Raw genomic sequence first — 58,152 nt, 5'->3', positions numbered from 1 at the left:
TCACTGGAGTAACCTGCGAAGTGGAAGGAATGTTGATTGACGGTATTTGAGTGATGGTGTTTGTCGTTTGATCATTATGAAGTTGAGAAGCAGAATGACTGGCAAGAAGAACAGAATGAAGCCCTTCGGTCGAATCGGATGGTAAGTTCTTCTTCGAAAAGCTGCTTGAAGAATTTCGATGCGCATGTTTTGGCGGCTTACGACTGTTACTTCTTCCCCTCGTAGGAATACGAACATCAGATTGAGTAGAGGATGGCTTTGAAGGACAAAAATCTGGGGAATGAACAATCGATCCACAATGTTGACAAGGAATGGGCTTCCATTCATATTGAATTTTGAGAGTAAACGGCTCCCCTAAGATGGTAATAGGAATGGTCTCAGGATAAGCATAATCTTTAGAGACCTGAACACAGACCCTGACGTACGTGAGTCTTGTTTTCTCAGCTGTGAGATCATCCACAAGTAAAGGCTTACCGATTTTACTAGCAATCCGCGAAATACCCTCTGGAGTCCAACAGTGAAGCGGAAGATCGATGATTTTAAACCAAATCGGGACAGAGGAAAATTCTTCGCTAACAGGCTTAAAATTTGGCTTCCATTTTTGCAAGACGAAGGGTTTACCCAGAAAAAACCAAACACCGCATGAAAAAACCATCGCTCAACGAAAGTAATTTCATCATACCTTTGAGCTTCCATAACTTACGCATGGCAGAGAGCAAAGACTCGTAATAAGATCTTCTACCAATGGAATAACCGATCAAGGATAGGCCCCATTCATCTTTAGCAGCCTTCACGTGAGCTTCGTTGTAATCCAGGGGATCATCTTGTGGAATGGAAGAGGAAAGCTTGAAAGCATTCCCCGCACGAGGAGTCGCTACAATATTACTGTAGCTGAGAGTAGGCGCTTGAGTAGGCTTGGGTACCTTGGAGGAAAGAGGAGGAAACTCCTCAGGAGGGGGAGAAGAGCGGTTGGCCATCACTCCTCCGGCAAAGCCGGAAGAGGGGAAGGAGAGAGGAGCACCAGAAGTCACGGCGGCTGGGGAAGAAGGAAACCCTAGCACATCACCGAATAAAATCTACCCCTCTAAAATTTTGGGTGGATTCAAATCCTCGCTACGCTTGGGGCGAGATTCAGTGGCACTAAGGCGATGGCTTCGGACTGTTTGACTGAAGTGGAGGGTTTGACGTCAGAAACAGGCAGAAGTAGAGCTTTGTCTTTTGTCTATTTTGTGTTACAAAGAGATGAGAGAAGGAGGAGTGTGAATGCCCTCTTCTGACTTTTCCTGCTTGTCATTTTAATGGAATGGATGTACGATTATTTTGTTTTAAACGGACAATCGCTTCGTTTAGGAATGAACCGTATGAGTTGGGGCCCTCTCGAAGGCATGTATGTTGCTTTGTAATTTATCTATTAGCTCTCTTTTTTTTATAGTCAACAGTTGCCCGACTACGCTCCCCCCCCCGCCCCCCAGAACTCTCACCAATCAATTATGGTTATTAAACCATTGTTATTTGACTATAGTCCTTCTGACCTCAATCGCTTGCCATGATCCTTTTAACCTCCATTGCCAGGCACAATCCATCTGACCTTCTTCACCCATCGACTATGGTACTTTCGACCAATGTCACCCAAATTTAGTCTCCCTAACCTCAGTTACTTGACCTCCATCTCCCGTCGACTATGATCTCACAAACCTTCATCACTTACCGAATATAGTTCCTCTGACCACCATCACCCAACTATAGCACCTTTAACTATAATCGTCGTCGACTACGATCCTCAAACTACTATAGCCAGCCAATTAAGGTCCATGGCTCACTATCGCCAGACTACGATCCTTCTGACCTCCATCACCCACTGACTACAATCCCCCTGACCACCGTCGCCCGACTATGATGCCTCCTACTATTTTTGCCCAACTTCGATCCCTCCGACTATTTCGCCCAACTTCGATCCCTCCGACCTCATTCACCAGCTGATCACAATCCTACTGACCAAACAAATATGCAAACATTCTATTGAGAACATTTCTCATATCACTAGATTCTTCCAACTCCAACCATATAATGTTCTTTATATGATGTATATTTTCTATATTGTGCCAACGCCTTCCCTCGAAGAAGGACGTCATTTGTAATCAACAACAATCATTAGTGGAATCATTTCAACTGGGCAAATGCCCCAAGATTGGTTTTCAGATAAAAAATATGGTGTCTCTTTTGGTTCTTACACCCATCTCTCTTATGTGTCTATATTCTAAATCTTTGTATAAAGCTAGAGCATAAAACACTCCATCTCTCTACTGACATGAATGTTTTATCATGCAATAACATTAATCTAGAAACATCAAATGATTAGCACTCATCATAAATTTAAATTTTTTGATTGAGTAAGATTTATTCATTAGTGCACCTAACCCAATTATAACACTCCTTTAAACCACTCTCTAAAGGTTAAATCTATCATTTTTTATTATTGATTGAAATCCTTAACCTTGTCCCCTCCACATAGATTTACACGAAAACATCAATCTTCAAATCATGTAACTTACATAATTAATTAAAAAAATTATTCATTGGATTAAAATTTTATTGATAAATATTTGTATATTATACTTTTGAACACAATTACTACTCTAATATGCGGACTTTTCTACCTTTAGTTTTATTGATATTTTTTATTTATAAGTTCATTAAAAATAAGAATCTCAATTTATTTTTTTAATATAATTTTAAAACATATAATACATTAAACATTTTTACTTCAAATTTCTTTTTTAAATTATATTTTCATATTTTCGTATATAAAAATAAAATCAAAACTAACAACAAAATGGAACTATTAAAATCATCGAAGCTATTTCTTTATGATAATACCAGAAGCAATTTTAATCCTTCGCAACAAAATCTATTTTAAATGTGGCAAAATAATTATTACAGTGCAAAAACAATTTCTTATGTATTAAGGTTGCACGGCACAGCGAAAAGGATACATAAGGTAAAAATTCTACAAATACCATAAACATAATCTTATAAAAACTTCAAGACATCGTGTTTTTTTTTTCCCACTTTTAAAATACAAAATATTGTAAAGTATTAAATTTATAGAGACAAACTTAGATAAAATAAAATAATGTTTATAATACTTCTAAAAACACTTAATAATTTTCTTAACCGGCTACATGCATGACCAAATCTTTAAAACTTCTTTTTATGCACTTAAAATGCTTGAATCATCAAAGATTCAAGTCATTGCTCTTTGGTAGGTTCCTCCAGCATTTTTCAAGCCAAACGACATCACCATGTAGCAATATATGCCAATGGTAGTTCAAAATTATGTATATTTTTCATCCTCTTGATCCATTTTAATTTGATTATAGCATGATGATCCATCCATGAATAAGAAAGTGTCATGATTCGATGTGTTATCAACTATAAGTTTTGTATTGGCTGGGGAAAATCATTCTTTGGGCATGCCTTGTTCAAATATAGGTAGTATATACATACATGAATTTGACCATTATTTTTCTTTACTAGAACAAAAATGGCGATCTAGACAGCATACTTCTCTTGTCAAATAAAATCAGCTTCAATAAGCTTCTTAGTTCTAACAATGAATTGTTCTTCAATTTCAAGTCGTATTCATCTGAGTGCTTGCTTGACAGGAAGGTATTATGGTGTCGATAGAGATTTTGTGCACTACTAGTTTTGGTGATAATCCAAGCATTTCAGTGTAGTTCCATGTGAAGCAGTTTTTATATTAAAAAAGAAACATTCTTAGCTCCTCTGCTTTATCCTGCAAGAGATTTGCATTGAGGAATGTAGGTTTGGGATCTTCTTCAGTACCAAAATTAATCTCCTTGAGTTCATCCACAATAGCATGGCCACCTTCTTCAAACTCTTTTGGGCCTTCTTTCAATTCTACAATTAGATCTTCTGCCTGATTTTCATATTCTGATGGTCTCTCTTCCTTATCTATAATATAATAGGAGGTTGCATATGTAAGATGTGAATGTCTTGGGTATTCAATATAGTATTAAGATGCTACTCATGTGTGATATGAATGTCGAGCATATCGAAGACCCCATTTTGTAGACAAACCAGTACTAATAGGCTTTTATGCTTGCTCATTAGGATAGAGCTTTCTGAAGAAATGGGCTTGCTTGCTTATTTTCACAAAGAAGATTCTTCTTTCTATTAGCTTTCTCATAATGGGTGGAGGATATTGGGGAATGGTGATCAACATTTCTCCATATTTCCAATCATCTTCATATTATATTTCATGAGTAATGTGATGTGGTATTACTCTTGATTTATATAAAATGGATCCACGTTCATTGAGATCTCTTTTGGAGGAGCATAGAAAGTTTTTAACATTTCTATATTTGTATTTAGCGAGGAAGTCAATGTTTTGGAATGTGCCATCGGTATGGGTATTATTTTGATGATATCTGATCTTCAAACTACATTATTATTGAAATTGATACTTTCTATAATTTCTTAGATATGAAATTGGGTGTTGGGTCCCATTCCTCCTGAGATTTCATAGTACCCTTGGGATGATAAAGGAATTCTTCTTCTCTTTTGATGTATGGTTTGCTTGAATATTGTACCTTATTTATGTGATTAACTTCATAATCAAACGGGATAGTTTATAGTTCATTCTATCTTTTCCCAATGATTAGGGGATTAAAATTTATGGAGATATCATCGTCCACTTTGGTATCATTACCATGGTGAGGCACTGAGCAAATTTGCTTTGATTTATTCTTGCTTTTAACTTTCGGCTTTTTCTTATCTAGCATAATAGCCTGAATTCTCGAAAGCTCACTATTGTTTGGCTTTTGATTTATAAAGTACTTGGCATCATCATAGATTTTGACTTCATTAACCAAGATTAGTTGTTCATCATCATCAATGTGATATTCTTCATTATCTCGAATGTATTTTATACATTGATGAAGTGTTGAAGGCACTATACCATACTCGTGGAGCAATGGTCTTCCGAGAAGTGCATTGTATGATGTGTTAGAATCAATGATATGAAATTTTGCCTCTATTTTAAGTTCCCTAAAGTTCAGAGGTAAGACCAAAGATCCCAGGGTTCTTTGCCCTTGCTCATTGAATCCTTATAAAATATTATCCTTCTATTCAAGTATTGAACATCCAGGGCCAATCCTTTGAGCATTTTGAGTCTCATTAAATCAACAAAGAAACTGAGGTTGATCAAAATTCTATTTACTTCAATGTTGTTACTCTCTACAATAACATATAGTGGCCAATTATGATCTACAGTTCCCAAGAGCAGATCACTATCATAGAAAGTGATTGTAGTAGTATTATGTATATGAAAAGCTTCTTCCAACCTTTGCTCAGCAAAGAACACCTCATATTGTTCATGATTTTACAAAGCTTTAATGAGTATTTCCCAGAGGTTCTTAGATATAAGAAGGGCATCATAGACACTCAACAGTGCAAGTAATTTATGGAGATAAGATAATAGATTGTAATCCATATTTGCACTGACATCCTCATTATCCTTTATTTTCTTTTGAGGTAGAGAAACTTTCTTTCTGCTTCTCAGCTTGATTTGTGTCACCTCTAAAGATGAACTAGCTTCAGCTTGAGAGTTCCTTAAAATTTCCATGTCTTCAACTTCCTCGAAATTTCAGCTACTTTTGAGTTTTGGACATTTTCTTTAGGAAACTTCTTGCCCTCATGATCACTTTCTTCATTAGGAAAATATAATTCTTCATCTGAATTAGTGAAAGGTGTTGGTATATGATATCCTTCCTTATAAGGAATTTCCACATCAGTTATATAGATAGCAAGAGGTGTAATGCATCCCCTTGCAGCCCTTCCACCTCATTTATTTATGACTCAACAAGTCTAAATTTAAATACTCTATTCCTTTTTTTTTATTTTGAGTCAAGAAATAATTAGCCATGTATTCCTCTAGCTTAGATGGACACCTTGAAAGTTGTTGATATTCATTGATAGAGTCAATGTATTTTTTAGTCAATGATTTCAACTTTATTAATTTATTTTTCTTTTCTTTCTGAGATTTTGATCCAGGCTTATGTTTTCTTTTTGGTCTTTCAAATATTTCAAAAGTTTTTTTCTTTCTTAAACTATTCTTTGAAGAAAGGAGTCTTAAACTGACTTCCAATTCTAATATACTTTTAGGACAAGTGTCTTCAATGGCGTGTAAGACATTCATCATTTATTTAGTTTTCTTTCAGATAAAGGTATCTTAACCACCTTCATCTTCTTGGGAAGCTTTTTCTTTTTTGTCCTCTGTGCTTTCATAGGGTACAAGAGATAACATTATTTTTTACCCTCTTGGGATTGATAAGAACATTATTAAAAAATATAATTTTACCATCTTGATAATTCCTTTCGACCCAATCTTTAAATATAAAATAATCTTTAATTGGGTGACTAATGATCCTATGATACAAACAGTAATTTGGATCATCAAGCACGGCAGCCTGTTCTGGTCGATGGGATTCTGGAAATTGAAGGCTGATCATTAGTGCATACCTAAAAAATTTTTTTGGAATATTCCTTTTTGAAAGAATACGACTTGTTAATTTTCTCCTACAAAGTAGGAGGCCTTTGCCTCTCCCTTATTCATTTCAGTATCCTCGGTGGATTCATTGAATCTTATTTTTCTTCTTATCCAAGGAAGATGGGATTGTAGTATTCACCTCACTTCTTTTCAGATCAAAGGTCTTGGCCTATTTTTTCTTCCCTTATGGATTATTATTATAGTTAAAGCTGAAACTTCTAGGCCTAGGTAACTTTTTAATTTTGGCTACATGATCTAATAACTCCTAGAGAGCATTGATTATAGTTGTTGCCAGGTATGTAGCCATATGGTCATCTATGGTTCCCATTAATAGCTCAACATCATGCTTTTCAGTGAGTTGTTACTCACATTTAATGTTGAGATTTCTCCACCTGGTTATTTACTTGGTGATTAATTCCTCTCTTTCCCTTTTCTCAAGAGTGAGGTCATCAATAATCACCTTCTTTGTTGCACTGGTGAATCTTTTAACGAACATCATTTATAATTCAGCGAATGTTTTTACTAATTCATTGGGTAACTCAACATACCATTTAAAAGTTATACCTATTAAGATGCTAACAAATTGGGGTAGTAATAGAGCATCATTACCACCCATATTTCCACATGTAGCTTTTAATTGTGCTAAATGATGACGAGGATTTGCAGTACCATTAAATATATTGAACTTTGACACTATGTATATCTTTGGATACATCTCTTGTTCATATTTCACTGGATATGGATGCCATTTTCCAACTAAGGCTTCGACGGCATCAGAAGCAATAGTTGCTTTATCCATTTGGCTAATGAGGTTTTCAATTTGATATTTGTTAACCATTTCACCTTCTTTAGGAGTTATAAATATTGGCTCCTATAACTCCTCAAATATTATATCATAAGTAAGTAGTACATCGTGTTTAGTTTCAACATTTCTTTAAGTATTTGCTATGGGTGGTTGGCTAGTTATAGTCATCATGCCAAGTTGTCAAAATAATTGTTTCAACATATTACTCATCTCATCAAGACGAGCATTCAAATGATGGATTTCTTGATTTTTCTTTTGTCGCATGGATTGCATGTCCAATTTTAACTTCTTTACAACTTCTTCAGCTTCTTCCTCCTCAACTTCTTTTGGTTGTAGAGTTATACTCATAGTCGCTACTTATTCTTGGTCATCTCGTAGTTGTTCTTTATTTTTTTTAAATTCATTGATGCACTTCTACAAGTATACCATCTGAATTACTTCAATGTCCATGGGACTACACCCTTCCTCTTCTTCATCATCATTGTAGTAATTATCCTTTTCATCCAACTCATGATCATCTCCAAGTTCAGAACGTCGCTTCCAATGTATAACTGGAGAGTCGGAGGATTCATTATAGATATAATTCTCTTCCACTTTTGGTGTATTCATTTCAACATAAGTTTCCTTATTGGGGGATAACTTTTGGACATGAGATTTAAGTAGCCCTTTATAGATTTCTCTATTATATTCTTCTTTTTGAGCTTCAAGATATTTTGAACATTTTGAAACCCAAACTTGCTATCTTTTTATAGTCACATATCGATGACCACCAACATCAAAATATACATTCGAATGGACAGATTCATGATACCATTGTTGGGGCTTTTGTTTATTATATCTTTTATTATAGCCTCTTGCATATAGATTATCAGAAGGCTCTCCCAACTGTTTCCTTTTGTAATATTGGTATTGGATCATATTAGGATAGAAATTCCTTGGCTCTCAAAAGTAGGGAGGAAGTTTAAACTCCTCTCTATAAGAACTTATTAAAACTTTATTGTTCTAAGGTCGAGTCGCATTAAAAGAAATAACTTTATTAACATATTTTCTTAACCTTCATTTCAAATTTCTGTCTTTGACATCCTTCAATATCTTATATAACTTGAAAGATGCATTTTGTTCCTTATTTGGCAGCTGTAATTATCAACGAGGAGCCTCCTATAAAGACTTCTTTATTTTTTTCTTTTCAACATTTCTTTTTACTCATTTAATAATTCAAAACTATTATTGGTTAGTACATTTGTCTCTAACTGTGGTGATGATTCTTGAAGTGTATTGGGTACCTAGTCATTAGCTCATAAGTAAGCATTGGCCTTTCTTCTAGCTTTCCTGGAAAGCTAAGTACTTGTATAAGAAATTTTAATATTATACTCTTTAGGTACATCATCCTAGATTAGGTCCTGATTGGTTGTATTCATACCAATAAATTACAGCTTGGGATAAAAAAAATTTTGAATGGCTGAGGTAGTAGTAGATGCAATAGAGAGCCTTAAAAATATAGATTCCCTCTTGGGACCCTTCTCATCAATAGCTTCAGTAGTAGGCTTCTTAACGACAACTCTAATAGTATTAACACTAACAGTATTCTTAGGAATGCACTATTAGAATTGCATTACTTCATAAATAGTTTTTAAATAAATGGTCGCTCCAACATAGCCTGTGTTCAAAAAGGCTTGAGGGAACTACATTATAGCTCCCTCGCCTAGTTTCACAATCATGAAGGACTTTAGAGGCATAATATTATCAACCTCTCAATAGAACATGCAGGGATTAGAGTCAACCTAAATTCTGTTGGAAAAGAAAACACAAGATTGCATTGAATGAACATTTATATTTATTTTTTTATGTTTAGTTATTTGAGACCATATATAAAATTTTTTTTCATCCAAAGAATGAGAGAAAAGTAATCCCCAATGGAGTCACCAAAAATCTATTGTCTCAAAAAATAACACAAATCCATGAATCACACTTTACTGACATAAGATTCCATTTTTATTTAGTCAAATTAGAGTTTACTAGATTTCTCCTAATGATAATATTAGGGTTTAATTAGATCAGGGGTCCTTACTTCTCATGAATAAATCTATTCATAGTTAATTTCCCATCTTAACATGTAATAGAGAACTCTCGATTAAAGATGAATTTTTTTTTTTTTTTTTTTTTTTTTTTTTTTTTTTTTTTTTTTTTTTTTTTTTTTTAGTTTTTAGTCTCAATTATGGGGAAATGGAGATAGACTCAATCAAGATCTGATGGTTATTTCATCCTAGGTATACCATAGTTTTAATCTACCAACTCTAACAATCATTAATTATAGTGTACATGGAATCTGATTAGCAGTCATGGGTTACTACCTCTTAGAGATCCCGAGTAGACTGAAGTGGCTAGATGTAGATTTTAGTTTTATTTAGGTTTTAGGGTTTACATCTATTAGAATACTCAAAAATTAATTTGATTGATATGTCTTCGACTCCTTTAAAAGTTTCATGTAAGTTTAAATTAGAGTGGGACTTACAGCTTTATTTATGAGTTTCCCAAAGATAGGTGTTGCAACCTAACTTTACAACAAGGGTACCCGGGAATTTAGTTATTTAGGTTAGGTCTTATGACTTCACTTAGGAAGTAGCATGAAACTGGGTTTTGCAACTTAATCCTTTAAATTAACATATCCATTGGTTTGAATTGGATTGTTTGGGGTTTAGGATCATTGTTATTTATTTAGCAATTTTTCTAAAATGTGGGTCTTGCAACTTCACTTAGAAGTTGTCTGTTTGTGGGTCTCATAAACTAGTCCTATGGACTATGATACCCAATACACTGAATAACTGCTAGTGTTTTTATGTGTTTTTTTGAGAAATTTATGATAAAAATTTCACATGCTTTCAAAATGGGCCTAATATCATATTTATTGTATTTCAAAGCATTATTTAAAAATTAAATTCTCTCTTGAGGCTTTTTGCCTTAATTTTCGAACAAGAGATATCCGTGTGATTAGATTTGGGTAGGGAATTATGGCTTTCATTAAAAAGTAGTTCAGTTAGTGGGACTTATGGCCTCTACTAAAGGTATCCAAAAGATTTCAGTTGGGTATGTCTTATTTTTTCTTAGAAGTTATCTAATGATGGATCTTACGACCTAGCTTGGTAACCTAAGTGGCATGCGTTGTGGGCCTTACAACTAAGCTCTATAGATTAGGATGCCCGAGTGAGGATTCTAATGTTTTGTTATCACCTAAACATTTCCCTCAGAGGTCGGACTTATGGCTTCCATTAGAAGTGGTCGTGGGATGGGTCTTACAACCTTGTTATTATAAAAAAGGCTACCCATTTATTTTATTTAGATTTGTTTGATTGTTTGAGTGGACACCTATTTTTTAAGAGGTTTGACCCTAGTCTCTGGGTTTCAATTTGTTGTTGTGTGACGTTAGTGCATTTCTACAATAGTTCTTTTCTTACCATTTGGTAGTTTCTTTTTAGCACTAGTAGTTTACTTTTCATGCACCAGTGTACTAGTAATTTACTGCAATATTTTTCTATTTTAGCATTTATTTTTTATATTAAATTAATTTTAATGCTTAATGAGTTTTATTTATTTGTTGTAGGAGTTCATACTGGAGATTTGGAGCCATGTAGAGTGTGTTGTTTTGTTGGAGAGTTTCAGTTTGTGTTTGTATAGGTTTGGGGAGTTTAAGAATTGTCTATATATGGGTTTTATACAATGTTGAGTTGTTCTGAAGGGTTCAAGGGTTTGTTGTGAGTTGTTTTGAGTTTATTGGTTGAGAGTTTGTAAGAATTTGGAGAGTATTAATTGTATATGTTGATTAATGGGAAAGCATCCCCCCCCCCTCTTCTTTTTTATTACATTTCATTTCAAAATTACTCAAATTAGTCATTAAATATTAATGCTCTTGAGTTTTAACCAACTCTTGGATTTTTAAACTCTCGGACTTAAAAAATACTAGTATTTTAAAATTAACCAATTAATCAATAATTTTGAGTATTTTAAATTTCACAATAATTTCATGATCTTCTCCTCAATGCTACTTATGTTGGAAGCTCTTAAATAGAGGTCTCATTTAAAGATTTTTGAGGCTCTTCAAGATAGTTTTTTAGGAGTGAAATGATGTCAAAAAATTTTACCCATAGTAGGATTTGCCCATAGTAGGAGATGTACGTAATTCATTGAGTTTTTCCAGTACGAGATATAAGGTTGATCGAAGATTAAAAAAAACATAATCATTTTAAGGTACTCTCCATTAGATTCACATTTTCATTCTTAAAATTGGATGAAGATACATCACCCACTGACTATAATCCCCCTGACCACTGTCACCCGATTATGGTGCCTCCAACCATTTTCACCCAACTTCGATCCCTTCGACTATTTTCGCCCAACTTCGATCCCTCCGACTATTTTCACCCAACTTCGGTCCCTCCGACCTCATTCACCAACTGATCACAATCCTACTAACCAAACAAATATGCCAACATTGTATTGAGAACATTTCTCATATCACTAGATTCTTCCAACTCCAACCATATAATATGCTTTATATGATATAGATTTTCTATATTTTTCCAAAGCCTTCCTCCAAGGAAGGACGTCATTTGTAATAAGCAACAATCATTAGTGGAATCATTTCAACTAGGCAATGCCCCATGATTTTCCCCTTTTTCTAGTTTTTCAGATAAAAAATATGATCTCTTTTGATTCTTACACCCATCTCTCTTATATGTCTATATTCTAAATCTTTGTATAAAGCTAGGGCATAAAACACTCCATCTCTCTACTGACATGAATGTTTTATCATGCAATAACATTTATCTAGAAACATCAAATGATTAGCACTCATCGTAAATTTAAAATTTTTGATTGAGTAAGATTTATTCATTAGTGCACCTAACCCAATTATAACCCTCCTTTAAACCACTCCCCAAAGGTTAAATCTATCATTTTTTATTATTGATTGAAATCCTTAACCTTGTCCCCTCCACATATATTTACACGAAAACATCAATCATCAAAAATACATTAAACATTTTTACTTCAAATTTATTTTTTAAATTATATTTTCAGATTTTCGTATATAAAAATAAAATCAAAACTAACAACAAAACGGAACTATTAAAATTATCGAAGCTATTTCTTTACGATAATACCAGAACCAATTTTAATCCTTCGCAACAAAATCTATTTTAAATGTGGCAAAATAATTATTACCGTGCAAAAACAATTTCTTATAACATCAAATAAATTAAACTAGATATATCTTCATCCAATTTTAATGTACTAAAATCTAACTAACGAAATTCATTACAGTATTAAGGTTGCATGGCACTGCGAAAAGAATACATAGGGTAAAAATTCTACAAATACCATAAACATCATCTTATAAAAACTTCAAGCCATCGTTTTTTTTTTTTTTCCCTTTTAAAATACAAAATATTGTAAAATATTAAATTTATAGATAAAACTCAGATAAAATAAAATAATGTTCATAATACTTCTAAAAACACTTAATAATTTTCTTAACCGGCTACATGCATGATATATATATATATATATATATATATAGAAGTAGCAAAAAATAGATGTACATCATTGCTATTCAACAAAATAAGTACTAAATTTGCAACAAAAAAAAAAGAAAAAAAAAGTACTAAATTTGGAAAACTAAGAACCAAAAGAAATCGTACACTCGGGTAGTCTTTAAGGCCCAACTACCCAGCAAAAATGTTCTCGTGGAGAATTACACCAATATTGAATTATGCAAAACACTGTAAAAGGCGTCAAAAGGGAAATCAAAAGACTTACAAGAAAGAAAAAAAAAAAGGAAACATAAAAATGGCATAATGAAAACTTATTTCTTTGCTTTGACAGTTGGACAATTAACCAAATAGCCTTCCATCACATTCAAGATGCTAAGCCTCCAAAACTTTACAAACTTTCTTGATATCCTCGTTCAAATTCTTCCTAAATGGAATACCTGAAGGAGGAAACAAAAAGAAACAGATAATTACACGAGGCACACTGATTTGATGGGGAAAGTCAGAATCCAAAACCGTTGCCTGTGAAACCCCCTTCCTCATCACTGCTATACGATTCGAGCCCACTATCTTCATCTTCACCGTCATCACTCTCAGCCATAATCTCTAATATCCCTTGGCCCCCTTCTAACTCTACATCATCAATGTTGAAATCAGCTTCATCTTGCTCATCTCCACTGTCAATATCCTCATCATCTTCATTGTTGTTTACATCATCAGAATCACTTTCTCTTTCACCATCAGATTCTGTTTCTAATATAGAGTCTACATCAGCTTCAGAATCATCCTCATCATCCTCGTCTTCCTCCGTCTCACCTCCATCATCTGGATCTGAATCATCATCGGTAGGTCGCCGCCTTCCAATCTCATAAAGTTTAGCAGAGGAAAACATTTCCTCATGGTCATCCATGGCGACCACGCCAACATAAGAGTTGGTGGAATCAGCAGCAAAGTCGAGGACACAGCGGTCCACAGGAACTGTAGCAATATCAGAATAATTCATAGCATCTATAGTACGAAATGCTTGGAAAAGTGGATGCCTAACGCGGCGAGTGTTAACAGCAGAGGTTATATCTTCAAGATTACGCCGGAGAATAGCATAGATTACATCCCCGTCAGAGTTAAACGTGATTACAGTCTGGTCCAGAGAAGGCACACTTCTCAATAGCTTGAACTTCCGAAGATCCCAAACCTCTGAGTTTAGAATGAGCTGCATGGATTCAATCACATTCAATGAATATATATATACAGAAGATAGTAATTCCCAAAAATATATAAGTTGGGATATGTTGATGCAATGCCATTGAGCATCAAACAACATCAATTATATGTTGAAAGAAGTCTACAGCTATGTCAACATAATTATGCAAGCTAGGAATAATATGTTTTTATGTCCCCACAGTACAATTCACGAGGTAGGTTTAAAAGCACCGTTGCTAAGAATTATCGTGCAATTTTCTTAAATTACAGATGAATGCAATAAACAGAACCTGATTGGATCCTAGTGCATCAACAAAGTTATGTATCCATGCATAAATTTAGGCTAGTGACATTAATTTACTTTCATAAACATGCACAAAATTAGAAAGGCTCGTTCCTGAAAAAAGTAGATTAAAGATGCAAGACAAACCTCATTTCCGGATGGATGAAAACCACCTCCGCCATAGTCAGTAAATTGATCAAATCGATGCAAAGGAGACGCACTCCGCCTATCCCACAAGACTCCATTCCATAGCAACATCGTGTCTAGCGGGCTGAAATGTATGAGAGATTGTGTAGTTCCTCGTACAGCACCAGAATGGTTGCTCAGACTATCAGGAAGCTTTAGCTCTACATTACAGGTTTGAATATCATAAAGAAGGACTTCACGGCTAGATGCATCAGCTGAAAGGGCTGCAAATGTGGTTCTTGAGTGGCTAAAACGAGCTGCTTTGCATCCATCAAATGAATGGAACGGACCATTTGAGAATGAAGAGGCATCCCACAACTTAACATCAAATGTACCGGAGGAAAGTATAAGCTGGGAATCCCCTAAAACGGCTGACTGAATCATAGGAACGGGTGTCTGATGGCTACCATAATTCTCTAATAAATTGCCATTGCTAGTATCAAAAATTTTTACTTCACCGGAGTGACTTCCCGTGACAATACGATCAGAATTGCCCAAGAAAGTAATGCAAGTTAAAAGGGACACGTCATCTCGACACGTCCGACATAGCCTAAACCTACTATACACAAACTGACGATCTCGACGGCCAGCATGGATACCCTTATACTGCTTACCAACCTCACGAGTACTAGCCCGTGCTACCATATTTGCTGGTGCATTGAGGCTACGGCTGGGTTCTGGGCAAACATGTGGGTGCAGAAGAGAAAGTGGTGGTAGAGTTGTTATTGGAGCAGGGCACTGCCGATGTTGATGCTTCAAGTACTGCACAACTAAAGAATCAAGGGTCATTCTCTCCATATTTCCAGGCAACTGCTCGCCTGGAATCCCTGTCTGAAGAAGGGGTGTAACAATTGCCCCAGATGCATTTTGGTAATGACTCTCCTCAGAATTATCGACCGGAATGTGACTCGAAGTTATTCGGCCAAATGGGCACTTTGGAGTAAAATTACCTAATGGAGATTGATTAATTCCATCAATTACCGGTGAATATCTATGTCCGCTACTAGGACTTGGAAAGAATGGAGGCAGAGATGAAACATCAGACATAGCAAGGCGTTTTGCTGCTGGTGTGGTACAGATTGGATCCTTTAGTTCAATTAACTTTCTTTTCATAGTTAACAAAATTGGCGACTTTATTGGAGGATCTAAATCAGCATTAGACTTGGTTCCAGACTGTGAAATCTCTCCCTCGTTGTATGAGGCTGATGGACTCTTTGAGGAGCCAGATATACCATTTATAGATGATGAGCTCAATAAAAGCTGACTCTTTCCGTGTAACAGGTTTGAAGCAAAAGCCAGAGGCTTCTTCCGTGAACAGCCCAACGCTAGATCAAACTTTTGGTTAGCATCTTCATCCCGCACTGCAGATTTATTAATATCTGCAAGAAATCCACTTGGCGCACGTCCAGATGGCCAATGGACTTGAACAGTTGATATTTCTTGGGCTGTAATTTGATGAAGGGAAGGTGGTCCTGACAAAGATGGCAGTGGTGTCAAATCAGCCTCCTTCTTTAAAGCAAAAGCAGCAGCTGTCAAACCAGAGAGTTGGAGATGTTCATGTATAAGGAGTAGTAGTTCCCTGCAATCAATAAAATGAGTCATAAAAAAACATGTAGGTTAATGACCACACTAGTAGCCTTTCTTGTTGGCGAAAGTTGCATACCTGGAGTGGTAAGTAATAGGGGTGGCAGCAGCAATCGCAGCTCTTTCAATGCGCCTCAATGTGGGAGCTGCAGCATCAGTAGCCGCTAAAGTACTTGCACGCCCAGAGTTTGTCACAATCTGTTAAAGATGAATAATTGTATCATAACAAGAGAAATCAAAAGAAACAGGAATATTTGCAATTTTAAAGAAAATGGATGAACTCTGAGGGTACTTACCGCAATTAATTCAATCGCCACCTGGACAAGCTCAGCCTGCCACCTGTTTGGCTCATTTCCAGAAGCCTGGCTGCCCAAATCACGAATCAACTCAGACAATTTCTTCCCTACCTGTAATATTAGGGAGGGTTATATCAACAAATAAAACATGATCTCCTTCATAAATTCAACAGGTAATATATCGCAGTAACATTTACAAAGAAAAAAAAAAGGAAACCATCCTGGAGCAGTAGTATCAAGGTAACAGATGCTATTCTTTTCCTTGAACCTACTATAAGTCCTATCATAAGTCATATCACGTGTCGTGCATTCTTTTGAGACACATATTGGAATTAAACAGCTGAAACTACCTGTAACTTTGTTAGTATGTGCGCAATTGTTTCGTCTCTGGCTAAGCCAAGCAAGACACGACAAGCAAGGGCCCTGATGCTGTCAAGAGCCTGTGGTGGAGTAATCATTCGGGGATGAAGAAGATGAAGAAGAACCTTAATTCCATTATTTGCTCGCACAGCTTCCCTTGCCTGACGATATCCTTGTTCCAATTGGGCAGCCAGACCAGCACAGCCAGCTCCAGGTCCTAAGCATATCTTGCGGTCTCCAACAACTCCGGATGTCATTGCAGGCACAGTTGTTTGTGAACTGCATGATGTTGTCCCAGCACCTCTTTCTAACTGGTTCAATTCCCGAGACTCATTAAGGACAGGAAATGAAACATTTCGTTCTGACATATTGCGCTCCAAATACCTCTCTCTATTCTCTAAAGCAAAACCATTGACCATGTTAGTGGAAGCAGACTGTTGAATTGGTGCTGGCACAGAGGGCTTGTTGCTTATAGAAGGCGGAGGACAGACGAGATTAACTAACACACTTAATGCTGGGTGGATCACCTGTCACCCACATCAAAGGCAAACATGAAAATATAAGTAATTCATTTTAATTAAACACTAAGGATCTGCTTGAACAGAGTTTTTAATGAACACAAGCATAAACGCTTTTCCATACCTCAGGATCTGCATATCCAGAACCATTTGCAGCGTCAAGAATAACAGCCATTCCCAACCGATCATTGCTCAGAGTGGCATTAACAGTCAACTTACGACCATAGGGTACCAATGTCGCAATATGAAGAATACCAAGCGCATACTGAGCTAACTCGTGAAGATATCGTTCAACAGTTGGGGCCTGTAAAAACAAAGTTACTGACGCAGTTATAAAATTAAAACAAAAAAAAAAGTTGATGTTATTATAATGCTGCAAAGTTGCAACAACCTGGCAGAGCTCCAGCATAATTATATGGCCATTTGAAGCCAAAAATTTATCTATTGCTAGCCACCGAGCTCTAACAAATGCTGATCCAAGCTTCCTGTCGCGCTGTATTTGTCGGAATACAACATCCATGGCCTCATTGCTGATGTCAAGTGGCTTGTAGCAAGATCTTGCACTGGTGGAAGTGCCTCGTGCTACATTCCTACTAATTTTATTTGGCCGAAGAGAATCCACAAGCAAAAGAAGATGGGCTCTGAAATACTGGCGTAGTGCTACACAAGTGTGATAAGCAATTGCCTTCTCTTGTGAAGACAAAACTTCAGCAGATGTTCGATCATTTTGCAAATTCACACCAGGCATACCTAACACCCCAGAGTTTCCACCAGATCTAATCGAAGCAGCACCCTGCAGAAGATTAAGCATTTTTGGCATACCATCTTGTGAATCAAAAGATTCTAACGTTGCCCTGAAAACAAATGAATTAGCAAGAAAAATGGCTGCATTCTTTCTAGCCAGTTCTTGGGAACACTCAAGAAGGTTTAGCGCCAACTCAACCACTTGATGCACGTTATCAGAGGTTAGCGCACACACACGTTCCATGACTCCCTGTAAAAAAAGTAGATAATATTACAGAAGAAAAATAAGGTTCTAAGATGTATGCATAATATGCATGATATCCAGATACACAAACTTTAACCACCAAACAAGTAAAATATGCCATTACCTGAAGAGAACCAATTGTGAATAAGCAGGATGAAAGTCCCACAAAAGTATCAGAAGCTCTGCGAACTGCCAAAAGCCTCTGCATGCCACCCCGATCAACGAACAAGGAAGCAAATTTTTTATGAGCGGCCAAGGCACAAATAAGTTTAAGAACCTCAGGCAGCAATGCCAAATTGTCTGCTGCCTGTCCATCAATGGAATAGCGTTGCAGTAATGCAAGACAGACATCAACACCTTTTTCATGCAAAACAGGTCCTAAAGCTTCCACATATTCACCCAATATTTGGAGACATAGAATTGAGTACTTCTCTCGTAGTTGTGCAAGAGATTTACCCTCTACAATAAAAAATACTTCCAGCTCCTCCGATTCAGATTTTCCAACCTTTGACTCCACCGAGACATCACAATAGTCAAGGGAACTCCTGTCAAAAACTCAAAAGGTTCAAACTGAATGACACCATCATCATTATCATAATTAGTCATACCATAACAATATGAATAACAAGTGTTTTTTTTTTTCTCTCTCTCTCTGATAGTACTAGGAAATCTCTAATCTCATATATTAATGAAATAAATCTATGCACAAATGACTCCATACATTTTGAAATGACATGCTTGACTTCAAAACTTAAGCTTCCATGGAACTTTCTATGATCATAAACATATAATGATATGAACTAAAATGTTTTCAATAAGATTCATACATGTATGAGTGTTATCATTTCAAATAAAAGCTGGAAAGCAATTTATGAAAAAATGACATTTATAAGCACTTACATAACTCAAAGGAAGCCTGTGATCCTAGCAACTCAAGCTGGTTAAAGAGGGTTTCAAGACTGGTGCTTAAAGATCCGAAGTGTGTTTTTTTTTTTAATTTCTAGTCATATTATTGTATTACCAGGTATTGAGGTCGCCAAGTTGACCAACACACACAAAAGATTATGATGAACAATGTTCATGGATCGTACTATACCATCAACCAAAACTAATAAAATAAAGCAATCCAAGATCATGCTACACAATCATGGATCGTACTATACCATCAACCAGAACCAAATTTCTCAAAGATCTAATTAAATTTTATGATCATTAATTGTGTTGTAAATTCATGTTTGACTTCAAAATTACAATTAGGATATTTTATTTTAGATTAGGAATATGTTAATTAATGCAAATCGATCTTAACATCATACTTTAGGATATATATTACACTATACGATCAATCTTATTTTGATACAATATTAACAAATCAACTTACATTAATTAAGATAATTTAAAATTTGAACTAATCATATATGATGCACATAATCCTATATGATAAGGATAATTATCATAATCAAACCAATGGACTCAATTTGCCTTAATTATGTTTATAAAAAATTTGAACTGTTCATACAGTGTGATATGAATTATATTACACGATCAATTCCTTCAAAAAAATGCATTTACTCACATGATATTTCCAACCGTTCATAAAATTTAAATTAAATTAATCATGTGATTCTACCTTGGTCATGTTGTATGATCAACCACTAAATTTTTCTTGTTTGTTTAAGTAGTATTAGGTTTAGACTAATAAGCAACAGACAAAATATAAAAACCTATACTAAACCTTAGAAAAAAAAAAACAAAGAGAGAATTGCTAGCAACTCATAAGAAATCACTTGCCTTGAGAGAGAGTTTCTAGAGAGATAAAATGTGAGCATACACCAAAAGTCACCTTACAACACCTTATGAGGGAGAGATTAAAAATCCAGTTAATTAAGAACCTCTATGTGTTTCTTTTGGGAGATCTTGAATCTCAAAACAACTATGGAAATCATATGTACCTAACGATGCATCTATGAGTAGCTAACTTTGTGATTGGTGTAGAAGTGATAGTAGAGTTTCTCCAATACCCCAGAAGAAGAGAGGCTTATTTATCTTGCGGTTATAGAAAGAGGGAGTAGAAAATCCTAAGACAGGTCCGAGAGCAAATGTAAGCCATTGGTGATTGAACTACTATACATTGGTTTGCCATTCTTTACTGTCTGCACTTTTACTTATTATTGTAATGTTTAGTGATTATGTTTGAAAATAAATTAAAATGTGCATACTTGTGATATGAGATGTGAAATTTTTGAATGATTTGAAAAACAATTTAAAAATCTTGTGCTATGAGATTTGAAAAGGGTATTAAATATTCTTAAAAAATTATTTCTTTTATATTAAAAAATCTTGTCTTTGTCTTTTTTAATAAAAGAAATTTAATTTCATTTTTTTTTTATTTTAAAAATGAAAAAAATACTGTTTTCCTTTTTCAAATTCATCCATACTCTCACTTAAGTTTGTTATGCTACTCAACAAGTACTGAACTATAACATAAATCTTGCAAAAACTTTCAATATTATAAATTTGAACTGTTATATAACAAAATAATAAACTATGATCCACTTAATTAATAAAGTATATAGATAAAATAAATTGGCCTTCTAAAAGGTTCGCCTGCATTAAAAATCAGAAAATATTTGGAAGAAGATCAAAAAAGAAAGAGAAGAAGTGGAGTTTAGGGAACCTTGAGGCTTTGGTGGCCATAGCAGCATCTATCACAGTAGACGCAGCTTTAGAAGCAGCTAGAGCAGCAGCATTCTCTTCATTAGTGCTTTTCCAGACCTACATAGAGAGATGAAAGTATCAATGGCTGGTAAAATAGTGTAGAAAAAGAAAAGGTCTAGGAACCAGTCCTACCTCTAAGGCTGTAGTTCTCACAAGTTCAGCTGCTGCATCACCTGCTGCTTTAATAGCTTCTGCGGGGGCATTAGCTGCTCTGGCTTCAGCTTCAGCAGCTCTAGTAGCTCTTTTTATAATCTCTGATATATCCCGTGAACCAACAAGGCATTCAGTAAATCTATCATCATTATCCTCTTCAGCGCTATCTACTCCAATCCCGATAGGGTTCTTCCTAAAATCACAAACCCTTTGGGTGTCTTCAATTTTATAGGGATTCTTGTCCTTGGAATTTCTAGCCATGTCACTTACTCGGACTCCAGAAGATGGAGACAACAAAACCCTTTCATTATCAAAGGTACCTTCAGGTATCCTTCCTTTCCCTCTTGATCTAGGCCAAACCCGATTTATCTTTCGACGTGCTGAATCATCTCTCACACTTTCATCTGCATCTTCATGAGTTGATCTAGCAATCTGCCTCTCACAAAATTTTAATTTTCCATCAAGCTGATCAAGTTTTTTCCATTCATCCTCTGCAGCAACATCACCTTCACCGTAATAATCTACTGAAGGAGTAGCAAGTTCAGTTTTTCGCAACTCAACACCATTTTGCCAACACTCTTCTTCATGTGCCTGTCTCATAGTAGAATTCTTCTCTCGATCCCTCTCAGCATTTTGATCATTTGATAAACATTCATCTACAATCTTTAGTCCATCCAAAACCTGCCGAAACCTGCCTCTATTTTCTTCTCTACCTCTTGCAGAAGTAGAAACAGGTGTATGCTTGACCTCTGATTGAGAAACAGCATCTTTTTGAATAGAACTGACCTCTCCAAGAATTCTTAAGCGCAGGTACCGCATAAGCTTGGCTGACAAACCTGATGTCAAGATATTTTCCACAGCCTGGGCACCCCTGTCCATACCACCATCGAACTTGTTAAGTTCACATGCAAGAGTTTGAAGTAAAAGGTGGAAACAAGAAGAAAATAAAAAGAAATGAAAAATAAAACACAAACAACGCACCCTGCTAGTGACATAGCAAGAAGTCCAGTGGCATAGGTTTTAAGCATTTCAAAATCTGTGGGTTTATTCCTTCCTAATTCACGCTTCCAATTGCAAACATCAGCAGAACCTTCTAGAACGTCCTCCACTACCCAGCATTTGAAATTATCGAGAACAGTATCATCAAAAACATGGGAATACTGGAGATGATTTACAAAGCGGTCAGTTGCTAATAATGGCTTTGTTACGCAGAAAGATGCAGGACAGCATCATAAACTAGAATGATCAAATTAAAAGAGAAACAAAACAAATTACCATTCCAGTTGAAGGACAGCTCAGAAGAACCCTACATGCAGCTGCACGTATGCTTATGTTATATCTACTTTCTGATAGAAACCTAGATGATATTAATTCATAAAATTCATCATTTTCCTGCTCAAGAAAGAGACACGAGATTATGGTGATAAGTCTAATTCCAAGAAGATTGGTGATTATGAATTACAGAAATAGAAAATTCAAACTTTGATCTCTGTTTCAAGAGATCAGGCAACTATAGGGATAACACATACCCTTACTAAGTTGACCAACCTTCCAATAGCATGAGAAGACCGTGCATTGTTAGAAGACCCAGATTCTTGCATGCATCTATTGCAAATAGACATTAACAAAATGGTTAAAATATTTAACCATGTATATAAAACAACTAAATTAACATTGAAATAAACAAATAAGTTATGCATTAAATAAGAAAAAATAATTACACAAAGTTGTTATGACAGCTAGCATTATTCTTCGTGTACTAGCAAAATCAATACAAAATCATATAGGTGGTGCCAATTAGCTTTAAGATAGCTAGCATTATTCTTCTGGAAAAGAAGGATCAGATTACATTCTCATAGTTGAAGAAAAATCATGGAAAGCCTCATAAAGAGCAGAAAAAAAAAAAGAAGGGCTATTGAATAAAAACAAAAGACAACGTGTAGATGATTTAAATTACTAAATTACAACAAAAAAAATATGAAAGCGGGCAGAATTTCATGGCTTTATTGGCGAGCGAACAAAAAGTAAAAGCAGAAATTTCGAAAACATATAGAAGAAGGGAAACTCATATCCAACAACAGGACTAGTGCCTAGGATGATGATGAACTAAAACTTTTAATAGAAAGAGCCCTTATTTCCTGGGATCAGAACAATGAACCACTGGAAAGCAGGGTGATGTAGCCTCCTTGTAAAGGAAGAGTTTCCTAATGGTGGCCTTTCATTGCTGGTGGAGTTGAGATGAATCAATAGGCAGCCCTTCGTTTAATTCTGTTTTCTCTGAGAATCATTACTTCGATTTGTTTTTACAATTCAGAATGCACTTAATCTGAATCTGTATCAACCCAATTCTAAATGTTCAGAACTTCACAACCGCAAGTAGAAAGTTACTAATCTTTGTGAAAGTGTTAAACCAGACAAATAAATAATATTAATAACGATGCATTTTGCTCTAAACCTAAATAAATACACCAATGAACCGAAATGCATCAGAATAATTAGCCTTATCAAAAGATTCCTCTTTCTGAATAATTCTATGTGTTCATTTTTATTGTGTAATGCTAACTATAGTTTGCATGCCCTTTATTTACAACTTCCAGTTAAGCTACCTTCAGCCTAACCCCTTTTCTTCCTATGTCATTCACACAACAACTTTTGCAACTTTTATTTTTCATGCTTAAATCACCTGAGACGATATTGTAAACATGCTTAAATCACCTGAGACAATACTTTACAATATCATCTTTAATAGAGATGACCCCCCACAACCTCTCCACAAAAATAGCATTGTTCTTATCCTTCTTAATTGAGAAAATGATCAAAATGGTCCCTAAACAATTTGTGAGAGACCAAATAAGTCCCCAACTCTTTAAAATTGGATCTTTTTTATCCTAACATCCAATTTTGGAGTTAATGGCATTAATTGTAAGGGTATTTTGATTGTTTTTAAATTAATCATTTATTAAATATAATTTTGAAGTAATTATAATTTAAAAAAATTATCAAAAATTTTTTTTAATAAAAAAATTAATAATAATTTTATTTTTAATTTAAAAAATTTATTCAAATTTTATAAAATATGATATTTATTAATTTAGAGAAATCATATGCAAATAGATGTTATTTTCAACTTAGTCACATATATTTTTACCAATCATATTTAATAAAATATGACTAAAATTTCTGAAAATTAAAATTAAAATTAAAATTATTATTATTATCGAAGAAACATTTAATAAAATTTAATAAATGTTTAATTAAAAATGAGCAAAATACCCTTATATTTAATACTATTAACTCCAACATTGGATGTTAGAACCAAAAAGATCTCATTTTAAAAGAGTTGAGGGACCAAATTTGTTCCTAAAAATTGTTGGGGACTATTTTGGTGCCTCACAAAGAGTTGAGAGACCATTTTGGTCATTTTCTCCATTTCATCTCATCAAACAAACGATTAACTATTTTCATGTCTATCACACTAAATTTGGTTATACAAATTTCTTTATTGCCTAAAACTCAAATTTACAAAACATAGAGGATTGTATAAACATTTCTCATAAAATTTTCCTTAAATTTTTTTCTGATTTTTATAACATAATAACATAGCCAACTCTTCATTTTAACAACAAATTACTCATTCTACAAGTCATATCATCAGCTATTTCACTTTTCTTTTGTTTTATAAAGCAAGTATAACTAAACCTGATAAACCTAAATATCGCATGATCTTCCAAAATTTTTTATTGATTATAATCAATTCCATATTGTAAGCCAAGTAACTGTATATTTCCATGTAGAATTCTAATACATAGATAAGTTAATATTGATTTATTTTTCAATCATACTATATATGCTTTGTCAATAAAAAGGAGTTAATTCAGGTTCAGATGCTACAATTTTGCTAGGAAACATCTCCAATTTTCTTTAACACATTTATCTTCAAAAGAAACTTATTACCTTCACTCTAAGTTCCCTTTACATATCAATGTACCTAAATCTTCTATCTCTTTCCTTAGCATCTTATCTCGTTCTTTTTCTCCTACCATAGTTTTCAAAATAATCTCTTTACATATCTTCTAATTTGCTTGAATTTAAGAAACAATTTTTATCCAAAAATTTGAAATGATTGACCGTCACTTTTTTGGCATTCATTAAGCATTGTGACATAACCAAGTTCTTGGAGAAAAATGTTAAGCTTAGCATTAATTCTAAAGTAAACAAGAGGACAAAAGATGAAATAAATCGGCCTAATCAAAGGAAACTCAAAATGGATGCTATACGATATACAACAATAGGAAAGAACTCAACGGAGAAAAGAATTAAGGAAATCACCAAAATTAATTTTTATTAGAAAAATTGATGAGTTAATCAAACATGGCAATTAAAATGCCCAACATAAATATAGCCATCATAATCTATATCCAGTAGACAGTAGTATAACCATCCTCAATTAACTATGTAAATATTATTTATTAAAAGCAACCAAAAAAATCAAACCTTTATTCAATCCAAAAAATCCAACTCATGCCAAGGAATTCTTATAATGTACAAATTAAAAGGAATAAATCTACCTAAATGAATTCACTTAAATGATAGTTCTCAACTATTAGAATGTCATTGATATGCAAAATCTCATATTTAAAGTAGCATTAACTACTAAAACTTCTTTAAAAGTTTAAGATAAGTTAGATTGGCTCCAGAAAACAATGTACTACAAAATTATGCAACAATATATCTAAAGAAAGACATATCTCACAATCTTTATGGGTCAATCCGTAGGAACATTCTAAAGGAACATACTTATTGTAGCAATAACTACTAAAACTTCTTCAAAAAATTAAGATAAGTTAGATTGGCTACATAGAAAAATGTACTACAAAATCATCCAACAATATATTAAAGGAGACCATACATCACAATCTTTAATGGGTTAGAAATGTTTTCAAGCCTCTGTAGGAACATTCTAAAGGATAAAGGGAATGAAACATCCTAATTTAAAGACTATATGGGCATTCAACCAAAATTAATATGGTTCAAAGATAAATCTAAAACTTATCACCATTTCATTTAAAATAGAAAAGAATGAGCTCATCATTTATGCATTTTTCCCCAAACAAACAAGTAGAGCCATCCACAAAAAAAAAAATTGCTCCAAATTTGGAAATGACTAAAATAATTAAAGGAATTGTTTGGCTACAAGTAGGGTTTTGTAAATTTTGTAAATCCAGATTTACTAAAACTTGATGAGATTAAAAAATGAAAATAATTTGTCATGAAAACTATTAAATCTTGCTAAATTATAATAAATTGGCCATTTATTTTGAGATTTAAGATTTGTAAGAGGCATAAATTCTTAAATACATTAAATATTAGGAATGATGGGATTTAATAAAAAAATCAGTATCATTTAAAGTCTCAGAAATTTGTTTGGTAGGATTTAAGCTAAATCATGTTTAAAACCTGCCAACAAATAGTATACAAAACAACCCTTAAAAACTCCTGCACTGATAGCTTGCTTATTAGTAACTTACTCTTTTTTTATGGACCCCTAAGCAGAAAAAGATTAAATCATAAAGTCAGTTACGTTGATGCCACGAGCTTTACTCTCACATAATCTTTAACAATGGAACATCACAGCTAGCTAAGCACCAGTTCTTATTTCCACAATAGTAAAACATAATTCTATTTTATTAGTAGAAATTATGCTTCTTGCAGGCAGTACGAGAAAAAGAGGAAAAAAACTCAGTGAAAGCTTAGAACATTATGGAAAAAGGGTAAAAGAAACTGTTTAATATCCAAGAGGTACAGTAGTAAATCTACAGAGAATCGCCTACTACGTAAATTAATCACATGATCTCCGCCCCAACCAACATCAATCACTACCGCTCACCATTCCCAGTAGTGAGGAAGGTACAAACCGCGAAAGAAACATATGCAAGCGAACAGGCAGATGCTTGTACCTGGACTCCTGCGTCTCAAGAATGGAGGCCAATGCGTGGAGGTGCCTAGGATTAGGGTTTAACTCGGCGGCCATGATCTTCGAAATCAGCGTTTGGGCCCGTGACAGCAGTGCCTCCTCCCCCGAGCTCTCTGACCTCTCCTCCTTTGATTCCTCCGCAGGTGTTTCCGACGCTCCAATCGACTCGGCAACTACCCCAGCCATAGCGTCAGTCACACCCGACGATTCCGCCATCGCCTCGAACGCCCGCGAGGATAGAAGAAGAGCCGCTAGGGTTTAGAATCCCCAGTTGGACTCCTTCGCTCGTCCGAAATGATACGGTAGGAAGGGAGATGAGGAATGGAACTAGAAACAAGAGGGCGAATGTAGAAACAGAGTGAAGGGGAGGGAGAGGTAACACGCGAAGGCTTTATACATGACCAAGAGATTAGCGGGGAAGGTAGAAGAAAGACGCTGAGGTTTTGCACGCTCGGGGCCATGCCGTCAGGCTACGCCTAAAGGCTAAAATGCCACGCCAAATGCACTCGCAATTAGCCGGACGTATTAATCGTATTTGATAATTGGAGGCGTAAAAATATTAGACGAAGAGCCCATCTAGGCTCCTAAAGGCTAAATGAGCCGAGTCCGTTTCAACTCAACTGGCTAATGTGCTCGTAAGTTGGGTTTATTGAGTCACAAATTTAAGTTTAAATTTGATTGAACTTAGCTTATTAGCTTGCAGCCCAATTCTAATAAATTAAATATTAAAATTAATATTAAATTTTTATATATTTAATAAAAATATGCATTTACACAGCTCATCTTGGCTTGTTATTTGAGAGTGCTCCAATAAAGTGGTCTTGGGTTTGAGTCTTTGTGTATGCGTTGTGTGTATGAATTTACCTTAAATGATCTAAATGTCAATAAAAAATGCATTTAAAAGCATTAGGTCTGCAAGTGAACCAAACGTTCCATGAGCTACTCGTTGCTCAGTTCGATTAAAGCTCGTTTGTGATCGTTTAACTAACTAAACAAACAAATTTGAACAACATTTTTAATACTCGGTCATTAAAAACTCGATTAATATTTAATTATAAATTTGATAAATATAAATAATATAAATATTTAAATTTATTATAATATAATGATATAATTATTTTTAATTAATAAATTTTAAATTAATTAATTATTATAATATATGTTATAGTTTTAATTTCTTTACAATTGCTAATTATTATATTACATTATTAGATCTTGCTCATTTGAGCTCAAGAATACTAGTTGAATTTTTTCATGAACATGCATGTTTGATAGTTTAAAAAAATTCTCTAAATATGTTCACGAACAGAACTTGTTAAAGCTCGTTAAGCACTAAACGAATCAAACATGAACAAAACATAAACACCATTAATTTAAACGAACCAAACATGAACACAAAAAATAAAGCTAGAATCAAACACAAACCGAATTTGAACAAGTTAATAATAAACGAACACAAACATGAGCACTCATATACTCGGTTCAATTCGGTTCATTTGCAGTCCTAAAAAGTATTGCACGATTTTTAAGTTTTCATCCATAAATAAGAAATTTAACCAATTAATGCATTTGTATGATTTTTCAAAAAAATAATTTTCATTTTGAGATGAGTACGATTAAACAATAAGTGAAGTGATTATAAATAGCACAACTTTTTATCTTCTTTTTCAAGATGGGAGTCAACAAGACTGCTTGCTTCTCTAATGATCTCAATCTTCTCCCTCTGCTACTCCCTTTGATGAAGTAGATATCTCACCATTCCTTCCTTCGAGTAAGATAACTCCCAAACATGACTTAAGCTGACAAAGTAGTCAAGCTCTCCAGCTGTATGGTCGAGTCTCAAGACGTATAGTCGAGCTCTCGAGCCTAAGAGGTAATGCATGAGTAGAGTTCAAGCTTCTTTTATGGGCTCAACTCGAGCTTGAGCTCCAGTTTGCTTTGACTCAAGCTTAACTAGACTCGTCTATACCCCTAAGTCTAATCTCTTTAGCTTTTAAGTTATATTATACATTTTTATTTGACTATTTGATAACTGTAGTGCTACTGATAGCACCAAATATAACCAAACACTCAGTTCAATAGGACGGCTACTTTCCCAGCCATCTGACAAGTCGGCGGACACAGGCGATACCCAGCACCACTTGCCGCAGGATTCCAGTAATGATCTCAATTTAAAACCTTTATATAAGCATGTAATGAATAGAGGAAGATGAACAGTAAAGAGGTACATACTCTGTAATGCTCTCTTATTTTAAGCATTTAATGGCTTCTCTGATAGCCTTTTAACATGGTATCAGAGCCATTGCATAATGGCTTCTTCTTGCTTAGCTGGTAATCCTCTTCCCTATTTTTTCTTGCTCAAATATGACTTCTTCTGCCTCCTCTTATGTTCCCGCTCCAGTTGTGGAGTCCTTCTTCGACAAGACTAAAGTTCAGATTCCTCCATCCCTCAAGTTTCTTATGGCCAATATTAAAAATATTGTCCATCCTCAGCTTACCACAGAAAACCATCCCACATGGAGAACTCAAGTCATTAAATTATTTAAGGCTACTGGCTTTTTTGGTTTTCTCGATGGCTCTACATCCTACCCAAACAAGTTCATTACAGGTTCAGACAATACTCTCACGTCCAACCCTTCCCACACATACTGGATGTTGTTAGATCAAAACTTAACTGCTGCTCTCTATTCCATTATCTCACCTTCCTTGATGCCCTATATTTTAAACCTTGAAACATGTCATAAAGTCTGGCATACTATTGAAAAATGACTTCAATCCTCGAACAGATCTCGTATCTTGCAGCTTAAAAATGAACTTCATAATCTTTCTATGAAGGATATGTATATGAATCAATATCTATCATTGATAAAGGCGAAAGTCGACGCTGTCAATGCAGCCGGCAGATACATTGATTCCGAGGACGTCATCATGTATACTTTAAAAGGTCTTCCTATGAGCTACAATGCTTTCAAAACTTCAATCCGAACCAACCTCTAGCCCATCAATTTAGATGATTTATATTCACTTTTATGTAGTGAATAAATTAACGTTGCTACCGAAGCCCTCATGAAGCTCATGTTTCTAAACCCAATGAATCTACATTCGCTTTATCTGCATCCAGAGGTCATGGCCGAGGATGATTTCCCACCTCCCGTGGGCATCCTTTCAATCGTGGAGGACATTCTACTGGCCGAGATGCTCGTGGAAACTCACATAGAGGAAGATTTGGAGGTCATATCAGCAAAGATATCCAATGCCAGATTTGTTCTAAGAATGATCATTTTGCATTCACCTGCTAGTACAGAACTGATCTCACTTATCAGTCAGCACTGAATTCTGCATTTTCAGCTTCCACAACTACTCCATCGGAGTGGTTTCTGGACATTGGTACTTTAGCTCATCTCACCACAAACCTGTCACTTATACATTCAGATCAACCGTGTCAAGGAAATTCTCAAGTTGCTATTGGAAACGATCAGACTCTACCTATTGCCTCCTCTGGACAGGGTATTCTTCAAACCCCATCCCGTAACTCCTTCATCCTCTTTATCATGTGCCAAATCTTCCTCACAACCTTCTCTCCGTCAAGCAACTCACCACTAGTAATGACTATTTTGTTTCCTTTGATTATCATGGTTTTCAAATAAAGGATTTGAAGAATAACTCTACTCTCCTCTTAGGTCCCAGTCGTAGAGGTCTCTATCCTGTTCCTCGATCATCCTTCAGATAATAATATCCTACAGCGCTCTCTTCTTCACTTACCACCTCCCAATGGCACAAGCGTCTCGGTCATCCCAGTTCTGCAGTCGTATCGAGCATCACCTCCAAACATCCCTTTAACTCTGTTTTATCTTCTTCTCAATGTTGTACTGCATGTAGTCAATCTAAATGTACTCACTCTATTTTCTAGTTATCTACTCATGTAACTATACAACCTCTTCAACTAGTTCACAGTGATGTTTGGGGGCCTTCCCTTATCTCTTTATATAATGGATTTCGCTATTATGTCATTTTTGTGGTCAATTATACTCGTTATACTTGGATATATCCTATGATATACAAATCTGATACATTTAAATACTTTAAACAATTCAAACTTAATGCTGAAAATCAACTTGGTTTCAAGCTATGAGCCTTCCACTCTGATTGCGGTATAGAATATGTTAATAATTATTTTAAAATTTTCTTCCAACAACAAGGAATACAACATCAATTGAGTTCTCCTTATACACCGCAACAGAACGACCTCGGTGAAAGAAAACATCGGCATATAATTGAGACCACCAGAACTTTACTTCTTGATTCTGCGCTTCCATACACGTTCTGGGTCTATGCTGCTCTAACCTCCGTATATCACATAAATAGACTTCATTCACCTACTACATGCCACAAATCTCCCTATGAGTTGCTCTATAATAAAACCCCATATTACAAGTTCCTCAAGGTCTTCGGTTGCAAATGCTACCCGCTCTTACCAAATCATCTCCACCATAAACTTGCCCACAAAGCTCTTCCATCTGTATTTCTTGGATATTCATATAATCCAAAATCTTTTCTATGCTTGAACTTATCCACCAATCAGATCACTATTATTGTCCATGTCTCCTTCGACAAGCATACTTTTCCATTCTACTCATCACAATCCCAATCATATGCTGGAACCACTTCCCCACCTATCAACACATATTTGCCTCCTCTTACTCTTGTCCCAAGCATACCTACCACACTACACTCTCCTCCCTCTATAGATTTATCAAATTCATCTCCTAACATTACCACACCACAAATGACCTCACATAATAATACATCTCAAAGTCTAACCATATCCAACTCCTCTGCTTCACCATTCCCAGCAGCCCCGTCACCCTCTTCAATTTTACCTGACATCACTTCACCTCCTCACCCAATACTCAAATCTCATCACATGATAACATAGCTGCAATCAGGACATCTTAAACCACATAATATTCTCAATCTTTCACAAACCATTACTCCTTCCTCTGATTCTACCTGCTACAGTTTTTCCATTAAGTACCCCATTGGCGGCAAACCATGTCTGATGAATTTCAAGCTCTTCAAACTCAAGTGACATGGACATTAGTCCCACCAACTCCAACACAGCATGTACTCATTTGTAAATGGTTATACATAATAAAATTTAAAGCTGATGGCACGGTCGCACGATATAAAGCCCCTTTAGTCGCTAAAGGCTATGATCAAGAATACAGTTTGGATTTCACCAAAACATTCTGCTCTTTGCAAAGATCCAAACCATCCACATTTTTATCACCATCTCTATTCAACATAAATTGCCCATATGTCGAATGGATGTACCAAATGCCTTTCTTCACCGTAAGCTTTAAGACACCGTATATATGGCGCAACAACCTGGCTTTAAAGATACTATCCATCCCAATTATGTCTGCAAGTTAAACAAAGCTATTTATGGACTAAAACAGTACCCACGCCAATGGTTCTCCACTTTTATTTACTTTCTCAACAAGAGCGGCTTCGTATTTAGCTCGGTTGATCCATCGTTGCTCATCTACTCGTAACATTCCCCAAAAATATACTTGCTACTTTATATTGACGACATATTAGTCATGGGCACTCATTCCACCCAGCTATCCACTCTACTTACTAAATTGCAGCAACAATTCAACATGAGACATTTGGGCGGACTTCATACCTTTCTGGGCTTACAAACACATATCACTAAATTTGAGATATTTTTACATCAATCCAAATATGCAGCTACCATACTTCACCGTGCTGGAATGTCAACATGCAAATTAATATAGAATTCGGTCTCCAGCAAACCAACACCTCAACTACAGCCCATTTACCAAACTCTGATCTGCAACTATACCACCACCTTGTTGGCTCCCTACAGTACCTTACTCTTACCCGTCCCGATTTAGCTTTTGTTGTCAACTAAGTATGCCAGTTTATGCATCATCCTAGAACTTCCACTATCAAATGCTTAAACGCATCCTTCGTTACATTAAAGGTACAATCCACTATGGGCTTCCGATAACATCCGGCAATCTACATCTCACTTCATATGTAGATTCTGATTGGGCGGTGATAAACTTGATCGCAAATCAACAACTGGATTCTACATATTTCTCAACCCAAATCTCATCAGTTGGTGTGCTAAAAAGCAATCTACAGTCTCTCACTCTTCTACTGAATCAGAGTACCTAACTTTTTCCACTACAGCATCCGAAATTATAGGGCTTCAATGACTTCTCCGTGAGTTCCATATTTCAACTCCATCACTAACACCTCTTTATTATGATAACACATCAGCTATAGCCTTGGCAAACAATCCTGTGTTTCATGCCCACACAAAACACATTAAAGTAGACCATCACTTCATCCTAGAATGTATCAAAAATCAAACAGTTTTGATACATCATATATCATCCACGGACCAACTTGTCGATATCTTTACCAAAGGTCTCTCAACTACGCGATTTGCATTACTTCAAGCCAAATTAACTCTCACATCTCAGGTCATTAATTTGATGGGGGTGATAAATATAGTGCTACTGATAGCACCAAATATGTCCAAACACTGAGTTCAATAGGACGACTACTTTCCCAGCCAGCTAACAAGTCGGTGGACACAGGCGATACCCAACACCACTTGCCACAGGATTCTAGTAATGATCTCTGTCTAAAACCTTTATATAAGCGTGTAATAAATAGAAGAAGATGAACAGTAACGAGGTACATTCTCTGTAATGATCTCTTAGTTTAAGCATTTAATGACTTCTCTGATAGCCTTTCAACACTATTAATTTTTACCTTTTTATGAAAAATTGTTTTTCACAATCAAATTTATTGAAGCATGATAGCTAAAAAATATTTATAATACACATGACAACTTTAAAATTTATATATTTCACAAAATAAATATACAATCATCTTTATAAAAAGAGTTCCTGTCGCCCATAATAAATCAATTTGATAAATTTGAGCGAGTTCTTTGACTTTTGTGTTTTGTTCTAAAAGACCTACCAAGAGTAAAATTTTATTCTTAGGTTTCATATGAAAAAGTTTTTATATATAATCGTAATTAAATATTTTAGTTTCTTAAGCATAATTTAAAAGATATTATTTTTAAAACAATAAAAACTATCATAAAAATATGCCTATTATGTGTGAGAACATTTGTTACGGTAGAGTGAGAGTATCTTATATTTGTACAAAGATCCAACACAGAGATAACAGAGACATTATAAGAGACTCCACAATTTTTTCCTCAAAAAAAAATAAAGAAAAATCCTGACGAATCATCTAGTTAAAATAATTCAACCAATGTTTGTTATTGATTATAAATGATAGCCTTCCACCTGATTGGAAAATGTGTTAATACAATATGGTAACATGTAATATAATTAACATATTTCATGGTGGATGTTGATGAGTTATGTGACATGATAGTTGGCTTTAATAGATCATTTGTTAATTATTTGAATGTTCTTCATTGTGGATGGGAGATCAAAGAGCAAGAAATATGCCATATGTCTTGGTGTTGTGATGATAGCAGTCAGGCAATGGAATGATGATGACAATCAGGTGGTGGTCCGATGATGGTGGATGAGTAGTGGTCTAGCAATGGTGTTTAGGTAAAGCATTGAAATTCTTGAAGGCTCTGAACACTTTTAACCCTCAATTCATGGTCCAAGCTTCAAAGGCCCCTTTTATGTAGATAGGAGGGGGTCTATTTATAGATTGTTTTTGGACTGTTATATCTCATAAATATAACTAAAATATTAAATGTTCCATTGGATGACCCATATTAATTCCCATGATTATATATCATTCTTTTAGCATCAAGGTGCCCTATTGATGTTGAAATTAAATGATTTTGGGATTGATAAATTCATCTCATCGAGATGCTTGATTTTGAATATAAACATGCAAGATTTAGATATCAATTTTTATGTAATTAATATCCCAAAGTTCTCAATTACTCTTCAAGTGTTTAGTATGGTATCATTTGGACTCGGATATGATCACTTTTGGTGCCCATAACTTTGCCTCCTCAAGAAATTTAGTTGATTATAAAATTATTAAAATTAGAGTTTAAATGGTCCAAGATTTAATTTCAAATTTTTTTAAATTAAATATGCATCGAGGTATGGTCATGATCAAGCTGATTTCTTATGATGTATTAGTTGCCCCTATTTTGGACGCTGAAGATCTTGTCATCCAATAATATATATTTAAGCCTTTTAAGAACCTTCTAGTGCAAAATTATAGTATTGCCACTCTGACATCTATTTAGACCTCCCCTTAGGTCATGAACTAAGCAAAACTATTTTCATTCTAACATCTACTATTAAGAAGTCCACACATTGATCTAAGAAAAAAGATTAAGAAATGTTTATTTAAATATTTTTAAATTGCTCCAAATTTATTGTATAGCTTTGTAGGGCTCTAAGAGTATAAAAATTAAATTCAAAATATTAAAAAGTAGTTTCAAGGACCTAGATGCATTCAAATTAGATTGTCCAGACCTAAAAAATAAGCTCAAACATGCATAGGCGGCTGGATTGGTCTGTTGTTAGGTAGCTAACACTCACCAATAGTTCCATTAGCAAACTCTTGGTGTGTATAAAGGGGCATATAAAGCAACTTTGGCACTATTTTTATTTTTTTTAAGTTGCCAGCACCCAAAATTGTTGGCTTGTTTAAGTAAAGTATGATGTGCCTTTGGGGCCATGTAATTAAAAATTATTATTATTCTTAATTTTAATTTCTTTCACAAAAGATTTTTTTTTTTGCTCCAAAATTTAAAAAATATAGAATTTCTTTTTTTTAAATCTTTCCAATATTTTTTGCCATTTATATCAATAAATATGCTTCGTTAGACTAAAGAAGAGGCATGATTCTCTTAATAGGCTCTAGTTTTTTAACCCGTAAAAGCTAGAGAAAATGTTTAGTAGGAGTTTAAAAATTATTGTAAGTGATCAAGGCTCATAGTTTTTATGATGGGATTATGATCTTCCCTCAAAAAAATGGTCAATTATCTATGCTAGATGGATCAAGTTAGATGGGCCATGATTCTCTTAGCATACTCTTATTTTTTCTCAAGATTAAAAAATTGTTGGAGTGATTAAGGCTGATAGTGAGGCTCTAATCTTCCCTTTAAAAGGAGTCAACTTTTCTCATTTTGAAATGGTCAATAGTTTCATTTCCTATAACGAGGCTTCAGTTGCACTTGAAAAAGACATTGATTTCCCTTATTGAAGCAGACTAGATATGGAGGCAATCAAAGCTTATTTCTACATGACTTCTCAAAACTTATACCCTAACATAAATGAGGCAATCATTGATATTGGTTTTAACGCCATTGGGGTCATTTAAGATATGTCATAGCTGAGCCAAAAATTACTTTCTTGAAAAGTGACTTAAAGAGAGAAGAGAATGCCCATATATATTATATTGAGTATCAACTTTAGTGGTGTATAGCATCAACATTACATTTGATGCTATTAGAATCATTTGAGATGTGTTGTAGTCGAGTCAAAAACTACTTTAAAAAAATATGGTTTGTAGGAAGATATCACTTATTAGAAGCTAAGGGTAGAGTTTGAAAGATGTGGAAGACTTTATGAAATCTTTGATGATGGCGAGTGTGTGGACATCATGAAGATCTATTAGCTATGCATACAGCTTCCAAATAATTCTTATTATTTATAAACATGTATGTTTCTCCTTTTATTAATAAATTTTCAACTTATATTTGTAATTAGATAGTTTAAAGTAAAGAAATCTAAATCATTTGTGTAAAAATGATATAATGTTCTAACACTTGGCCTCTTATTCGGGACTATCCTTCTTTAAGCTTGCCTCTTTGAGTTTGATTGATATTTTTACATAGTAGTGGCATGATTTCCTAATAATATTAATTTAACTAAGTTCCTTATCTATACTAAGGTGGGTTATGAATACTTCTCTCTTTTATTTAGAAATCATTTCTTCTTTATGTCATTAGTGTGAGGTGTCACCCTAACCCTTAACATGTGCTAAAAGACATTAAAAGAAATTCACCAAGGATGTTTAATATGTCCAAAGTTATTTGTGAGAGTATTACTAAATGACATTAACTTGTGTGGAAGAGATTGACATAAATCCATCAAAGATAATATACCTATCTAAGGTTATTTGTTAGACTATTACTTGAATATATTAATATGTGAGGAAGCGGTTGACAAAAACCCACTAAGAATTGTTTATATATTCAAAGTTATTTATTAAATTATTAACGTTTATGGAAATGGCCAAGAGAAATCCACCAATAATGTTTGACCTTTCTGAGATTATTTGCTAAATCATGTCTTAATAATGTTGACGTGTGTATAAAGAGAAATTGACCGAGAATATTTGACCTATTCAAGATTTTTTGTCAGTGTTACTCTTTAATGTTTATCTATGTGTAAGAGATTAAATCGAATCCCTTTGGGATTTATTATAACTTTATTGGGAGGGGAAAAATTCCACATGCATCTCACATCAAAAATGAAAACTTGTATAACTTTAAATAGTTACTTCCATTTCTTGGTCATGACTATGACCTTGCCTAAGGAGTAGCAACTATAGACTATATATAGAGTTTGAAATTCATTTAATGCTTTCTTAGAAGGTTCTCTATATTTTTAGAAAGCTTTTAGAATGATCATCATCAATAGGAATGCTTTAAATTAAATGAATGGTAAGAATTGCTTTGCTATAAGCATGCCCATGATGTTAACATGAATATCTTTTTGAGGTTATGTCCAAGGTTTCCCATCAGTTGTGATATACTTTCAATGAATTTAATGCCACAATGAATGATAGAAAGGAGGAGTTTTGTAACCATAACCAAATGTAGGACATTATCTATTTAATGTTATAATTAAAGTTTTTCCTTAATCCAAACTTACTTTCTTCAAAACTAAAAGAATATTATATGTAAAATAACTTTCTATACTACAACCATGCTTAAAACAATTATGTAAATGACCTTTTGACATTTTAGCAAGGGTTTCCTCCTAGCCAAGAATTATTTCTCAAATATGACAAAAATTTATTGCATGCTAAAATATTTGTGATGGTAGAGAGAGAAAGAGATAGATATAGTGGATTAGCATCTTAACTTTGTACATAAAACTATCACACGCAAATATGAAAGAGATATTACAAGAGACAATAGTTTTTGCTTGAAAAATTTATAGAAGGGAAAGCCACTAAGTATGGCATAGTTGAAATAATTCTACTTGTACTTGTCATTAGTTATAAATTATGTCATTCCATATGATTGGATAAGTGTTAATCTAATATAGTAAACATATGATATATTAAATGTATTTTGAGGTGGATGTTGGAAGAATTATGTGGCATGGGAGCTATCTTCAAGTAATCGTTTGTTACTTGTTATAATATAAATCTTAGGATTTATATTGAGATCAATATTAATATTAAAGCTTTGAATTAACCTTTTAAGTAATCATGTGAATTGATGTTGTTGAAAAGAAAGGGTAGTGAAACTAGTAGGTGATGTTGTAGCAAGGTGATAATGGTAAGAGGGCCAGGGTTTGGAGGTCAGTGCTTGGGTATTAGTGGTTAAAGGATTGTAGCTGCGAGATAGTGGTGGGAGGACCATTATTGGATAGCGGTGTTTTGAAAACCAGTCATTAGGTAACAATGATGAAAAATTCATAGAAGAAAATAGTGGTGAAAGGACCATAGTTAGGTGATAATAGTTGAAGGATCATACTCAAGTGATGGTATACAAATGGGTTTAGTTGAGTGTGGTGGTGAATGGATTATAGTCAAATAATGGTAGTCTAAGTGTCGTAGTTTAGTAGTGATCAAGTGTTGGTCTGATAATCATGATCAAAAATGGTTTGAAGATGTGATCGAGCAATGTTTCGATGTAAAGATCTAAAATTGATCCTTTAGTAGTGGTGCTTAGGTGGAGCTTTAAGATTCTTCAAGCTTTTGAGCTATCATAAATCTTAAGCCAATGTTCATGATCCAAAGCCTCATTTATATAAATAGTGTGGGATTCTTTATAGAATTTTTAGATCGACATGACTCATAAATATAGCTAAAATTTAGAAAACTCCATTTGATGATCTATATTGATTCTCTTTATCATAAATAGCTTTAGTAATGATGTCAGGATTAGATGATTTTGGTCTTATTGGAATCATCATGTTGAGAATCTTAATTTGAATAAAAATATGATAGATTTAGTTATTTTTTTATTAAATAAGTAATGTATAAAATATTATAATTATTATTTACTGCTTGTTCTAGTCTCACTTGGACTCAGAATAAATCACTTTTGGTGTCAACAAGTTCATCTCTTTGAGACATTTTGTTCAAATATAAGTTTTATAAAATAAAAGATATGATAGTCTTGAATTTGATTTTGAAAGTTTACACTTCAAATATGCATCTAGGTTTGTTCCTAATCAAGCTAAATTTTGATGACGTGTCAATGACAAGTATATAATAAGTTGATTCTCAACTTTATTAATTATATAATTGGGTGAACAAAAGTTGAATCTATTTTTTTTAATTATTATTAAAAAAATTCAATGATACATTTAAATACTCAAATATATTCTTAATATTTTTTCTTTAAATATAAAAAGATTTACATGATTTAATATAATTAACATAAAATATCATAAATATTTTACATATAAATTACATAAAATATAAATAGTCATAATTATTTGATATATTTTATTTTTATTTTATGTGGTTTTAATTAGTATGTTATTGATGAGAAATATTTTTAAAATATGACTAGACATTAAATCAAAAAAAAAATTCAATGTTAAAAAATTAATAAGAGTTGAACATGATGATGTAAAAAATATTTAAATATAATTAAATGATGTGTTAACGATGCAATTTGGGATACAAAACGGCGGTTTAGCCGGCGGTTTGGCCCCCGGCTAATACCGGCGGTTCTTCAAGCATATGCCGCCGGAATTAGCGGCGGACATAAAACCGCCGGATTAACCGTCAGACTTTATTATGATCGGTGGTATACCGGCGGCTAAAACCGCCGGTAATAAATGAATTTATTACCAGCAGCATAAGCCGCCGGAAAGCTGACGGTAAAAGCCCTAAAATGAATTAGCCCGAGCCTCCCATTCTATTTCTCTTCTTCCCTTCTCTCTCTTCGGTCGAGCTCCCCTGTCGCCTCCGCCCACCTCTCGCGCAATCGAGCGGCTTGACAACCGCCGACGACTTGTCTCCGGCCGCCTACCCCACACCGGTCGCCCTCAAACTCTCCTTGCAAGGCCACCGTCGAACTCCCACGAACACACCGCCGATGAACACGCCGTGCTCCTTCGATAGGTGATCTTTTTTTATATGCTTTTTGGTGATTATTTGTTCTCACTAGACATTTGTAAGAGGTTGTACTCTAGTGTATGCTTTTTGGTGATTATATTCTTCTTGTTGATAAGACTAGAGAGGGAGTTTAAGGTAAACTTGAATTATGGAGGTCAACCTTAGATTCTAAAGGATTTCGTTTGAGTAGATCTAAAATTGAATATATTAAGTGTAATTTTAGTAATAATTAATCTAGTGGGTGGATTGTGACTTTGGGTGATCAAGTCATTAATTAGATTATTAATATTAGATCTAGTGGAAGATATGATTAGAAAGAGTCACCTTAGATGATTTGGTCACATAAAATAACTTCCTTTCGATGACTCGGTTAGGAGAGTAGATGTATTATATTTAACTTATGCTAAGAAAGGTAGAGATAGACTTAAAAGACTTGGTTAGAAAATATTAGAAATGTCATTAGGAAAGTTGAGGTATTAGATCTGGCTTATGTTAAGAAAGTTAGAGGTAGACCTTAAAAGACTTGTTTAGAAAATATTAGAAATGATCTTTCTTTATTAGATTTAGATGAGAATTTAACTTTTAACATGACACAAGGTGGTTATACCAAGTACTTTCCTTATTCGGTTGAATTACATCAAGGATTAGCCTTAAGTCCATATATTTTTTGCTTTAGTCATGGATGTTCTCACTATAAATTTGCAAGAGGATGTACCAAGTACTTTACTTAGACTTGAATTATGAAGGTCAACTTTAGAGTCTAAAGGTTTTCTCTTGAGTAGATCTAAAACTAAATATATGGAGTGTAATTTTAGTGGAAATAGACATAGTGAGGGGATTGTGACTTTGGGCAATCAAGTCATTAATAAGATACACATTTTAGATATCTTAGATCTTTTGTTCAGAGTGATGGTGAAATAGAAGGGGATATTATCAGCACAATTCAAGTTTGATGGTTGAAATGGACGAATGAATCGGGTTTTGGATTTGGTGTAAAAAATTTCCAAACATTTAAGTTAAATATGATCGAAATGTTTGAAAATTTAATAAAAGAGCATAGGGACATCAAATTGCCAAATGAACATTAGGAGATGTAAAGAACATCCTCTAATTCACCATATCCAAATTTGTGTTCAAGTTGATTGATGGTCCAAGTTTTATCCATTTTGAGTCATTTAATTAAACATCTAACAATGACTACTGACTCAACCTAGTACCTCCAAATGGAAGTGCACAACGGGTCCATTTGTGAGGCAGCGATCATGCCTTGTGTGATAGAATAGTCTCCCTCAAACTTTAGTAAAAATTCTATGAGATGGTGGCGAGATATGCAATGCTTTATGGTGCCAAATCATGGTCAATAAATTAAAGAGAATGATGAATGGCTTGACCCTTAGAGATAGGATACAAAGTGAGCATATACGTGATAAGGTCGGAGTAGGTCCAATGGAAGATAAGATTAGAGAGAGTCGCTTTACATGGTTTATTGACATTAAATGGAGGCTTCTGATGTCCCGGTAAGCAAAGTTGAGGTATTAGATTTGACTTATGTTAATAAAGGTAGAGGTAGACAATGCATTCCTATTCAAGTTTAGTATACTTGTTTCAAAGTATAACACATACACTTGTTAAGGTTTACACATGTGTTCTAATAAATGTTTTCATAACTATGTAAGGGGATGTTTGCTTCAACATCCAAATGACTATCCAAGAAGAGAGATATTGGATGCATAACATATTGTTGCCAGGTCGAAAAGGATTGATAGCTGAATTTATACAGGGAGTTGAAACTTTCATTCAAGTTGCATCTCAACTGCCTTCCTTTCAGTTTGATAAAATGTTTATATGTCCATATTTGAAGCATAAAAATCAAGCATTCCTCAAGCCCGATGATGTGAATCTTGATTTATATCGTAGGGGATTTCTTCCAAACTACTGGATTTGTACATCATATGGCGAGTACGAACCACACAGAGATGCTCATGCCGGTTCATCAACAACTTATGAAATATTTGATGAAGATCAAATGAGTAGACCCAATGAAGAACATATTTTTTATGTAGCAGGTCCTAATTTAATTTGGTTGTACTTATAAACTTCGGTTACATTTATTGTTTTGTTTGGTTTTACTTATGTATATATTTGTGATAATTGATTGAATATAGCGGCGTGTTGCCCAAAACTTGTTGTTATTGCTTTATGTGCAGGGTTTAGAGTTTAGGGTGAACCTCCCTCAAATAGAGGGAAGGCTGCCAATTTTTTTCAGATGCTACAGGTTTTTGGCGGCCAACCGACGGTTTGGCCACCGAAAATGTAATCAAACCGTTGAAATTTTTTGACGGTCTACCAACAGTTACCATGTTTTGGCAGCCAAAAATGACGATACCGGACGACTAATTGACGCCGCCAGAAATTTTTTGTAACCGCCGGTATATTATCGGCGGTTATCCAGTGATATACTGGCAGTGCCTACCGCCGGTAATACCATCGTCGATGACCGCCGGGTAGCCTCTAGTATGTTACCGGCGGTTTGCCGACGATGTTCGACGGTTGTTCAACCGCATGCACGCTGGTATAACCGCCGGCAATGCCGTCGGCTAGGACCGCCAGTTAGTCGTCGGTAAGCTTTTCAGTGGTTTAACGGCCGAAACACCTCCGATAATAAATCACGTAATAACCGGCAGTATAGGTCACTGGAAAGCCGTCGGAAAAAAAAAACCACCGGAAAAACATCGTCGGCAATGGTTTTTGATGCCGTTTTTTCCGACAGCTTGGGAACCGCCGAAAAGCCGCCGTTTTTTTTTTTAACCGCTGATAATAACAGGTTAACCGCCAGAAAAAACTGCTAGTAATAGCTGAATTTCCTATAGTGAATGCATTATATAAGATGTAAGAAAGGATGTATTAAGATTGTAACTCTTATAAAGTAGAAATTGCTAGGATTCAACACTCATGGTGGCCTCAATATAATAAGCTAAGGCAAGTGCACTAGATGTTACTCACATAGATAATGATAAGATAAATAAATGGTTACTAGTATGAGGCATCTCCATTGCCTCTTGTGAATTAACCAATAACATGAGATACTCCATGGACAAGAGATCAAGCCCTTACTGATTTGTAAAATATGATCACGCATCAAGAAAGGATATAAATGTGATGCATTATCAAGGATAGGATAGGATCAAAATCCTAAACTATCATGGCATCAAATCTTATAAGAAATTGTTTTTTTTTTTTATATTTATATGCCTCACTATTGTTAAGTGTAAATTATGTACTATATATTACATTTAAATTTTAGTGAATATATTACATTTAAATTTTAGTAAAAATGTGTTGTCTTACTTGTTTTTGTAAAGAAAATACTTAGAAATGACAAAAAATATAAAGTATGACATAGCATCATGACGCCGGATGAAATGATACCATTGCATTGAAATTAACCATGTTGAAGCAACTTTTTTGGACATTACAGCTACATCTTCTCTGTTTATGAGCATTGTAGCAGCATTGCAGGTAGTGCCACTGAGTTAACAACATTGCAAAGTTAAACATTCAGCTTGGTAGCATCGAGTTCTCAAGAAAATGAATGATGCAATGCTACAATTCAAATGCCTTAGTGTCAGGAATTCCACAAGGGCATTACAGTGCTCATATTTTCAAAGCACTGCAACATAGCATTTACAACTTCCTAGAACTAGAATCAACATAGCAAAGGTTTACGTCTATTTAATTAGTAACCATTCCACATCACCAAGAGCTACAACGGAGTAAACTTGTTAGCGCCAAGGTGCTAGTTCAACTTTAAGTGTCGCGATGCTGCCTTGTCAAGTACGCGATACTTAAGGTTGATTTTAGGTTTTCTCATAAATAGATGTTCAATTCTGTTTGTAAAGAGTTTAGTCATTTCAATAAAATTTACTACATTTTCCATGTACTTCTCTAGTACCCTCTTAGAGTAAAATCTAAGTGAGGCTAGGGAAGTGTAAGAGATAATATCTTGGAGAGTTTAGCCTATGTTTGTATAAGCAACTCTATAAGTGAAGGAAGAAAGAGGGAGGGTAGAGAAGATACTTTGATCCTTCATGGTGATAAAATTTTAATACTTCTTTCGTACTTTGATTCTTTGATTCTTCTATAAATATAATGAAAATAAATTTGTTTGTTATTTCCCCTATGTCTTGCTATATCTCTTACTTTGGATTGATGATATAAAGAGTATATTAAGTAATAATTTAGACTCTTATAATCTAAAAATTTGTGGATGTTTTTAGTATATTTCATTATTCATTAAATGCATCCAATGTCCATGTGTGTAGTTACAACTTAATATAATGTGTAGTATCGAAGGAGGAATGCAAGAACAACGAGGAGTATTGAGATATAATTTTAGCTTGCTTAAATATAGGATGTTTGAATATTCTAGATTTTTGGAGATATTAAAACTGTAGGAGGTCAACATATATTCATTTCACCCCTAGAAGCTTGATAGATATTTAAGTATACATATGCACTGATCCACATATAAAATTAAGAATATCATTAAGAAAAATATGATATTTACATGCATCAATCAAAATATTTTATTAAAATTACATCAACTATTTTACTTATTTTTATTCAATGATAAGAAATCAAAAATATCATTTATATTTATGTAGTATTATTTATGAAATGTGAGCAAACAATAGTAATTTTATTGCAAGTAACCATAACTCTTTCTCAAGGGTTAAACACTCCACTTCATTACTTTATTACTTAATTTGACACGTATAATTGTATATATTTAGTGGGCTTTCATTATGGATATATCAAAGAAAAACTAATTATATTTAAATCTTGCATATCACATCTAGCTAAACTTATATATAAACAATATCAATAATCTACAAAAGCCCCACAATATTAGGTTTTTGGCACTATTATTGGAGAAGTAATTTGCATAATAAAATTTTAATTATATTACTAAAATAAATGTATATTTAGACCTACTTATATTATGTATTATGCTTTTCTCATTTTTTATGTGGTGTTTTTGATTCACTATAGTATGCTTTGTAGATCTTGAAAGGAGCTTTAATTATTTGATTCTGAGATAGAAAGGACCCTTCAAAATTTTGAAAAACTAAAAAAAAATTAGAGATGTCAGACCTAATGATAGTTCATGATCATTTTAGACACCTTAGGGAGTATGCTAATCCTGTAGCAGACGGAATCCATCAGAGTATTAGTAGACCTACTATCCATATTAATAATTCTAAATTAAAACCTACCATAATTTAGAAGGTTCAAAATATCCAATTTGGGGGAACTCTTGTGGAAGATCTCAATTTATACTTAGCTATTTTATTACAAATTTATGCAATATTTAAGTATAATGGTGTTAGTGATGATACTATTAGGATCATATTATTTCCATTTTCTCTCAGGGATATGGCTAAAATGTAATAACCACTATGTTAACTCAATTAAATTATTTTTTTAGGGCCAATATAAGTCCAAATTATAAATCACCTTCGCCGTAGCATTGATATTATAATATTTTAATTGCATGATTTTTTTCATAATATTTGGTCACTGGTGAAATTTTTTATGAAATTGGTACCTATCGATACAAATGAGAATTTTGAAATAGTCAAGTGTCTATTTTGTAAACCGATTTCACCAAAATTTTATAAATAAAATGTTTTAGTTTGTGGATATTTTTATATAATTTTAAAACTCCAAAAAGACTTCTATAAATTTTATAGTGAAAATATTGATTAAATTATTATTTTAATCAAAATATCCTAAAACATTAAAACATTTTTTAAACCTTTTTGCTATTTATTTTTGCAACGGAGATTGGTTTGAGATTTTAAGAGACAAAAGAGAAGAGAGAGAATATGAAGCTAGGATTTAGAGGTTGTGAAGCCATTTTTGTTAGTCGAGCCTGTTGGGATATTTGCTCGTCTCATTATAAGGAATCATTATCCTATTTTTAATGGTAAAGATTTTATATTTTTATTATTTTTTGATCAAATTTTTATTCTCGTTATAAAAAATAACAATATATTTGTATTGGTTAAACTTTCACTATGTAACTTTTTATCTGTTATAGAGAATGAAATGATGAACATTTTGAATATTTATTTGAGATTTTTCACTAGGTAATTTTGAAAATACAGTAATTTTTTCCTTCTCAAAAATTTATTTTGACATCTAAAAATAGTAATTTAGTTCAACTAAAGCTTTAGAATTTTTTTTTTTGCAAAATTTGGTAATTTGGTTAAATTCTAAAAATATAAATTTTTGTTTAGTATATTTTTTTTATATCTTTAGGACAATTTTGCATTTTCTAAATTAAGCTCAATTATATTTTATTTACTACAATGCATTGAAAATAAATATGGATATATGATTGAGATTGTTATTATAGTACTATGATAATAATGTGTATGTAAAAGACAAGAAAGTCTGGTTGACCCATTGGTTATAGACTGATTAACCTGTATAGGATGGTGGGATGATGAACTTTCTTTTAAATACTATGATTTGATGTTATCCTCTATTGATTAGTATGATACACTGATTGAAAGTTATAAGGAAATGATTATTACACCGACATACAATGAGTGGTGACTCTATTTACTGAGCCAACAATTATTGATACTAACTCTAATATTGAAAAGCACCATGATAATTAGAATTCTTACTTATTTAGTTTGACTATTATAATGAATGTTAGTAAGGAATTATTAAAATTAATGTATAGATTTATTATTAATTTTATTATTAATTTATTTATATAAAAAGAATGATGTATTCATAAAGCACATGATATACATGATATACTAAGTATGTGATTAAGATATATATTTAATACTGAGATAAAATAACTGAATAACATGTGTATATTTTTATAGATTTTACTATATTATATTTGTTTTCAATATATTTTACTTATATTTTAATATAATATTTTATCCTATTTACATACTGATTTGTATTATAGATACGATGATTGGTTTATAAATTTGACACTCATATTAGTTTACTGTTTTACTGGCTTTTGTACCATAGTGTTTTACTATTTGTAGATTTTACTACTACTGTTTGCAAATTTATTATTTTACACTGATTCAATGATCTTATGAATGCTACTGCTATGATTTGATCCCTGACTTGCATATTGCTCCTTTACCATAGTTTGTATTTACTTATAGGTTTTGATGAACTGTTAAGTTTTTAAGCTCATTATATATGATTAAATAGTTTCAGGTTAGGGTAGAGGATCAATAGTGTGAGCTGGTTAGGATTCTTCAGTTCTGTTCTTTTTTATTTTAATTATTCTCTTATACTTATAACAAAATAGTTATGATATGATTGTGTAAATCCTGAGCATTGTACATGATTTTTGGGAAAATAAATTATAGAACATGTTTTTACTATTTATTACTAATAGATGATATTAAATAGCTATAGTTATTATTTATTAAAATAATAATTCTATCAAATTAGATTCCAGGGCATCACAATTGGTATCAAAGCATAATTGTTAGAATAATTGATTATTACTAGTGCTGTAGAATTTATTAAGAGTTTGGTAGAATTGATAGTTTAGGATGCATTATTTTAAATACATAATTGATTGCATGTGTATATTATTTAGATCATACCAAATTATACAGGTAAATAATTAAAATGGATTCATCAGAGTTAAATATATCAAATGAACGAAATAGTGCAGCTTTAGTGCCATGAGATAGTGTGATGTAGTTGGCTACTATTATACCATAGTTAATGGGAGATGCATAGAGAAAGTAAGCAGGAAGCAAAGAAGAAGAGGGATATAAGCATTTGCATATATTGTATAAGTCAAAGCCTCTATTATTTAAAGGAGTTATAGGACGTCAGGCTGTAGAAGACTGGTTACTGAGGATAGAAAAGATTTTTGATAACATGAAATATTCGGAGAGGCAGAAGGTACCATTAGTTATATTCCTCTTTGAAGGAGAGAGTAGAGATATAATGGATCTGACAGTACAGAGAAAAAATTTAAGAGAAGATAAACACTGAGATCACTTGGGATGAGTTCACTATAGTATTCAGGATGTGGTTTGTACATTCGTCTACCTAATGATAGATGCAGGAAGCTTTCATTAAGCTAGTGTAAGGATATAAAATACTGTTACAGGTTTTTATAAGGGTTAAATAGGGAACTGAGATATCCATTAGTGTCTCTACGAATTTAGGAGTTTTTTTAGTTGGTTGAGTGGGCTATACTGATAAAGATTAATTTGACAGCAGCAACATCAAGATATGAGCTGAGCTCCAAATATGATTTTAGTTGGAGGAGCATAGATGAACAAAGCAGAAAGAGAGATAGTGATAAGAAAAGTAGGTATAGGGATTCGACAGGATCTGCATCAATAGCATCTTTTGGCAGCTACGATGAGTGTATTCATTATTGTGAATGACATGCGGGTTAGTGCTACTTATTGATGGGGTAATGTTTTCACTGTGGATAGCTAGGACATAAGGTAGTAGACTTGCCTCATAAGTGATTTGGAGGAAGAACTGATTCTAGTGTAGTACAATCCATACAAATTATAGGACAAAGGACTGTAATGTTAAGAATATATAGTGAAAGATGATATAAATGTCAGTGGTATTCATAAGGAGAATGCTGCAACACGACCGACTACACCTACTACAGTGATGCCACGTGTGTATAACTTATAGTATCTGGAGGACAAACAATAACCTAAAAGTTTTGTTGGTATGAAATTTATTTTAAATGATTGTATGACATAGCATATCATATATAATTGGATGACATATGATAGAATGAATTGCATGACTATATAATTTTTAATGAGTTTTGATTTAATGTTTATTTGATTTGAATTTTAATTGTACATATATAATTTATATTGATTGTGTGCCTAAATTCTTATATTAACTCTACATAATTATTTTTTTAGAGTCAATATAAGTCCAAATTATAAACTATATTCTTCATAGAATTGATATTGTAGCATTTTAATTGCATAAATTTTTTTATAATTTTTGGACAACAATAAAAATCCTTATGAAATTGGTACCTATCAGTAAGTGAGGATATTAAGACTATGAGGTGTATATTTTGTAATATGAATTTACCAATATTTTCTAAATAAAATTATTTATTTTATAAATATTTTATATAATTTTTAAAACTTCAAAAATATTTTAATAAATTTTATATTAAAATTTAATTAAATTAATTTTATAATATTATATTATTATTTTAATCAAAATATCCTAAATCACTAAAATATTTTAAAACCTTTTTGTTATTCATTTTTGACAATAGATAATGGTTTGATATTTTAAGAGAGAAGAGGTAATAGAGAGAAAAAAAAATCCAGGATTTGAAGAACGTGGAGCAATTTTCATCAATCAAGCTTATTGGGAGATTTGCTTGCCTCGTTGTAAGGAATCATTAAGCTATTTCTAATTTCAAAGATTTTATATTTTTTTATATTTTTTGATCAAATTTGTATTTTTATTACCCAAAAATAAAGATTATTTTCTATTGGTAAAACTTTTACCATGTAACTTTTTATATGTTATAGAGATTTAAATTATGAACGTTCTTGGTTGGTACTACCTGGTTGTTGTTTCCTGTTGTTGGTATGGAGGTTAACTGTTGGATCTGGTTGTTTGGTACTTGGGTGATTCTTTACTGGTTGCCTATTTGGTTTTGGTGGTTTACTGGTGCTTCTAATGGTGGGTCTTTGGGTTACCCGTGCTATTTTTATGGGGGAAATTTGGTTTGCTGGATGGATTTTACCGAGGTTTTGGGTAATCCTGAAGGTAGGATTGAGTGTCATGTGGATGTCCTGACACTTTTGATATTATGCATACTCTGAGCTCTATAAGTCCTTTTTCCAATATTGGCTTTTTTGGGAGCTATTTTTGCATATTAACTGTCATCTATTATTTTTTTATTGTTTAACGTATCTTCTTAGTTATATCATTCCTTTTTAAGTTTATTTATAGGTGAAGATGCCTTCGGTTTCTCCCAACAATTTTTGTAGAAAGATCGAGCTTTTTTCCAACTATACTATCTTTCTTTTTTGGATGCTTTTCTATAGCATCATTAGAATGTTACTAGAAAATTTTGTATTTTTTCTTAGTGGAGTATATCGGCTCGTAGGGTTTATTTTGATTTGTTTTTTAGCTCGTAAGAGCATTAGTGAGCTGATGACCTCCTGTAAGGACTTTGTAATTGCTTTTTTAATATTAACGCGTAGGCCCCTTTTGGGTTTTAACTAAAAAAAAATATGAATGTTCTGAGTATTTGTTTGAGATTTTTCACTAGGAGATTTTGAAAATACAATAATATTTTACTTGATGAAAATTTTTTTTTGACATCAAAAAATAATGATTTAGTTCAATTAAAGCTACAAAATATTATTTTATACAATATTTATTAATTTGGTTAAATTCTAAAAAATATCATTTTTTTACTCAGTATGATTTTTATTGTCTACTGTTAGGATATTTTGGCATTTTTGAATTAAGCTCAATAATGCTTAATTTGATGCAATGCATTGAAAATAAATATAAATATTTGATTAAGATTACTATTATGTTATTGTGATAATAATATGTATGTAAAAGACAAGTAAATACTGGTTTACTCATTGATTTGAGATTGATAGATCTGTACAGGATAGTGGGCCGTCGGGCTTTCCTTTAAATACTATGATTTAGTGTTATCATCTACTAATTGATGTGATATACTGATTCAAAGTTATAAGGAGAAAATTATTATGATGACGGGCAAAAAGTGATGACTTTATTTACTTAGATAATGATTACTTATACTAACATTGATTCTGAAAAATACTGTGATAGCCAATATTTTTACTTATTTAGTATACTGCTAAAATGAATATTATTGAGGCATTATTTATATTACTGTATGGTTTAGTATTAACATAATTACTGATTAATTAATTAGAAAACTAGTATATTCATTTGAGCGGGTGATATTCATGATATATTGAGCATATAATTAATATATTGATTTAATACTTATATAAAATAACTAGATAGCATGTGTATATTCCTATATGATTTTATTACATTAATTTGATTTTAGTAGTCTTTATTGATGTTTTGATATGATACTTTATTTAATTTCTATATTAATTGATATTATGGATATAACGATTGCTTTATAAATTTGACACTCATATTGATTTACTATTTTTCTGGCTCTCATACCATAATATTTTACTGTTTATAGATTTTTCTACTACTACATATGAATTTTATTATTATGCACTAATTCAAGGATTATATCAATGCTACTACTATGATTTGATTCCTGACATGCATATTGCTTCTTTATCATGCTTTGAATTTAGTTGTAGGTTTTGGTGAACTGCTGGGCTTTTTAACTCATTATATATGATTAAATAATTTCATGTCAGTGTAGAGGATCAAGAGTGTGAGTTGATCAGGATTCTTCAAGTTATGTTCCTTTTTGTTTTAATTATTCTTTTACACTCATAATAGAATAGTTATAATATGATTGTGTAGATCATGAGTACTATATATATTTTTTAGGAAAATGAATTATAGAATATGTTTTATTATTTATTACTGATAGATGATATTTTATAGTTTTATTTTTTATTTATTAAAAGAATAATTCTTTTAAATTAGATTCTTGGGCATCACAAAAGATGTGGATGAATTCTTTATTCTCAAGCTCTATAACCACTTGGAATGAGTTGGCTCACAAATTTCTAGCTAAATATTGTTCACCTTTAAAAATTTCCAAACTTAGAAATGATGTCACATCTTTGGATATTACTACTCCATCCTCTCTATTTATGAGCACTATAATGGCATCATAGGTAGCAATGCTACGTTAATGGTGCTACTACATTGAACATTCAGCTTAGTAGTGTCGTTCTTAGGAAAATGAATGTCGTAGTGCTATAATTCAAATACCTCAACATCAAAATCTCCCCCGTAACCCTCAAATTTTTGAAGCACCAAGGTGTAGCAGTTACAACTATCTAGAGCCATGATTGATGTAGTAAAAGGATGCGTATATTTAATTTGTAACCATTCCACATATTCAAGTGTCATAGTGGAGCAAACATATTAGTGTCGAGGTGCTAGTTCAACTTTAATTGTTGCGGTGCCACCTTGTCAAGCGTCGCGATGCTTGAGGCTATTTTTGTGTCTTTCTATAAGTAGATGTTCAATTAGTCACTTGAATAAAATTTAGTACATTTTAGTGTATTTTTCTACTACCCTCTTATAGTAAAATCAAAAAGAGGCTAGGGACGTACATGATATAATCTCTAGGAGATTATATCATATATTTGTATAAGCAACTCTGTAAGTAGAGGAAGAAGAAGTGTAGAGAAATTACTTTGATCCTTCCTGATGAAAATTGCATTATTTCTCTTGTACTTTGATTCTTCTATGAATATAATGAAAATGAGTTTGCTTATTATTTCTTTTATGTTTGGCTTGATCTCTTATTTTGGATTTATGATGTAAAGTGCATATTAAGTGCTAATGTAGACTCTTGTACTATATAGAAATTATAGATGTTTTCAATATATCCCATTCTTCTTTTAATGCATACAATGACAATATGTGTAGTTAAAATTTAGTGCAATGTATAGCCTCGACGGAGCAATGCAAGAACATCCAGAAAGTATTGAGATAAACTATTAGCATGCCTAAACATATGATATTTAGTATCTATACTTTTCACCAATATAAGCTCGACAAGGGATGGATATGTGCTTGATCCACATCTAAAATTAAGAGTATCATTAGAAAAAATATTAAATTTACATACATCAATCTAAAATATTTTTATTAAAATTGTATCAAATGTTTTCTTATTTTTATTTAGTAGTATAAACTCAAAAATATCATTTTATTTTAATCATTTACTAAAGAAATCAGAAGACATTAGCCAGAGAAATTGGAGTCCACTAATAAAATATAGTAGTCATCAATAGATGAGGTTATAGAGTTATCAAACTTAGCATTGAATGATGCTTTTAAAGTAAGAGAAGAGTTATCAACCAAGATAAACCATGGTTTGATTCCAAAAGGGAAATCAACAATCTTGTGGGAGATGATAACTCATCCTAGTATGGGATGTAAAAATTCCATCTCTTGAAGATAATAGGTCTACCTTAGGTGAGGGATGGACTTCCCAAAAAATAAATGGTTTAATAAAGTTAACTAGTCACCATATTAAGGTTGTTGGCTCATTTGTGTCTTGGTTAAAGTTAAGTTACTATGCAAGTATGCATTTGCGTGTGCTAATAATGTTGATAAATGATATGTATGAGTAGGTACCATTTGATAAGTCCTTTTTATATCCTAAATTTTGAACTAAAATCATCCTTAAAGGGTTCTGAAGGTACCTGTAGAAAAACCAAGAGTCCTCTATGTGATTGATGGTACTTCCTCACTCGTTTGAGTGATGAAATTTAAATAAGACTCCTAGCTAGAAGATTATAAGATTCTAAAAGAATAATAAGAAAGGTAAACCTAAGAAAATAATGAAAATTGGTGGAAAGTTGATCTCTTAGGAGGTTAAAATTATAGGTAATTATTGAGTTGAGGTGACTTAATGAGATACATGATATAAAAAAATTAGGATGAAGGAATTGATAGTTATTAGGCATAGATGTTAAAGGATTTTGTGAGCATTAGGAGTAAGGGGAACAAATTAAAGGAAGGGGGATGCATCACTAAGATAAAGGCCAAGGACAACTAACGCAAATTAAAGCACTACATCAAGAATTTGGTCATTCATTATACAGAATTCTACATGAAAGCCTATGTAAAACCTATAATCTCTTTAAAATCACATGAGAAAAAATTAAGAAACTAAATTTAAGGTTAATTGAGGGGTAGGTTGACCTCCTAAAGAAGTAAAAATCTCCAAAATATTCCTAATTTTATAGCAAACTACTTGCCTTATTTGGTCAACAAAAATTTTAATATTTTTTAAACCTTTTAATTTTATTTTATTTCTCTTTTTTTTTCTCTTATCCTTATCCATGTAATTGTAATATATTGGCTCCTTAGATTTTCTATAGGTTTTTAGGCATGAAAAAGGGATATAAATAAGACATTATCTTACACTTTCAGATTCATTGAATAAATTTACCTTCATATAGTTTAAATTTTATATGAAAAGGTTTGGTGGTTGATCCCCTATGAATTTGGTGATTTCTTTGTTATCATTTCCACTTGTACTCATCCTCTTAATTAAAATAGTTCTCATTTTCTCTACATAACCTAAATCCTAGCTTCCTTCAACTTAAAATATATCAGCCCTCTACAAAACTATCCAAAATACTTCACCATGTATCTTATAATCTCCTAAATTCTCAACTCCCCAATAAATATTAAAAACACTACCCAAAACCCCAATATAGGTAGATAACTTTTAGTTATGAGCATCCATATTAAAACATCACAACTTCTTAACCACTAATAAAAAATCCACAAAAATATCAAAATGAGTTTCTTAACATCCTAATACTTTGATCAAGAGTTTCACACCCTTTTTCTCTTAGAAAACATGCACTTTGATAGCTTAGAGGTTTTAGTACCAAATATATCTAAACATTGAATTCCCTTTTCACCACCACCAACATAAAAGTACCACAACATCCCTAAAGGTAACAAATCAAAGTTTCTACATTTATCATAAGGACACTATAGACCCTATATCATATTAATATAATATACAAGGGCCCAAAAGAAGTAAAGGTTAAGAATATGGAAGGCACACATTAGGAAATAAAATAATTTTGTGACAAAATCTAATTTTTTGAGATTGAAAGATTATGAGGCAACCTACAAGTAAGAATTTTTTATTATTTTATAAAAGTTTATAATTGAAATCTTAAAGCTTTAAAAATTACATGTTAATTAGAAATTTATCTTTTTAAAGTTATTAGCACTTCCAAATAGCATAACCTAACCATTGTGGGAAACTTCCATAACCTTATTTTTTATTTCTTTAAATATAAAGGTGTGATATTCAAACAAAAAATTTACTTGTCTTTAAATTAACATGAAATAACTAGAGTTTATATTTCTATGATCATTACTTGAACTTTACAAGCTTTATACATTTATTACTATTTTACACGATTGCTTGCTTATAGAAATCATAAAAGATAATATTCTTTTTTTGCTCTTGTTATTTGTGCTTTAAATTTACATTTTAAGGATAAATAAAATTTTTACAAAAAGGCCTAAAATAATGAAGGAGAGATTGGGTCATAATAGGGGTGTCAATTTCGGGTCATGGGTCAGGTTCGGGTCGAACCAGGAAATGACCCGGCTCAATTCGGGTCAACCCGAACCTGACCCGTTTTTTACAAACGGGTCAATTTTTCAGACCCAAACCCGACCTGCTATGGGTTCGGGTCAACCCGACCCGACCCAGGGACACGGCAACCCCATGCGCAGATTCGTGGCAGCGGCATCCGGCGGCCACTATGATCCGTCAGCTGGCGTCCGGCAGCAGCAAAACGCGATAGGCATCGGCGGTCATGCGACATCGACGTTCGGCAAAGTCACGTGAGTCGCGACAAAGGGGCCAGCTGCTGGCCATTCATACGAGCGGGAGAACCAGAGAAGCGACGCGACGCCGGATGCGACGCGGCACGCGAGCGGGCAGGGTGTTAGCCGGGCAGGGCAGCGGGGGGTGGCTCGGTCACGCGGCGGGCAGCTCGGTCACGCGGCGGGCAGTTCAGTTAGCGGGTCAATCTGGGTTATTTTTGGGTTTCCGGGTCAACCCGAACCCGACCTGGTTCGTATTCGGGTTGACCCAAACCCAAAATTTCCATGTCGGGTTATCGGGTCGTGTCAAATATTGACACCCCTAGGTCATAAATGGTCGTGTAACACCCTACCCTCCTAAAATTTATTTTATCCTTTCACTTTAGTAATAAATATTTATTCTTTTTCACCTCTCTCCCCTCTAAATACTTCTTCTCTCATCTTTCCCTCATTCATTAAGTGCTATAACCTGCATATCTATATGGCTCCTAATGTTATCATTTTTCATATCAATTTAAAGGATTTTAAAAAAATGTGAATAACTTTCTTAGACTACAGAAATAAAATCATGTAGGACTAAGAGCATGAAAAGCACAAGATGACAAAATGGGTCCAACCACTAGGACTCAATCTATGAACTTAGAACTACATGTAATGGATCCATCTCCAAGAGAATATTAAGGACTTTAAGATTGGAAATTTCCTTTATTATTCTACTCAATTATTATGAAAATATTATAAGTGTAAGAACATCTTGTAGAATTGTGATTGTAATTGTGTGAGAGTTGGCTATTTGAGTTATGTATTTTGCGTGTTAAAGAACTAGTGGAAGGTGCATAATTAGTTTTAGCAAGTGGTTAATTCATGCAGTGAAGTGGCTAGCTAAGAAAGCAGCTAGGATTAAGCAGAGTGCATGACCAAGTAAGAAGGATGGAGTTGTTATGGGTGGTTGGTTACATGGCATGGCCCCTTCCATTTTTCCTCTTCTTTTCATATTTCCATTTATCTTATTATAAGTTTTATTCAAACCTTGCACTTTTATGTAATACAATGATTATATTCTTTGACAATTTAATATAGAGTGAATAATAAGTGGTGGCCTAAGGTCATAAAAGATTGGTTTAGTTATCTCTCTCACAAAAAATATTTTTAGAAAATTCATTGGTTTTATATCTCTAAATTCACTAAAATATTTTACTATGGTCTTGTTTAGTCTTATTTTTTCTATGTATAAAAAATATTTCCCTAAAAATACCATAAAGGTTTCCACTTAAACCCTTATAGTATAGTCAACCAATGCTGGCCTAAAATATATCATTGTGTTGTTCTAGTTATAATTTGGTGACCTAAATTATGTAAGTTATGAAAAGATCCATTACTCAACATAAAAAATCATTATACCAATCCCAAATCAATTTTCTAAGTTTCAATGAAGATAAACCATACCACTATAAGCATAAACCTTCAAATCGAGAAGACTAGGATTTTCTTAGACCCATTCAATTATAAAATCCCATTAAATATATCTACCTCTCCAAATATTATGAAAGATTCATGATGATTAATTTATCTTTTTATCTAATTTTTTAAGTGATTTAAGGGTTTTTGGATCAATGTGTAGAGATATATAGTCAAATAAATCTAGCTTAGGCCTATTTGAAATTTCTTGACCAAACCCTATGCTAAGCTATATTACATTCTGAAATTACAATCCACCACCAAATTAATTCCACCATCATATTTCTCACCTACAAAAGACTATTTTAAATGGTTTAAAACCATTTGAACAATCACGAAGTGGCATCTCTAAAAGGCCACACCAAAAAAAATTGGATACTATTGATGAAAAATTTAATGTATTTTAAATAACCTCTAAAATTTGACTATTAGATTTTAATGACCATTTTAGTATATTTTATAGTTAATGAGATTAGCATAAGTAATAATTTAGGCATTAAATTGATCCCTTCTCTAAAATAAAAATAAAAATCCTAAT

At 33.3% G+C, this 58,152-nt stretch overlaps 1 protein-coding gene across 2 annotated transcripts; it reads right to left on the bottom strand.

Moving 5' to 3' along the window:
* Positions 1 to 13,047: 13,047 nt before the first annotated feature.
* LOC110111345 (DDB1- and CUL4-associated factor homolog 1) lies at positions 13,048 to 27,645 on the bottom strand. Of its 2 annotated transcripts, XM_020843168.2 has the most exons (14): positions 27,163 to 27,645; positions 22,735 to 22,810; positions 22,481 to 22,597; positions 22,187 to 22,365; positions 21,185 to 22,076; positions 21,012 to 21,109; positions 18,459 to 18,879; positions 17,738 to 18,340; positions 17,471 to 17,650; positions 16,819 to 17,355; positions 16,469 to 16,579; positions 16,252 to 16,370; positions 14,550 to 16,167; positions 13,048 to 14,129 (listed from the first exon to the last, which is right to left on the bottom strand). In XM_020843168.2, the coding sequence occupies exons 1-14, from the start codon at positions 27,393 to 27,395 to the stop codon at positions 13,422 to 13,424; spliced, it is 5,892 nt and encodes a 1,963-aa protein (XP_020698827.1). In that variant the 5' UTR covers positions 27,396 to 27,645; the 3' UTR covers positions 13,048 to 13,421. The 2 variants fall into 2 exon arrangements, with proteins under 2 accessions (XP_020698827.1, XP_020698828.1); XM_020843169.2 differs by lacking the exon at positions 27,163 to 27,645 and having other exon boundaries at positions 22,481 to 22,562.
* Positions 27,646 to 58,152: the final 30,507 nt, after the last annotated feature.

This window comes from Dendrobium catenatum, unplaced genomic scaffold, assembly GCF_001605985.2.
Source record: "Dendrobium catenatum unplaced genomic scaffold, ASM160598v2 fragScaff_scaffold_133, whole genome shotgun sequence".
In the NCBI taxonomy this organism is placed as follows: Eukaryota; Viridiplantae; Streptophyta; class Magnoliopsida; order Asparagales; family Orchidaceae; genus Dendrobium; species Dendrobium catenatum.
The sequence above is the reverse complement of the archived record's forward strand: the minus strand, read 5'-3'. Positions and strand labels throughout refer to the sequence as shown.

What these genes read in the sequence shown, in the direction of transcription:
- LOC110111345 (XM_020843168.2), bottom strand. Translation starts at nt 27,395, where the DNA reads ATGGCGGAATCGTCGGGTGTGACTGACGCTATGGCTGGGGTAGTTGCC. An exon ending in GCTGTCCTTCAACTGGAATG is followed by an intron (nt 22,366 to 22,480) that starts GTAATTTGTTTT and finishes AATCATCTCCAG; the next exon opens with TATTCCCATGTTTTTGATGA. An exon ending in CTTGCTATGTCACTAGCAGG is followed by an intron (nt 22,077 to 22,186) that starts GTGCGTTGTTTG and finishes TGGTATGGACAG; the next exon opens with GGGTGCCCAGGCTGTGGAAA.